We start from the raw sequence: 72089 nt of genomic DNA, 5'->3' as shown, positions 1-72089 counted from the left end.
AGATGATGACTGTCGTGATGTTCGTTTCTCAACTACATCTTTTATCGTAATTCGAGACTTCACTAATTGTAGACTAGAAATAAAATATAGTTTGGACAACTAAATTTGACAACAAGCTTGAGATAACAACACTTGTGAGTTTTACCGAGCAATGTTCTAAGAATCTCCCTCTTTATCAATTTTAGTGACAAAACTATCAATACATATGGATAAAAACATAAAGCTTCAGAAACTCCTTGAATCCACCATGCCTTGATTTCCTTGGTTTCTTCAACTCCTTGAAATCTTCGTTATTTCAAGTTGCAATGATTCTGAATGTATTCAACTCAGCATCGTTGTTGTTGATAATTCGTATCCATAGCTATAAAAACTTTTAAAAACAAATATTCTCAATCATCGTTATACAGAAACATAGTATTATTATCTTCTCCAAAGCTCAATTGTATCCCAACTTTGAAGTAATACTATGGTGATATGTTTCTCTCCCTTAATCAATACTTACATCTTTTTCATAATAGGTGAAACCTATAGATTATTGATTCACTTCTTCTTACATAATGATCCGTAAACCATATGTATGTAGTGAGAAACTACTAATTAATTCTCCCCCTTTTTGTCAATAAAAATTGGCAAAGGTACTAAAATCGTGGGATCGTAATGAATACAACCAAAGGTTACTTCAATATTCAAAGGTTACATATCAATTTTATTTAGATGACATCACATAGTAAGAATATACTTAGCGCTCATCTATGATATTTAAGATATGCATCCCTTGTAAATTCCACAACCACACTCCCCACAAAGATATAACAGTTAAGCACAAGTTCATTTAAGAAATCTCGCCAATTTGATATCATTCCCAAGAGAACAACATGAGTGATCTTACTTTATGAAAAAGAAGGATTTTGTCGGACATTAACAAATCACATGAATTTGTATCCTGAATATCGACTTAAATTAATCTTAACGTCAGTTACAAACAAAGAGATAATTTTAATAGGTATGACTCAAAATAAGAAAATCTTACGGAGTGTGTAACCCAGTAATAACACAAAAGTGTGATCACAAGTTGATCGATACTGCGAGAAAATTCTCAAAGAGTTTGTTCTATTTCAGTTTATAAAAACATAATAGGTTTAACTTCTGAGCATATATGAAATATCAGCTCGATTCACGAAAACGTAAAGGCACATATATTTTATAAGACTTTTACAATAATAAAACCAATACTATTACATACTACAAGTTCATCTTCCAAAAACTATAGAATTTAAATAAACAAATCTAAAAACATGCAAGATGAAAATCGTTGGAAATAGCTTGTGTAATCACAATTTTTGCTATATTAAACCCTAGTTATCCTTCTCAAAAGTAAGAATAAATTCTCACAAGAAGTTTCCTGGTAAAAAAAATAACAAAAAAACAATAATTCATGTTTAGTCTGCGACTTGTGTTTTGAGAGAACCAAGATCATCAGATGTTTTTCCCAGTTCCGAATTAAGAAGCTTGAGATCCCTTTTGGCGGCAGACAATGGTTCAAACACAACTTTGATGTCATTCATAATGTTTTCGACCAAATCACGGAACATCTGAACTGGACTTGACCTCCTTTATGTTCTTGAGCAAAGTAACAGGATACGGTGACAGGATTGTCGTAAAACTCAATGATTCCTGTGGAATCATCATCCTCCATCTTCTTGTTATTTTCCTTTGTGTTGTTTGAAATCTTAGAAGCATCCATTGTTTGTGAACGTTCGCGAGTTATTCCAGCACTTTGTATATAATACAAGATATGCGTACCTTGAATATATATATGTATCACAGTTTCTAGGTTGAGGAAATTGAGGGAAGAGAGATCCTTTCTAGAATCTTCTGAAGATGTTTTGACTCATTACTTTCATAAGTTCGGGATGGCTTCGGAACTCACACGCATATAGGTCCGCGAGCACATGTATTGTGACCGGACTCATTTAAGCAGACAAATAATCAACCTTGTTCTTATCCCAATAGATAGAATATAGAGCACAAGAGGTAGTTGAGATATTTTCATTAAAATACATGACATAACCAAAGATTAACCACTTTATGGTGAAATTCAAAACTAAAAATAAGGTACACATAATACAAAAATACATCATATGTCAAGAAGGAGTTTGTTACCATTCTTGAACATACTGTCCTTCCTCCTTTTCATGCTCCAGGAGGAGGAACGATTTACCAAAATCAAGTTATGTTATGGTAGGCATCCGTCAAAGGCCCATCATGAACAACAAGATTCTTTGGTAAGCTTTCCATGATTTGTACCTGTTATGTCTTTAGAACAGTTTATATTACTAAGGGAAAAGGATGTATAATTCTTACCTGTATTTATCCTTCTCCTACCTAAAGTCCTTGAATTGGCTAATCTGTATTCTGAGCTCAGAAATCGTATGATTAACCCTTGTCCGAAGGTTCAAAACTGTGTAGTTATGTGTTTCTGAGATAGATTTCTTAGGTATCTCTTCTTTTTATTATTCTCTTCAAGATTTCTTGAAGGGGAATCAGAATGACTATTTTTTAGGATAGTCTTTTTTCAATTGAAAGTATCGGATCTTGTTTTTGTCTTTAAAAAGTTATCCTTTTGATAACCATTACAATTAAGAAAAGGATTTGTATGACATTTATAAGCAAGTCTTGGTTTATCACAACATTGATTCCTTTGCCTAAAGGTTGGACGTTGACAACCCGTAATGTCAAGAATATTAGTCTTAACATATGATCTAGGTTTGACCACTTCTTGTGATGCCCAAATAAGAACATCATGAAGTTTTTCATTCTTTATGCGAAAACGACATTCCTTTTGCACGTGACCGTATTTTCTGCAATAATAACAAACATAAGGAGTGTTATTACTTGGATTCATGCGTGATGATTTTGGAGGTTGATATAATTTACTCTTTCGAACTTCAACTGCCGATATGGGTATTTCAATTTTGCCATCAGTGGAAACCTTTATTAAAAGGAAGTACTATCCTTGACAAATTTTATCGAACAAATATGTTTTAAAAACAGAGAAAGTGTTTTTCTCACTCGAGAAGAACAACTTGAGGTTGATTAACTGCTGCTCTTGATAATATCAAGTTGTTGGAAGAAAACTTGAAAAATTTCAATGCTAGTTCAAACAAATCAACCACTATGCTAGCAGCAAGTAAAAATCATCGTGATACACGAGGATTGGGCTTTAAGGGAATAGATGTTCCAAGTATTAGCAAGTATTAGCAAGTTTTTGAGAGTTAAACCTTGCTTCCTTCCTTGCAAGTTTTTCTTCCAACTTAATGAGATTTATACGAAGATTTTCACATTCATAATTTGTTGAACGCATATCTTCTTCGCGATCCTTAAGAAGGGATTGTATTAGATGATAATCACAATCATAACCTTTAAGGACCTTTCTCAATTTTTTTTTTCTCGACAGAGAGGAGTCAGAAAACTAATCAGACATGATGTTGGACTTTTTGTCTTTAAGAGATGGTCAAACAACTTGGTATATTGTGAGACTTCCTCATCAACATCTTTGTCGATATCAGAATTACTTTTGTTAGAAAGTTCATCAAACTGTTCTTCAGTGCGTGTCTTTCAGTTATCCACAATTTTAGATGATGTATCAGTGCATTTCCTTGATTCCTAACACAAGTTTATGATTCTTAAGAAAGATATATCGGTGCATTTCCTTGATTACTTCTTTGACGTGAAGCACTTCATATGATTTTCAGTATTTAAGGTTGGCAATCTATTTTATATTAATATCGTGTTATTTTTAGTGTCTCTAATGTCAAGTATCAATACAATTATATAACATGTGTGATTTTTCATTCAACTACAAGAAATTAGAACATAGAAAAGCAGTTCATGAGTTGGCCGCTTGATTTTTAACGCAAATGCATGACTTCTGAAGAAAAATATATATATGCATTTTATTTATTACATTTTCTTTGACGGGAAGCACTTCATATGCTTTGTATTATTTAGAGTTGGCAATCTATTTTATATTAATATCATGATTTTTTTTAGTGTCTCTAGTATCAGATTTCAGAACCTATATAATGAGTGTGAGTTTTCATTTAACTATAAGAAGTTGGAGCCTAGAAGAGCATTTGAGTTGGTCCCTTGATTCTTAACGCAAATATATGATTTCGAAGAAAGATATATCAGTGCATTTCCTTGATTACATCTTCTTTAATGGAAAGCACTTCATATGTTGTGCACTATTTAGAGTTGACAATCTATTTTATTTTAATATATTGTATGTGTTTTTTAGTGTGCCCAATATCAGATTTTGATATAACTATATAGAAAGTATGATTTTTCATTTAACTACCAGTAGTACTGACATTGGCAAACAAATGAACGACTTATCGATTCCAAATGTTGGTAATTTCAAAAGTATTTTCTTTAAGAGAATTTCTAAATCTCCAACACTTTAAACAATATGTTATTTCTGACTGTTAATCTACTAAATGATAATTGGTGTTTTCATTATACACTACAGTTGTTAATTGAGACCCCTTCTTACCTCGCATTATCAACCGGGGATCAGTTCCCATTATACCTCGTACATATAAAGGGTTAAATACTAAAAAAGAAAAAAAAATCTAATTATGAGTTAGTATTTATAGCTTAAACTATTTCACTTTTGAGATTACTTAGATTTATTTATTTTAGTTTGATTGTAGAATTGATTACTATTTCATTAGATTGCATGAAAATAGTTTTCAAAACCGTGTGAGATCTTTAGATTATAAGAATATTATTGATAAATATAAAGTTTTAACTGTTAATCGTCAATGTGTTAGATAATAATTATATAATAACTTATTAGAACTCTCATTGGGACACGCCTCAAAGGACAAGAACCAACTGTGTAAGAAATTTCAACAGTCCTAGTGCGTGGCATGGGTTTCACAATATGTAAGTTAGTAATAGTTACAATATGTAAGTTAATAATAACATATTATAACTTAGAATATTAACTTACTAAGTTAGTAATTAATATAACTTATGTAATCAATATAATATGTGATGTACCAATATAATATATATTGATTTATTATAACTTGTATAATATTGATAATAAATTTACAATATATTGTTGTAATATACATATTAATTTATATATTATACTTATTATAATATAATATTGTTGATGGTGGATTTTTGTTTAAGGCTAAAATTGTAAAAGGCGAATTTTAGTAGGCTGACATTCTGTAAAGGATAAAGCCATTTGAGTGATGAATACTACTTTACTTTATTAATTCACCCAAAATGGAGCATGTGGAAACAATCCCCGTGAATTAAATACACCCAGAACGGAGCATGTAACAACAATCCCGATTTTCTGTGGATTTATAACATTATTAATTAATGCTTTATTAGCCTTTGTATTTCCTGTGCTGTTCCCGGGAACCCTCGCTGTTGATGCGGTATGAGGACTGAGTGTTGCTCCTAACAGGGTAACACGAATCTCCGAGTGTCAATAGTGAGGCATGCACGAAATGCCCGTACATGCTATCTCTCTCGGTGTGTTATACTAGCCCGATTGAGTAAAGTCTCTCGGTGTGTTATACTAGCCCGATTGTGCATTCCTCTCGGTGTGTTATACTAGCCCAATTGAGTATAATCTGGACTGCCCGTGCCAGTCTTAGAAATAATCATGGCCACGCAGGTTGGCCGCATGATTCGATAGCCTAGACGATCCTCAGTAGGAGCAGACTATCACCACAATGACCACCAGCGGGCCCGGTTATGCCCTGGCTGGTCGAATACATACCACGCCCTTCAAATGGCCACCGAACGCCAGCCCAGAGTTGGATTTCCAGGCTGGTGTGGAGCGGCTAAAAAGGATCGCGCGACAAGGGCCGACCAAACCAGACTTAAAAACAGTCATGGCCGTCCAACTTCGCCGGCACGGTTGGACGGCGTAGATTGTTCCAAGTCCGGTCGGACAAGTACCTTGGTGTACACCAACGTGCCCGCTTCCTACCTGCATAATCGATCCTCCCCTGACTTAGCCACGGAATGACGTGCGGTTGCCTGAAGTTGGGCCAACGTGAGGCTTAAAGGGTCGCAGGAAATTCCACTAAGGGTCTCAGATTGATCACGACCATCCAACTTCACCAGCATGTTTGGATGGCTTAGATCAGGCCTATGACCATCAGTCAGGTATCACCATGTTCACCACCGGCCCAATGTGGGTCCCACGTGGTCGGCCAATCCAAACGAAGAGCATAGCATGCAAATTCGTCCGGCCAAAGTAGCATGCGCGCGACCAACATAAAACCCTAATTAGGGTTTGCAGCATATTACATGTGTCGTAAATCGATCACGAGCGTCCATCTTCGCCAGCCTGGATGAAGGGTGCAGGAATAGACTAAGGATGTCCAGAGAGTATCTACATGATCACCGTGGGCCCGTCTACCTCTATGTCCGACCGATCAGAGTAAGGCAGGACCATACGCCTCGGTTCGTGAGCCCTGAAGATGGCATGACCATTAGAAATCCTTTGCGACACAGGATTCCTGTCGCAAATCGATCTCAGCCACTTCTCTTTACCGGTAAACTTGAGTGTCCTAGATCGCATCTTCATGGGGCAGTGAGGTATGGACATGCACACCGGCAAGCCATCTACACGCCTGCCCGGTCGGTCATGCCAAGAACACATCCCATGCTTGGTTTCGACCAAGCTGAAGAGTGATGCTTGCACCTCTTCAAAACCCTAAAACTTCATCAACGGTCGCAGATGAGCGTCATATATCATCTCATCCGTCCAACTCTACCAGCTTGGTTAGGCAGCCCAGGCTAGGAGTTAAATGGCCAATAAGGTGTCGTGGTGATTACCATCCATCACCCTACCACATCATGTGATCGGCCAAGGGAGGGATTGCATGTGCAACCTCCAAACTATCATTCGAAGATAACTAAGCATGCATCTGTTCTAAGACGCTTAATCCGCGACTTACTCCATTAAGCCTTAAAACAACGATGCTTCATACACATTGATTACATTTGATGCGTTACATGTATATAATACACATGATATTTCATGAATATCGACTTCCTAAATAACTTAGTTATTTAACCTAGCACCGTATGCTACCTTCTGTGGGTTCCACGATCCACACAATCGAGACATCAAGCATGCCACAAATTGGGGGATACATACTGGGGTATTGGTCAGGCGGTTTACAGCGTGCAGCGTGCAACGCGCCATCACAAGAACGTGTCAGGAAGACATGGACGGTTAGTGATGATGGGAGGAGTGGGCTCATACCTGATCGTGTGACAATCACTAACACGACTCCACTACTCCATCACTCCACTTCCTCCACTTCCCACGAGAGATGTGGGTTAGGCTCAATGACTTGTATAAATAGGTTCTCCTCCCTATTTCCAAGACAGACAAGACAAAAACCAAGTGTTGATACAATTCGTATTCAAACACACAGAGCTGATTGCTTACATCTTGCAAGCCAGTTCGGTATTCTGATACAAGCCATAAAAAACCAACACCTTCAAAATCTCAACACCTTATTCGCTTCCCTCCCTAAGATCAACCCCATCTCATTCACTTTGTGACCGAAGCAAGTGTGGAACGACCGTTTCTTGGTTTAGGACATAATTGTACAGATTGATCTCTCGAATCAGAAAGCACTCCCGTGCAGTGCATTTGTTTAGGGTTTAGATTCAATTCTCATCCACACACACACACCAAAACTACCAAAACCAGCAGAAATAGTTTTCACCCATAAACAAATATACTAATAATGTGGACATGGCTATGAGTCATAAGTAGCTAATATCTGCGTGAATTTACTTATCAAATAGTATTAATTAGTAAAACCATATAACTGACACACATATATATGACTAATGGTAAATAAAACATCTCTAAGATTACGAATAGTAAGAAACTACATCACCTCAATATTTTGAGAAACATCTTTAGCAGGCTAATGATTTCAGGATCATTGTTAGAACCACTCATAGTGTAAGTTTTTCCACTCTTCTCTTCCCATATGCAATTGCAAATGCAGTTCCTGCAAATGTTACACACGCAAACATCACATATTCAAAATTTCTAGTTTCCACAAAAAATTTCTTCTTCATTTTTGTTTTTTCATCAAATAATAACCCAAACCGTAGACACAAATTCCTACCAGTGTGAGGAATTTAAGCTATTAGAAAAACTCATAACATAAAAAAAAAATTGTTGAAGAAGAATCTTAATTACCAATGAACCCCTCAATTGATGCTAGAATAATATATTTGATGAGAAGCTCGTAATCCCCGTAGTTGGTGCTATTTTGATCAATTACATGATCTGCAAATCACAAATTATCAAACTCAAACCCATCTTACTACGAATTTCGAAAAATAAATAAAAATAAATGCAATTTTTACAGAAAATCAGAGAAAGAGGATACCGAAGGTGTAAGAGGCGCCTGGAACAGGTTTACCAAGAGGCTTATGAAGTGAAATACGATTGCTTTCAACATTCCAATGGTTTACATTATTGTTGTTTTCTTGTGTTATTGTTGGTGGTCTAACCCTAATTGCAACACAGATTTTCTCCATTTACTTGTCTTCTTTAGTTTCTATATGTGAGAGCGAAATCAGAGAGAGAGAAATCAGTGAATTGATATATTATTATGGGAGGATACTACACAAAGGAGGAGTCGGTACTTGTTATTAACTTAAAATAAGTTACTAAGTTACTAAAACAATATCTAAGCTAATACTAACTTATTATAACTTAGTATATTAACTTACTAAGTTAAGTTAGTAATTAATATAACTTAATACTACTATAACATATTATAACGATATTAACATATAATAAAGATATAATCAATATAATATTAACTTAATATAATATAATATGTAATATACTTATATAATATATTGATTTATTATATCTTGTATAATATAATATGTATAATCAAACTATAATATATTGTTATAATATACATATTTATTTATATATTATTAGGTATTATTGGGGCCTTACAGCCCGCTCAAATTCTCATTTTCGTCTTAAGTATGCATACTTTATTTGTTTGTAGCAATACATTAAAAACATTACGACTTAACAAATGTATCCAAATACTTAAAAAAAAACTACTAACTTAGTCAATTATACTCATAAAAAAGGATTGGTATAATATTTCAAAAAGAAAGAGTTATACTTGAAAGAGCAGATTGCCGCATATTCAAAAGTGTATATTGTAGCAATTCGTTTTAAACTGAATCAATCATATTCCTTCAACAAAGAGACAGGTGTTAAAAGGTTTGATATTATCAAAACAATTCGAATACTAACATCTAACAAAAAAACTCTTCGAGTAACATGATTCTATTTTAAAATTTGCAGAAACTCATTAACAAATTGTATATGAAAAAATTACCACAAAAAAAATATTAAAATCCCTAGATAAATACATATATATTTGTACATAATTTATCCTGCATTGGTACAAATATCGCGTTCAACCAAAATAGAAACAAGTAATATATGTTGATTAAGAAACGACACGACGATAACTATAAAATTTAACGTAAAACACGGCATGACATTACCATTTATTCATATTCGACTTCTGCTGGTCATTCCACCCGAAACCAAATCTATATGTCTTTGAATTGTGCTCGATTTCCCATATTATTTCTTCGGTTTCATACACTGTAAAACTTTCTTTGCATATTTTTATTCTTCCTCGATCCCGAATTTTATCCATGCTTACGCTACATTTTTTTTTGTAAGCGCTCTTTGAACGTTAACATCCTACGGTCTAGTTTTTTTTTTTTTAATTTACTTTTTGTTTTTCTTTGTGATAATATTTCCAAAATTCTTCTATTTCCTCTTCAGATCCATCGTTTAGGGAAAGACTCATATTATCGTGGTTTCTATATATTTGTTTTGTTACTTGTTTTCCAAGGAGTAAAATCACTTCTCCGTCTATTTATTTTAGTATTTTCTTCTTCAAAACAACAGCTGGAAAATCGAAATTGTCTATTATTTTTAATGCTGCAAAGATGTCTCTGTAATCCTTTTGCACCTCCTCCCGCATGAGACTCTGAATCTTTTATGAAAGTTTTCCCCAGTAAATAAGCTTCAAGCATTTTAATGTCACGTGACAATAGATGAGTTGTAGAATTCTTTCATGCATTAAAAATATTTAGTGTCATCCAATTTTAAGAATTGGCCGAACATGATGTCATTGCACTCTTTGTTTAATATTTGACATTGTCTAAACTTTGTCATTTCATGTTTTTGTCTTCTATTTTCTATGTACATATATATGATCCTATTATAATGATTTTTAATCTAATCTTTTTTGGATTCACAATCACATTCGGATAACACTGCGAAATGTCCTCTCATTTTAGTATTTGGTCATTTATTAAACTGTGCAATACAGATCTTTTTAGTATAAGTCAATGGTGTTTTTCGATACCTTTAGTCAACGTAGAAAAATAGAGCACTCTTAGTCCCTAACATGTGAAACAGGAAACCCATGCAAGTATGATTTTATTCATTCTCTAAGTTTAGTCGACTTGACTGGATATGAAATCTAAAAAAATTCTTGATATTTAATATTCAAAAGTTGTGATATTTTAAGGAAGGATACACTTACTATAAAATCTTATTCTGAAAATAAAATAATAATTAAAAAAACAGCCAATTAAAAATTAAATATCCTAATTTACTAAATCACATTATTTTTCAAATGAAGCCAATACGTGGCAGCTAATTCAGAAAAATTAAAGTCGATGTTGTATACATTTTCTATTTCAACGACCTCATATTTTTGTACAGTTAAATTTCTTGTAGATCAAGAAAAAGAATTGCTTTGCTTGCAATTGTTTTTCATATCCTTTGCCTTCTTTATCCAATTCAAGTATTTTTTTTTTTACTTTTTTTTGAAAAATGTAAATGGTGAATAAAAATTGTTCTGTCTTTTGTACTTCTCCATCAACTAAATAGCATGTTAGATGTCTTTTCATGTTAAGCAGCATTATTTTCCTTACCTTCTATTTATATTTCATTTTGGTTCATCTACATCAGTCAAGTAATGATGATCATAGTCAACATCATCCATCAATAAAAAATTAATTAAATGTCCTTTCTTTCCAATCTCTCTCTAACTTTTGATTTATTTGTACTTTTTTATATTCTTTATATGTTTGATGGTCCATATTACTTACTTTAATTGTTGTGCTCATCTCAATTGAAAATGAAAAGTAACCATCCTCATTTTTTTCCCTTATACATATTCTAACCGGGTATCTTTATTCAATTCCTTGGCATTTCCTGTTTAGATTTTTATCAGTTTTAATATCATACTATGTATTATATTATTCCATTCAATATTTTACAAATTACTGTGCAAAATCTTGACTTTTCATGTGTATATTATGTTATAATCTATTGATTCTCTTATGGGTGGTGCAACACTTAGTATAACATTAATTGTGGGTTTTAGTTAAAAACATTACATGATAGTATTATGGACAAATGAACTGGGGTTTAATTAAATTGATTAAGACCCATATAGGATTGATGAATTAATTTTCTAATGTTTGTAAAGTCGAATGAATGATGCAATCTTTCTTTCGTTGAGTGATGAAGAAATTGAAATCCGAAAAAGATGAAATTTGAACTCTTTATCCTTCTCGCTATCCAAATCCCTCGTACTTTACATTTTACTTTACTTTACTTTAGTTTTTGTGTGTGTGGCTATTTCTAGTGTTCAATTTGTGGCGTTTATGTTAATATCTGTTTGATTTCATTTAAAATGAGAGGCTTTTTGATTGGATGAATTTTCGATAAACATAATTAGACCACACCTAATTGTTAGAGTATGTCAAGTTTGTTTGTCATATTTTAGTATCACAACTCATTTAGAGTCGCTTGATTAAATACTAGAGTCAACTTCGTTTAGGTTAGACTAGAAAGTCTAGGAATGTAGAGATATACAAGTATTACTCCGAAAACCTGAAGAATGAGAAGAAGTAACGACTACGACAAAGACATCATCCTTCCTCTTGAGGTTAGTAATATTGACTTGATCTTGTTTCCATTCCTAACGTATCATTCAAGCCGTATTATATTGAAAACATAACATGAGAAGATGTATATATATATATAATACTCTAGTGATCAAAGTGTCAAGGAATTTATTGAATTACGAAGTATATACGCTTATCTTTTGGAACTTCGTAAATACGACATCAATATAATCTTTGTATTTAGTTACTTGATTGTGTGTAATATATAGGTGTTGATTTCATCCTAGGAAACAAGGTTTTATAACATTGTTTAAAGGAAGTACATATACGAACTTGTTTCGTAATCGAAAAAAAAATCAATGAATGTATTGGTCCGGTTCTTTGTTGAATATCTTTTGGATGAGCAATACTAGATGACAAGGTAGAACCTATCTTAACTTATTTTGAGAATTGAGGTACAACCAGTCATAGCCTATGATGTGTAGCAAGGTGCAACCAGTCACAAGTTGATGTGGAAAGCAAGGTGTAATCGGTCACAAGATACTTTGTGGAGCAAGGTGTAACCAGTCATAAGCTACATTGGGAAGTTAGTTGTAATCAGTCACAATATATTTTTAGAATAAAAGTGTAATCGATCATAAGCTACATTGGGAAGTTAGTTGTAATCTGTCACAAGCTACTTTGGGAACCAAGGTGTATCCGATCACAAGATAACTCGGGAAGTAAGGTGTAACCGATCACAAGCTACCTTTGGGAAGCATGCTGTAAACAGTCACAACCTAGTTTGGGAAGCATGGTATAACCGGTCACAACTTAAATTGTGAGTCATGGTAGAACCGATCCTAAGGAACAAAACCGAGTTTCCAATATTCACATATATCTTTATGTCTTGTGTGATCTTGGAATTAGGGTTTGCTGAGAAACTTCTAGATGTCGACATTATTTGAACATAAACATAACTCTTATAATTAATTGTTTAAAGATATTCCTTGATACTCAAGGTGATACCGAACCGAAATATTGAAAAGCATTTAATTATAATTTTATAATATATATTTTAATTACCAACAATTAAAGTATATCCTCTGGAAAATATTATTAGTTAATGTGCTAAACTAGTAATGGAAGTTTTCTATGAGAGATTTCAGAAATATGGTTTGGTAATTAATTGGAAATAGGAAAACCGAAATTAGGTACTTTAATGAATATCTTGAGAATATTTTTGGTTTTGGAATTTCCTTGTTGTCCAGAAAACCTTGGTCTACAAATACTTGAGTTTGCATTTCTTGCGAACCATCCTAAGATCCAGGCAAACTTCATTCATGTTGAACTGGTGGAGTCGTCTATGCGGAGAAGAAAGTGCCCTAATTAGGCGAAATCTCTTACGACCGCTCGTTTAAAGACTTGTATGGGATCAAGAAGATATACAAGTAGCGTTGGTGGGAAACTAGATAATTGCATTGTTATTTTAGTTTTCGATTATTGATTTGATTGACTAACGGTTGTTGAAACTTTGATTGCACCTAGTTTGTTTATTCTTGAGAACCTTCTCTTCTGATATAAATCTCACTCAAACTAAATCAAAGTATCAATGGGATCTTTAGAACCATTTGCCGATCTAAAGACATCTTGTGATAATCCATTGTTAACAGACTCCGTTTTTTATGTGATTGTTCATAAGAGGATTCCAGATGTGTTGTGCAGGTTATTAAGAAGACAATCGAAGATTTGAAGACGAAGAAGATTTTCTTATTAGTTTTCGTATGTTGTGAATTTAGTGCACAAACCTTGATCGGCTAGGATCCAACTAGAATCGTGTTTATCTTTGATAGACTTGATCGATTAGTTGCCTGAGATCGGCATCACTTTATAGTTATTCTTTGAGTTCTATATCGATTGATTACAAATCTAGAAACTGGTTATTTCGGTAATTAAAGTTTAGATTGATCTAACCAGACAAAGGAGTTTATTAGTTTAAACGGAAGAGCCTTTGTCAACGACTCATTAATATCTTATTACTAAAGATTGAATAGAGTGGTTACCAAACAGATTTATCCTTTACTATTTGGAATACGATCAAAAGGATTGGTGATTCATATGCGTGACACTAGAATTCGAAGCCGCAGGGATACTGAGGAAACTAAGTAGCTAGGGGTAGTCTACTTGGTCTCAACTATGTGAAGTTAGTATTAGATTTTGTATAAAAACTGGATTAGGTCCCAGGGTTTTTATGCATTTGCGGTTTCCTCGTTAACAAAAACTTGTTGTGTCATTTACTTTATTTCAGCATTATAATTGTTACTATTGTTAAGTAAATTACACACGTACCTTAATCCGGATTACTTGACATTGATCCTAATTGTCACCCGGTTATTTCCGTAACTATTTTCAAGTAAATATCTTGTTGTCGTATTCTCTCGACCTCGTCCATAGACAACCACACATGGTATAAGACTTAAGCTGTATTGTCTCGACTTTGTCCATAGACGATCACTTAAGATACCAGACTTATAGGTTGATATTTAAAAGATTGTGGTGTATTTGGGTATCCTCGCCTTTTCAATTACTAAGATGCATTTATATATATGTGTTACATATGCTATATCCATGTTGTTGAATCCACATGCGCTGCCTGATACTCTTATTTCTAATGATAAATAATTTTAGTTTTTAAATGATCTACAGTGTTCCAATGACTTGATATTTTATTACAGTGTTTCTATTTTGTCTGACCAATATCAATTTCCTACTTAAAACTAAGATTTGTATTAAAGGACTTTTAAAATAAAAATATAATCATTATAACATTCAAACTACTATCTGCACTAAATTTCTATAACTTCGTAGGATAATCATTACTATAAACACGAAAATCTAATACGATCACAAAATAGTAACTAATATTATTGTACACATACTTTGAGGTCGTAATATTTCCGAAATGTATAGTAAATTTGTATTTACACGAAAATTCAAAATTTTGAAAAAAATTATTAGTCTTAGATGACTTTTTACGGTAATGGTGTGAGAGGCAAAGGGTGTGAGAGGCAAAGGCCAAGGGACACTTGTTCTTTTTTATTCAGAGATTTTTTTGGATTGAATTGCTTTTTTTTTTTCATAAAGCTAAAATCCAAATCCATTCAAATCTAATCTCTCTCAGTTAACTAAATTTAGAAAATTTCCATTTACATTGTTTTATCTTCTTCTTCTTCTCTATTTTCATGATCTGATTTTCAACTTACACTGTTTTATCTTCTTTTTCTTCTCTCATTTTCATGATCTGATTTTCAACACTTTTACTATGGTTTTAACTCTAGTTTTTGTTTAATTCATTTGTCAATCTTTACTTATGATCTGTTTATGCTAAAATCTTAAAATTTCATTTTCATTTTCTTTACGATAGTAAGTTTTTCTTATATATAAAGTTAAGTTCTATCTTTTACATGAGTTACTAAATCTCTTCCTTGTCTCCAATATGTGTTTGCAGCTTGTTTTGTCACTAATGGTGTTTGCCTTCTCGTTTGTTTTGATCAAATCGTTTGCTGAGAATGTTGCTAAGCGTTTGATAGCAGGATATGTTTGTGATGATATCAGTCGTATGAAATGGAAGAAGAAAAAAGTTATGAATCGGTCTCAATCAGAAGTTCAGATCGGAAATCTATCCCGCCTTGGAATTTTTTCAAAAAAATTCAAAGTACGTAATTGTAGGGTTGATTGGAGAATTTATTGCCTTTTTCTACTCTGCATGCAAATTTCCAGCTGCCATACTTACCATGAAAAAGTCATAACTCATTCTTTATGTTACCAGAATTATCTCAATACTGTCCCAACAAATATTCTTAGTTATCCTACGAACATATAAATATCTTATATCTTACCTAAGTATCACCATTTTTTATCTGCAACAAAAGCTTAAACCCTAGTAAACAATCAATCACTTCAATGGAGAAGGGTAGTTCAAGCCAACTAGGAGATCTTGTTAGCGAATTCAAACAATCAACAATAGATCTAGGTGATACCACTGAAGTTGCTACTTTTCATCAAGTTAGCAATAATGATGAAGGGGAAGAAAATCGATGGTAGGCAAGTGCCATTGGAAAAATAATAGTAGAAGAGAGAATGAAAGTCGAAGTAGTGGAAAACTACATCAAGTTTACTTGGCCTTTTATTTCTGAAGATGAGGTCAAAATAGTTGAGGTTGAACCAAATATGATGATTTTCAAATTCAGCAAATGGGATCTTCTCAACAAAGTCATTGATGAGAGGCCATGGAGCATCAACAGACATTTGGTGGTAGTTCATGATTATATTCCTGAATTGATCTACACAGAGAAGCATTGGGGTTTTCAGTTTTTTTGGATTCAACTTAAATTCTTACTGCCGGAACACATGAACGTAGATTCGGTTACGAAGATGGGTAGTATTATGGGGGATGTAATAGCTATTCAGCCAAAATATGCAGTACTTGTAGGTAGTGACCCGATAAAGGTTTGTGTTAATGTCGATCTCTCATATCCGCTCAGAGGACGAGTGAAAGCTATCACTAATACTGGAATTAGTCGTTGGATCAAATTCTTTTATGAAAGGAAACCACCAGCCATATGTTCTGAGTGTTATGTTATCAAACACTGCAAAGTAGCTTGTAAATATGCAAAAGAATATTTACTCAAAGCTCATGACAAGCCATATTTTTTTGCCAAGACAAGCAGCATCAGGAAGAATATTTCTCAAGTAAGTACAAGCAAAGCGCCAGTTATAAGTCCAACCCTAAGAAGTTTGTCAAAAATGCATCTTTTATTCCTCCTAAAGATGGTGAAGTTATTAATATGGATTTTTTGCTGAAGAAACGGGAAATTGAAGATACAGAAGCTACAAGGCTTGGAAAACGCATTAGAATCACTGAAATAGCTCCTGCTGAGGGGAATGAAGAAACTTCCATCATCAATGCTTCTGATATCAACATGGACAATCAACTTTCTCAAAAGATCATATATATAGAAAGATAATCAAGCTGTTAATTCACAGAATGAGAAACATGTATCTAATTCTTCAACTACACCACTCGTTTGGATCTACATTCTTTTTAATTTCTTAAATTTTATAGTTCATTAAATATTCCTCTTAAATTTAGATTTTTACGTAGAGATATAGCTTCTCTGCATGGCATTTGTTGTTCTAGCAGACTAGTCATTCATATTTTCGTTGGTTTGATTACTTTTAATCATTTTCTAATTCATAGAAAAAGTGAGGTGTTTACAATGAAGATCATTTCATGGAATGTTCAAGGATTTAACAAGGTTAATACCAGAAATCATCTGAGTGACTTAATAAGAGCTCAAAATCCAGACATTATATTCCTCTGTGAAACAAAAATAAGCCAACTAAAATGCCTTCATCTTCTTAAGAAGTTTAAATACCCAACACTTCTTATATAGAACCTGTGAGACTCTCAGGTGGTCTTGTGTTAATTTGGAAAAATGGTTTTACTTGTGATGTTGTAGATTCTTATTGTAATATGTTCAATATGGTAGTTCAGAGTGACCCTAGTAAACCTGAATTTCTTTTAACTTGTATGTATGGGTATAACAATTACAGTAAGAAAAAAGAGTAATGGGATTTCATCCATAGGATCAGTAGAGCCAACAATAATCCTTGGATTTCTTTAGGAAATCTTAGCTTCCATATTCTAGACAATAACAATGTGGCTTCTTCATTTTCTGATGGCTTAGTTAATGGTATTGTTAATGATTGTGGTTTAGAAGACATTGGTTATATAGGAAAGGACTATACTTGTACCAATAAAAATATAAGTACATGGTCTAAGAAATCTAGGATAAACATGGCCCTAGGTAATGGAAACTGGTCTATTCACTTTCCTAATTCTAAGCTGATGCATATGACACAAGTGGGTAGTGATCATAGTCGAATTATGCTTGTTACTGATGCCACAGTCCCTAACTGCTGGCAACCTTTTAAGTTCTTCTTAACCTTTTAAGTTCTTTTTATTGAAAGTTCTTCGGTATTTTGGTTTCTGTGAGGATTTCTGCAATTCATCAAAACATAGAAGCAAAAAACTGCTCTTACACTTGGAATGGAATAACTAAAGGATTGAAGATTCTGTAGCAACATTACTTCATGGAGATTAAAAATGGTGAAGATACAAAAATTTTGTTAGAAAAATGGATCCCAGGTATGAACCATCCTCCCATTCCTCAAAATGAATCTTTCAGATTTTATGGTGAAGTTGTTGAGCTAATGTTGCCAGATACAAGTCAGTGGAATATAACCCTTCTAGATCAGTTATTTGATTCTGATACTTCAAGAAGAATACAATATCTCTTCATATATAAAACAAAGAAGGATGTCATGATATGGATTCCTGCCAAAGATGACAAGTTCTCAGTTAAAAGTGCTTACAAAATGCTTACTATGTCTGATAGAGAAGTTCAAGTAAATGGAGTAACAGCCAGTAATGCAGTTTGGAGGAAATTATGGAGATGCAAAACATCATACAAGATCAAGTTATTTGCTTGGAAGTGTATTAAGGACCTCAATTCCACCAAGCACAGCCTAGCCAAATATAATGTGGAAATGGACACCACTGTGACATCTGTGGTAATTATAATGAAACCATGGAACACATTATATTTGACTATTAGAGCATAGCTCGGTTGAACCCACCAAGCGTTGGTATGTCAAGTTTGGTTGTCATATTTTAGTGAACCAAAACTCATTTAAAGAGTCTCTTGATTATTTATTAGATCCAACTTCATATATGTTAGCTTGAAATTATTAGGATATGAGACTTACAAGTATTACGTGAAGATTTGAAGAATGTGAAGAAGTAAGGAGCTACAACGATGACATCATCCTTCCACTTGAGGTTAGTAATATTTGACTTGAACTGTTTCATTCCCTAACATATCTTTCAAGTCGTGCATATTGAAAACATAACTGCGAAGCTGTGAATGATTATACTCTAGTTAGACATAGTATTAAGCAATTACAATACGAAGTATAACGTCTATCTTTTGAACTTCGTATATAAGACATCGACATAATCGTATGAACGCTATTGTGATTATGTATGGGTATGGGTGAAGATTTCGTCCTAGAAAATAATGTTTTACATTCGTTTAAAGGAAGTAAATTCATAAGATTGTTTTGTGAATCGAAAGGGAAATCGCTAGGCTTATTGGTATTGTTATTCATTGCAAATCTTTTGAATTACCAATATGTGTGTTTAATATAACCACTCATAACTTGTTTATGTATCTTGGTAAAACTATTCACAAGGCCTGACTTTTGTATTTGTTAGAGCACTGCTCGGTCAAAGTCGCATGCGTTGCTATCTCAAGCGTGTTTGTCAATGTTAGTGATAAACACTATAAGTATTGATTTCTAGTCTCTTATAGCTAAGTCTTGGACTAGGATAGTAAGTGTAGTTGAGCTCAAGGACTTCATGGCGATCCATCATACAAGTAGAAGATCTACTCAAGGAACCGGTGGAACTTCTCGACAAAAAGGTATGTGGAGACTTGAACTTATCTGTCACTCAAAAGTCTATCTATTCCATCTCCTACTCTTTGAGACAAAAGTCGTATGCAATATATAGACTAGATCATACACATTTGGTATTTCTAGCCGAGTATACCTCGCCTATCTATATCTTGAAATATGTGTTAGTAAGATTTTCGCTTCGACCAAGTTTATCTTTACCTAGTGAAGAAAGTCATGAATGTTTCAATCACTTTGAAAATTGCTTTGACGAGAAATAGTGTAACAACTATATAACGTCCGCTAAGAATATTTCAGTGATTGGAATGACAGTTTAGGTTACATAACCAATGGATTTCTTGAACCGAAGTTTTCGAACTTTGTTGATCAAGAGAACCGGAAGTATGGAAAGTCCCAAGTCCGCGAACTGCCGAAGTTCTCAAACTCTAGAATTTCTGCTGAAGTTGACAAACTACTTGTGTGAGCCAAGTCCGCGAACCCAGTCTGCGAAACGGCGTAGTTATCGAACCCGAAAATTTCTGCTGAAGTTTGTAAACTCTATCCGGTGTTTTAAGTCCGCGAACCTAGTCTGCGAACTTGAGAAGGTTATATATCTAAAGATGATTTCTGAACTTAATCTTAAAAGACTAAGGAATGCATTTGCAAACCGTGGCTATTAAAGTTCATGAACCGATTCGAGTGAATCAAATCATCTTTGCTTCAGTTGTGTCTTGTGTAGTTACATAAGATTTCCTTGTAATTGAACAACTCTCTTAACTAGTTCATTTGAGTCAATTGAACTAGTTATAGTGAAGAAGAACATGGTTGGTATGAAACGCTCATATGGTTAACCTCTTTGGGTAGACTATTGTTGAACCAACAATTTACACGTTTGGGTGCGGTTAACAAACCTAGAAGCGTACAGTCATTTGTGTATGACAAGCTAAGTTTTCGATCTAACGGTTGAGAAATATTAGCTTGAATCTAAATAAGGTTTTCATCTAACGGTGAATATTGATTGCTTTGTAACTAAGGCAAAACCCTGATTTGAAGACTATATAAAGGAGACATTTAGCATTGAGAAAACTAATCCCCACAAGTCCGTGTGATACTAGTTTCTCTGCTAGAGTCGATTCTCCTTTAACCTTTGGTTTTCTTCTTCTAAAACCAGTTTAACGACTTAAAGACTTCATTGGGATTGTAAAGCCAGACCAATACTACTTTTATCGTAGTTGTGTGATATGATCTTGCATCTTCTATCGTAATAGTACAATCATATTGATTTTCTAGAGATCGTGAGAGTTCTCTGATAGGCAAGATATAAAAAGTAATCACAAACACCTTCGTCTCATCGTTTGTGATTCCACGACATCTTGTTTCGCTACCATACGATTAAGATTGTTGTGAGGTGATTGATTAATATAGGCTGTTCTTCGGGAATATAAGACCGGATTATCAATTGGTTCCTGTTCACCTTGATTATTATCAAAAGACGGAATAAAAACTTTTAGGGTTTTTCTGTGGGAGACAGATTGATCCTTTGATAGACTTGTTTGTGTGAGACAGATTTGTTTATTGTTAAAGCCTGCGATTTTGGGTCGTAGCAACTCTTAGTTGTGGGTGAGATCAGCTAAGGGAATCAAGTACGCAGTATCCTGCTGGGATCAGAGGCGTAGGGAGTACAACTGTACCTTGGATCAGTGGGAGACTGATTGGGGTTCAACTATAGTCAAGTCCGAAGTTAGATTGGAGTAGGATAGTGTCTATAGCGGCTTAATACAGTATGTATTCTATCTGGACTAGGTCCTGGGGTTTTTCTGCATTTGCGCAGTTTCCGTGTTAACAAAATTTCTGGTGTCTATGTTATTTCAGTTACCTCATTATATTGTTTATCTTTATAATTGAAATAATACAGGTTGTTCGTTTAGATCATCAATTAGATTAATCCAACCTTGGTTATTGATTATCATTGATTGATCCTTGGACATTGGTCTTTGGTACCGTCCAAGTTATTCCTTGTGTTTGATTAGGACTTGCTGATTTCTATTAGATTGAGTAAATCAAAACAAGAGAGAGATATTAACTCCTTGAGACACTTTTGTTTAGATTGAGTCTGACTGTCTAGTTGATTCTCTAGTAAGTATTTCGGAGTTAGTCCATACATATTGTTAATCGAAATATTGGGTGTTGTTGTTAGACCCCCTCTTTTTCAGTATTGGTATGACTTTTATTGGTGAAACCGATCTTAAGTAATCACCTAAGATGGTAAGATCGATATCTTGAATTTGGTGTGACTAAATACTAGCCATTGGGTAACTGATCCTAGTAAGAGGTGTGACCGATCACAAGAGAGTGTGTAATCGATCCTTGTAAGAGTTTTAACAAGTTTTAGTAAGTTGGTGTAACCGATCCTATAACTTGGTCAACCGATCACAAGTTTTACCACAAGAAGTGGTAATCGATCCTAGTACTTATTTAGCCATTTTATGGTAACTACTGTAATCGATCCTAGTACCCGCTTGGAGATAGAACTGAAACTTTATGTTGAGGTAGAACCGTGAATCCCATTAATGGTGATTTGATAGGATAATCAATCACATAGTTCTTGGAAGTCAGATGAACCAATTTTAAACTTGTTTCGAAGTGTGGAAAATTGGTTCCAAGATTGTAAATATGAAAAAGGATTTACAAAGGAAAGATATCGACATACTTTGAACATGTGCAATAACTCTTATCTTTTATTGTTCAAAGATATTTCTTAATAGCTAAAGGAGAATCCCGGATCGAAATAAATTGAGAATCTTTTAATTAAGGTTTTTAGTTTTTATATGCTTTTAATTTCCAGCAATTAAAATGCATATCCTTAGAAAATAAAAATTAGTAATGTGCATTTACTAGTTGGAGATTTTCTACTGAGATTTCGGTCATTAATTGGACAGAGCATTTCCAGGAGTTACGAAAACCGATTTTGGATTTATTGCATATCTTTGAGAATATTCGGTTCCAGAAATTCCTTGGTGTCCAAACTTCCTTGTCTATAAATATTGAAGTTTGCATTTCGAGTAAACTAATCCTCACAGCCAGCAAAACTACCTAGTTGTGTTGTTACTGGTGGAGCCGCCTATTCGAAGAGGAAAGTAACCTAATTAGGAGAAATCTCTTATGGCCGCTCAGTTTAAAGACTTCTTTGGGATTAAGAAGATCTATTAGTACCGTTGGTGGGAAACTAGATAATTGCAGTTTATTATTAGTTTTCGATTGATTTGATTGACTAACGGTGGTTGAGATTTGATTGCACCTAGTTTGTTTATGCTTGAGAATCTTTTCTTCTGATATAAGATTCACTCAAACTAGATCGAAGTTTCGACGGGGATCTTTATACTGTTTGTAGATCTAAAGACGTCTTGTGATAATCCATTGTTAACAGACTCCGTTCTGTGTGTAATTGATCACAAGAGATTCAAGTTGTTTGTGTGCAGGTGTTTATTGAAGATCAAAGAAGATTTGAAGACAAAGAAGATATTTGGGTTCATAATCTTTGATGTGCACAAAAACTTGTTTCGGCTGGAAAAGGATCCAGCTATAATCGGTTTATCTTTGTGATAGATTGGATTGAATAGTTGAGTAGATCGGCATCAATACAATTATTTTTGATTAAAAGTATTGATTGCATAATCTTAACAATTACTTTTGTAGTTGTTGAAAAGATAGATCTAAGGACCTGACAAAGGAGTTTATTGGGATAAACGGAAGAGCCTTTTGTCAAACTCATATCACTTGGTTGAAAAGATTTGTTACCGAACAGATTTGTTGTTCCTTTACTGTTTGGAATACGAACCAAAGGAATTGTTCCAAGTGCGTGACTTATTGCAAGTTGGAGGAACATGAATACAGACGGAACTAGGTGAACTATAGGTTTAGTTGCTTGGTCTCAACTATACGAAGTTGGTTTAGATTTTGTATAACGGCTTAATCCTGAGAGTATTCAATTATGGACAAGGTCCCGGGGATTTTCTGCATTTGCGGTATCCTCGTTAACAAAATATTGTTGTGTCTTTTACTTTTCTATTTCCGCAATTATAATTGTTTTATTATAATTAGAAGTAAAATACATAAACGTTAATTCCTATTTACTGATAAGTGCATAATTCATATGATTTTAGTGTCCATTCCATACTTGCTTTAGCTATTATTCTTGCATATTTTCGTATTATTACTCTTGTTTTCTCTTATTTGTCTCTATTAGGTGAATCATCCAAAAAGGATCTATAAAGTTCTGAAAAGAGCTACGAATAGAAGTATTCCATGAATCCAAGTGCTAAGTCCAAGAGAAGTGGAAGAAGTGCGACGAAAAAGGAGAAAAACGCTCAAAATCAAGAGACGGGACAAAGACTGATCTTTACTCATTCAAATTAAGGATTTATCATCATCATATTGAATATAATTGAAAGATAAAAATAATGCAAAAAGAATGAGGTCATTCCGAGTTCGGATGAAGAAGTTGTGACCAAAACAGTTTTTATCAAATACCGAAGACAGTGAAGTCCGCGAACTGGGTTCGCAAACTTAATTCCGAAAATTTCTGCTGGAATTTGAATTTTGCGGACTGGGTTCGAAAACTTAGGTAGTAGGAAACGTGCATTTACACTTTGGAAGGCCTAAGGGCACGTTTGGAGTCGTTAGGTCATATTTTTGGGTCGGGTTCCTAAACCCAACTAAATACTTGATGGCCAAGCAATGTAAGCCTATAAAAAGGTATTAGGTCATGTAGAATGAGATGATCGGATCTCATATCACAAGTTCTACATCAAAAACCTAAGGTTTACCCCTTTAGGGGGAAACCACCATTATTCATCTTCTTTGTAATATGAGTAGCTAAATCTTTTATTATTGGTCAAGGATGTAGTCCTATTTCTAAAACTTGTGCTTGACTAATGCATTAGTTTTCTCTCTTGATTATCGTTCAAATCTCTACTGTTTTTAATATCACATGATTGATGTATTGTGATAGGATTTAGATGTTTGTTTAGTTGAGTGGACAATCAATTCAACTTGCATCCTTGTCCATAGCTATTTTAGGGTTTTCATCGAGCGATAACCCAAAATACAAGTAGCATGATATGATTACGGTTTGTAGTGATACACTCTTGTGATCATATGTAGAGTTTGACCATTGTACGAATTGTCATGCGCAATGTATGACAATTGCATTGATTAGCCTATTTCCAAAACTTAATGCTCCTGGGAATTGAACTTAATTAGCGCAAGGCGTTAGGTTATTCTTTAGGTAGAATTTACATACGCAGCTCTAATGTGTGTGTTGATGAACTTAGGAAATTAATAGATTATCTTGCTCTCTTGAATCTCTAGGCTTTTGATAATAAAAGAGATTAAATTGTAATTCTAATCATGTATGCAGGCACATGTTTAAGATTGAAGATGAATTCCTTGACCAATATCTTTCTCTCATTGATTATTTCTCCAATTTACTTTGCTTGTGATTTACTATTATTGCTTACATAAAAATCATAAATCCCCCCCAATTGGTTACTTTAGGAAATTGAATACATAATAACTACAATTGCCTCTCTGTGGAAACGAACTCTTTCTTATCATATACTTTAGGAAAGTGAAATTATTTTTGACGCAAACGACAGCGATCAAATTTTGGCACCGTTGCGGGGAGGCAGCGGGTTGTTATTTGATTTTGGTTTCTTATTTTTGTTTTAATTTTTCTTATTTCTGGTTTTTGACATAGTTTTGAGACATATTGTTTCAGGTACCAATTTCTATGGAAGGAGCATATTGGAACAATGGATATAGTTTTCAACAACCTCAACACTATGAAAATCACCCACCATTCCATGGGTATAATCAAAACCAATTTATTGGCTATGATCAATATCCTAGGGAATATTGTGGTCCTCATACGTATCAACAAATGTGTGTGATCAACCACAAGGATTGGAAGATTCTTATGCTCGTGAACAACAAGTCTCTAACTTATTGGACAAATTTTCCAACTTTGTACAACAAGAGTTTCAAAAAGCTAAAGAGACTACAGACGAGCAAATCCAAGAACTTCGTGAAGGTATTGCTAACTTACAAAGAGATATTGATCAATAAAAAGAAGAAAGGTACGAAGAAGAACTTTGTTTTCAAAACAATAACTATTCTAATATGCATATGGTTTGTGATGAATATTTGATTGATGCTAATGTTGAAAAAGGCCAACCTTTAGGGTCTTTCATTGATAATTGTGTAGTTAACTCAACTCTTGATCTTAATAATGATCATTCACCTATTCAAAAAGATGAGTTTTAGACTAGCAACACTAAATTCAGTGAGAACCAACCTTATGTTAACTATGAAAGTGATGATGATTATGAAGATACATCGCTTGAACCAACTCATGGTGACATTTCCCAAAGGTGTACCGCGGAATATTTTCGGGATCAAGATGAAGACGAAGAAGACTATGATGACACTTCTGTAGATAACTCAAGCATTGATCTTAATAATGATCAAGATCCTATTCAAAGGGTGGAGCTTGAGGATGATGCATTTTTGAGTCTTCTAAAAAAGTTCCTTATACCGAAATTTGGAGCCGCAAAAGAGTATGTGCCTTACAGCGAAGAGGAGTGTGTTGAGAATGTGACCGATTTGATCAATATTGTGGAAGACCCAATTGAGTTTGAAAAGAATTATAACGATGATGTTTATGTCGACACTTTGGTTAAGGCAGAAACAGACGAAGAATGGTTGCAAGGTTTGATAGAGGACCATGATATAAAAGAGGTGAGTAATTCACTTGAGTTTTTCAAGGATGAAGAGGATTATGTGATACAAGAGATTGTGCAAGGTTTATCCAACCCTTTGCATATTGTTTCTTCTCCTTTACCTCTTATTGGTTTGAATGTATGTGCTTCGAGAATATTGTTGAATGACTTTGTTTCTCGATTTCCGTCATTAAAAACATTTGATTCTCATACTAGGCAAGTTTGCAAAGAAGAAACCATTGAAGTTCCCGAATTCTATGTTTTTTATCCACTTCCGAGTGTAGAAAGGACTAAGTGTGGGGGAAACTTCAATAAAGTGATAGCTTCTATATTTATATTTTGTGCTAATGATTTTGTGAAGCTGTTATTTGAATTATAGATTGTTATTTGGAAGGATTACCAAATTTTCAGATTGTTGGTGTACGGACGATAACAATAACATCGGGCTTTGACGATGTTAAATCAAGCGCTTCATGGGAGGCAACCCATCGGTTTTGTATCTCTATCCCTTTTGTTTTTATTTTATTAGTTTTTCATATCTTGCATTCCCATCTTAGATTTTACAAGTCCTATATCTATAATGAAAGTTTTGACGAAACTATTTTCGTCAGAAAAATTCTGACTGCGTACTTGTTACGAAAATATCTCTCGAGACTTTATACGAAGTCCGATTTGAGTGGTTGACCCCAACTTTTAAATAGGACAGATTCACCTTTCGTTTCCAAAAAGAAAATAGATTATCTTGCTCTCTTGATTCTCTGGGCTTTTGATAATAAAAGAGATTAAATTGTAATTCTAATCATGTATGCAGGCACATGCTTAAGATTGAAGATGAGTTCCTTGAACAATATCTTTCTCTCATTGATTATTTCTCCAATTTACTTTGCTTGTGATTTACTTTTATTGCTTACATAAAAATCATAAATCCCCCCCAATTGGTTACTTTAGGAAATTGAATACATAATAACTACAATTGCCTCTCTGTGGAAACAAACTCTTTCTTATCATATACTTTAGGAAAGTGAAATTATTTTTGACGCAAACGACATCGATCAAATTTTGGCGCCGTTGACGGGGAGGCAGCGGGTTGTTATTTGTTTTTGGTTTCTTATTTTTGTTTTAGTTTTTCTTATTTCTGGTTTTTGACATAGTTTTGAGACCTCTTGTTTTATGTACCAATTTCTATGGAAGCAGCATATTGGAACAATAGATACGGTTTACAGACTGTGATAAAACGGTTTAGTCACATCTAAAACAGATCAAAATGATGGCAGTTTGCCTAACTACATCATGTCAGAAGAGGATGAGAAACCATCTTCTACATCTACTGATGATCAGACGAAATCTTGTCCAAAGGAAACTTTGAACCGATTCCGTGAACGTGATCTTAAGAAATACAACTTTCAGTCTCTTGATAGGAAACTTATACTTCTTCAAAATACAGTGGTAAAGATATTGAAAGAAGTTTCTTGTCTTAAAAAACTGAAAGATCATTCCTCAGTAGAAAGACAGAATATACCACTATCCGATAAGATCAACTCAAAAGAATCAGAAGATAGAGTTGATAATCGCTTCTGGAAAAAGATTCTTCCTTACCAATATCGAAACAATTCTTGTTTTGTTGAAGAACGATTCCAGAAGGAAGGGAAAAAGAGAATCTCTGCCAAAGGAAACAATCAGGAATTTTCCATAATTGTTTCAGATAATGACGCTGATGCGAATCATAAGGAAATTCTTAGCATGAGAAAATCTTATGAAAATCTCATTGACAGAATTAAAAAAGATTTATCTATCTCTAAAAATTCTCACATCAGTACACCTTCTCCACATGATCATATATCGAGAGTTAGAAAAGATCATTATTCTGGGAGAAAATATTTTGGGCGGAAATTCCCAAGGAGAAACATGAACTATGGTTCTGATACTCGCTCTAAGCTAGAAAAAGCTTACTCCGATACAACTTAGTTGTATCGAAATTGTGCACTCTCATCCTCTTCCGTGCTCTTAATTATGGATGAGAAAAGCACAATAAAATGAAGAGCACATTTTTGTGTGTGTTTGTTTATCAGAAAAATCTGTAACATTCTATGATGATTGCGAATCCATGTCTGTCTAAAAATTGTTCATGTTTAACATGATCTTCCAAAAATAGGTTTTATTTAGAATTTTCTAATTTTAATAAACCTTCCAGCATGAGAAGTTCGGACAAAGGAAATAGAATATATTCTTTTATATTTTCGAAATTTCCTGATATCTTTTTCGGTCCAAAAGTTGACTCTTCTTAACGAGAAACTATCTCTTGCTTATATTCTGAAACCCTGATTAATCCCTATTTAAATAATCGAGCATGCCTCCAGTAAATCGCATGTGTCTCAAAGGCTAATAAGGAGGAAGCTCAAAAGGTTAAGGATTGTCAAGGAATCAATACACAAAGGAAGAAGAAAAACATATCAAAAATCATGTCTGGTTATGATTTTGATAGTTCAGTTGGATCACAAGATGAGTCATGTCTCTTGGTTTACAATTTACAAGATCCAACCAAAACCAAGTGGATTCGTTCTGATAGTAAGATTGACTACATCCAAGGTTTTGAAGAACTAAGAACCAACCTCGTAATGACGGTTCTAAATCAAGATTGGCTCAAAGATAAAATTGAGGAGACAAAAGTGATCTTGCTGATATGAAGGTTCGGGTTGAAAAAGTTGAGAAACAAGAAGTCTCTTGACACATGCTTCAAAAGTTTGAACACTGAAGAAACACTCAATGAACAACAAGAGCACCACTAGAGATTAAGTTATATGCTGTAATACTTAATCAAGAAAAATAGACATCATTTTTTGATTTCTTTCAATAATTATATAAGGTCTATTTTGAATAAAACTATCGTATTATTTATGTAAAATTATTATTTTATAATTTTTCTTGTGATAGTTTTTGATTACATAGCCTGTGCTTGAATGCTTTATTTTATTGCTATGTATGTTTATGGGATGTTTGATTTCATTTTTCATAACCTTAATATTCGATCTCATATGTGTGAACCCTTATGGTTTGGGTGACTTTTTGGTTTAGCAGGATTAAGTTCTAGCCCATGTTGGTAGGATTTATCAAAGGATCATAAGGGGTTCCGATTGAAACAATATGTGAAAAGGTCACAATATGTTGAATCGTTTGGTTTAGCATAAAAGCATATGTGTTTCGGGGTTTCAACTTTTGCATTGCAATAATTAAAACCGGTTTTCAACCTTTCTCTGGTAAAGGTTGCTCTTTGTTGTTGTTCTTTTCTTTTGCGAGAGGATGACAACATAACGGGGGAGAGTTCTAATGTGAAATTGCGCTTAATGACATATCTTTAGGGGGTGAAGAGGATGCGGAATCTAAGGTAACGAATTTTTTAGTTAATTGTTTTCATGTTTAAGAAAAGCCTGATTTTATTTCATATATTTATTGCTTTTGCTAAACAAAATTCCGGTACAATTGATATTTTATTCCATTGCTTGTGCATGGATGTGTGTGATTCAATTGTTCCCGGTTAAGAAAAACTATTGTTATCTTGCTTTATTGTTTGGTATCAATTGTTTAGTCTTACGAAACTACGGTGCAATTGCAGTACTTTAATGTCTATGTTGTTTCAATAGCTTCCGGTTGAGGTAAATAATTATGCAAGTTGATTTATTTGGCTTGTATGAATTGTTTATGGCTTACAAAAGAAAAGGTTTTCAGGATGAATTGTTTAGTCCAATTCGATTCCGGATAAGAGAAATTAAGTTAATACTGATCTTAGATAGAATTATCAAAGTGGAGGTTTCGGTTATTCAAGTCTAATCGAATGCCTTAACAAGAAATACTAGTTAACTAACCTAGTACTTGTCTTGTTTAAAAGTGAAAGGTTTAAGTTATTGATGAGAATAACTAGAACCTGATGAGAAAAATAAAGTTAATTATGATCTTTATTTTGGTCTTATTGAACAAGCGATTGTATTTTCGCAATCGGTTTAGCAAATGAACTAAGGTGCTTAGTCGATTTTTGGTTTGCTAAACTATTAGGGAAAATTCCTTCGGGCAATTTTTTCCTTGGTAACATATCAAAACAAAATTACTTTGTAGTTTCGGTTTTGATATTGGTTATCAAAAATGGTGTGTGGAACCCCCGTGCTTAACTCTTATAGGTTTTGCAAGTCTCTTTGTAAGATTTGCAAGATCCTTTCGGTTTGTCCTTTATTTGCTCATACCTTTGTCATTTTGTGACAAAAAGGGGGAGAAATATATGGAGTAAACAAGTAATATTGATATTGAATTGTATTGATTTGGTATCACTAAGGAAAGGACAATGGTGCTTAAACGTTATATCTAACGAAAGAGTAAAGCATAGACTAAGGGGGAGTAACATATCATATGATGATGGAAATAAGAAAGATGTGAAGATTGAAAATCTACCTATCTTACCTTTAGGGGAGTATTAGCTTTGTTATTATAATGTCAACAACGCATTTAAAGGATTGAATGTATACAGGTTATTGTGCTGTTGAATTTGGGAATCAAGCGTATGTGTAATGAATTCTTGTAATTTGTTTATCCATATGATGTAAGAGTTTTGTCACTAAAATTGACAAAGGGGGAGATTGTTAGAGCATAGCTCGGTTGAACCCACCAAGCGTTGGTATGTCAAGTTTGGTTGTCATATTTTAGTGAAACCAAAACTCATTTAAAGAGTCGCTTGATTATTTACTAGAGTCAACTTCGTATAGGTTAGCTTGAAAGTATTAGGATATGAGACTTACAAGTATTACGTGAAGGCTTGAAGAAGTAAGGAGCTACAACGACGATATCATCCTTCCACTTGAGGTTAGTAATATTTGACTTGAACTGTTTCATTCCGTAACGTATCTTTCAAGTCGTGCATATTGAAAACATAACTGTGAAGCTGTGAATGATTATACTCTAGTTAGACATAGTATTAAGGAATTACAATACGAAGTATAACGTCTATCTTTTGAACTTTGTATATAAGACATCGACATAATCGTATGAATGCTATCGTGATTATGTATGGGTATGGGTTCATATTTCGTCCTACGAAATAATGTTTTACATTTGTTTAAAGGAAGTAAATTCATAAACTTGTTTTGTGAATCGAAAGGGAAATCACTAGGCTTATTGGTATTGTTATTCATCACAAATATTTTGAATTACAAATATGTGTGTTTAGTATAACCGCTCATAACTTGTTTATGTATCTTGGTAAAACTATTCACAAGGCCTGACTTTTGTATTGGTATGACTTTTATTAGTGAAACCGATCTTAAGTAATCACCTAAGATGGTAAGATCAATATCTTGAATTTGGTGTGACTAAATACTATCCATTGGGTAACCGATCCTAGTAAGAGGTGTGACCGATCACAAGAGAGTGTGTAATCGATCCTTGTAAGAGGTTTAACAAATTTTTGTAAGTTGGTGTAACCGATCCTATAACTTGGTCAACCGATCACAAGTTTTACCATAAGAAGTGGTAACCGATCCTAGTACTTAGTTAGCCATTTTATGGTAACTAGTGTAACCGATCCTAGTATCCACTTGGAGGTAGAACCGAAACTTTATGTTGACGTAGAACCGTGAAACCCACTAATGGTGATTTGATAGGATAATCAATCACATAGTTCTTGGAAGTCAGATGAACCAATTCTAAACTTGTTTGGAAGTGTGACAAATCAGTTCCAAGATTGTAAATATGAAAAAGTATTTACAAAGTAAAGATGTCGACATACTTTGAACATGTGCAGTAACTCTTATCTTTTATTGTTCAAATATATTCCTTAATAGCTAAAGGAGAATCCCGGATCGAAATAAATTGAGAATCATTTAATTAAGGTTTTTAGTTTTTATATGCTTTTAATTTCCAGCAATTAAAATGCATATCTTTAGAAAATAAAAATTCATAATGTGCATTTACTAGTTGGAGATTTTCTACTGAAATTTCGGTCATTAATTGGGCAGAGCATTTCCAGGAATTATGAAAACCGATTTTGGCTTTATTGCATATCTTTGAGAATATTCGGTTTTGGAAATTCCTTGGTGTCCATACTTCCTTGTTTATAAATATTGAAGTTTGCATTTCGAGCAAACTAATCCTCAGAGCCAGCAAAACTACCTATTTGTGTTGTTACTGGTGGAGTTGCCTATTCGGAGAGGAAAGAAACCTAATTAGGCGAAATCTCTTACAGCTGCTCAGTTTAAGGCTTTTTTGGGATTGAAAGCTCTATTAGTACCGTTGGTGGGAAACTAGATAATTGCAGTTTATTATTAGTTTTCGATTGATTTGATTGATTAACAGTGGTTCAAATTTGATTGCACCTAGTTTGTTTATGCTTGAGAATCTTCACTTCTGATATAAGATTCACTCAAACTAGATCGAAGTTTCGACGGGGACTTTAGATTGTTTGTAGATCTAAAGACGTCTTGTGATAATCCATTGTTAACAGACTCTGTTCTGTGTGTGATTGATCACATGAGATTCAAGTTGTTTGTGTGCAGATGTTTATTGAAGATCAAAGAAGATTTGAAGACAAGGAAGATATTTGGGTTCATAATCTTTAGTGTGCACAAAACTTGTTTCGGCTGGAAAAGGATCCAACTATAATCGGTTTATCTTTGTGATAGATTGGATTGATTAGTTGAGTAGATCGGCGTCAATACAATTCTTTGTGACTAAAAGTATTGATTGTATAATCTTAACAATTACTTTGGTAGTTGTTAAAAAGATAGATCTAAGGACCTGACAAAGGAGTTTATTGGGATAAAAGGAAGAGCCTTTTGTCAAACTCATATCACTTGGTTGAAAAGAGTTGTTACCGAACAGATTTGTTGTTCCTTTACTGTTTGGAATACGAACCAAAGGAATTGTTCCAAGTGCGTGACTTATTGCAAGTTGGAGGCGCAGGGATACAAACGGAACTAGGTGAACTATAAGTTTAGTTGCTTGATCTCAACTATACGAAGTTCCTATAGATTTTGTATAGCGGTTTAATCCTAAGAGTATTCAGTTCTGGACAAGGGAAAGTACTTTGATATACTTCAGTTAGTCTATTAATTAGATTTCTGTTAGAGATTGTTAACTAACATAATCTTGAATTACTGTTAATTTTCGATGGTGATATATGTGTATCCGTTAATAGAATTGTTATTGAGATTTCTTTCAAATCGCTGGTTTTAAATCTTCTCTGAGTCATGTATGTCCAAGATTGTTACAAATCAATGGTATTAATCAAGTGCATCCAATAAAGCTATCCAATGACACTAGTAAGCAATATGTTGAAAGAAATACAAAAATAAAAATCATTATTAATTGTATCCAAACTTGTTACCTCTACTTTAAAGTTCAAATGCACATAATTGAAGTCACGGGTTGATTCCAACATAATCATTGTTACTGGAGTATGTACTACGAAATTGCTTGGCTGCGAAATTGCTTAAAAGTTAGAGTATGAATAATTTTTCTTTTAAATTTTGTAAAACTGATTCAAAAAGTAAATGTAAGTGTTTATAAAATAAAATATTTAAAAATAGAGAAAAAAATTTATAAATTACATGGCCTTCAAAATTTATAGGAGGTCAGTTGATGCTCAAACGTCTACCAAAAAATCATGAGAAAGTTTTCTCACTCCAAAGAGAGTATAATACTCACCTAAGAATCGAAAATGGAAGCCTGAAAACTATAAGATTGCTTAGGAGTTAATCGAGCTTAGGCTAAGTTATTTTTCATTTAAATCCCCTTTCTTCGTTTCAGGTTTCCAACCTAAATCACCACATTAACTTTTTGTATAAGTACAAATAATAACATTTAAGAATCCGAGTTAGGCAGATGTCACTGTGGTACAGTGATAAAGTTGTTGGGTGATGATATCAACGACCTGAATTCGAAACTCATCAGCATCGGATGGGAGAATTTTTCTTTCTTTTTTTCCTAGCTACCCGGGATTATAGGTAGTAGACCTCTTCGAGGCTTATACTTTAATATATCCTTAGGCCTTTGACCCAATTTTTTTTTAAAAGAACATCTAATTTAAACATTTAGTTGTGATAAAATGTCATCTGGAGATAGATTTAAGAGGCTAATGTCTTGGCAGTATAACCTTTACTTGATCAATTATTGACTAATGATGGCGTCTTGCATTTGTGTACATGATATAATTCTTACTTTGACATTTTTCTTCAAAGTAAGAACGTTACTATCTAATAAGGAATTGGTAAACACTCAATTAACATTAATGGTAACCCTCACGGATACATCACCCCTACGAGAGACATTCGACAGGGAGATCCTCCATCTTCTTATATTTTTTATAATATGTGTAGAAATCCTTTCGATAAACTAGGCAGTTTGGAAGCTCAAAATCTTGTAAGAGAGATAAATATTTCTCAAAAAGCTCCACCTATATTGCATTTGATGTATGCCGACGACCTCCTAATCACTTACAAAGCATCCCGTGAAAGCAATTATCACCTCAAGAGACTACTTCAATCCTACATCTCTTCAGTAGGCCAAGAAATCAACACAGCAAAATCAACAATAATTCACCATCCAAGACTGCAACAACATCAGTTGGACGCTATTCAAAAATTCTTTGACATGCCAGCTTCGTTAACCCCACCAATATACTCGGGAGTACATTTCAAACACGGGAGAACCTCTAGTCACATTTTCTATCCATTGCTTCAACGTTTGGCGATAAAGACTCAAGGATGGATGACCAGGTGCCTTAATCAAGCAGGAAAGTTAGTACTCAATAAAACTTCATTGATACCTACCTCAAATCATCTTATGCAAACACAGTTATTCCCCACCCATATATATATATACAGACATATCGGATAGCTAGGAATTTCTTTTGGGGTCATGATTCATCAGTCAATAAACTCCACCCATTAGGATGGACCAAACTAAAAAACCCGAGCAAAAAGAGGTCTCGGCATAAGGAAAAGTAGCCATCACAATAAAGCCTTGCTCGTGAAGAGAATCTAGAACATACACGACCACCCTAATTCTATTTGCACCAGATTATACAATGAGAAATATTTGCAAAATCAACCGATTATCCAAGAAAACACACTGATTCCTTCCTCCTCCAGCCAACAATGGAAACAAATGGTGTCCTTCATACCGACCCTATAACAGCTCATCTTCCATCGCATTGGTAACGGTTTAGACACACCTATACAAGCAAATCGGATACCTCAATCTCAAAACCTTGACCCGGCCCAATGCTACCCAATCCAATCTGTAGCTGACCTCATTGACCCTTTCACCCATATCTGGAATCATGAACAACTGAACCACCTCCAACCTGTTATTGTCCAACACATCATAAACATCCACCTTCCCCTAGACACGCCTCCAGATAAGATCCTCTGGCCACACTCAAAGTTTGGAAAATACACCACTACCACCAGGTATAATTGTCTAACACAACAAGACAACCATCCATTACCACTTAAACCCCCTCCCACCCACCAAATTCTTGTGGAACTTACCATGTCCACCAAAAATTCAGCTTTTCTTGTGGAAATCTATAAATGAAGATCTTCCGACTTTTTCCATTCTACACCATATCAACCTCACCAATTCCAACCAATGACCCCGGTGCAACGCCGAACCAAAAATAGCGGAGCACATGCTTATTCACTGCCAAATAGCAACAACTGCATGGAACAACCTGTTATCTCGCCTATTAACAAACCAAACCAACCTCAACTCCCATATCAGTATAAACAATCAAACTACCATTTCACAAATTTTGTAAGACGCTAGACATACCCCATCTATATCAGCTTTCTGTTTTCTTTTCTGGAACCTCTGGACGTCCATAAATGAATTGGTGTTCAAACAACACCATGTACCCCTGGACAACATCCTGGCACAGACCTTGAGGCAACAACAAGAATTTGAATTGGCGAAAAAGGTTTTTTCCCCGGTTTTACCTGGCGACCCACCATCCAGGGACACTCCAACAAATATCAGAGAAATAACAACGATATTAACATGTTGGACCAGACCCGAACCGAATTGGATAAATATCAACACGGATGGGACTGCTAAGGGACATCCAGGAATGGCGGGAGCAGGTTTTATTTCCAGGGATTCGAGTGCTCAAACTGTGATGGCTCTCGCAGCCTCTAGGAATAACTACAACGCTAATAACCGAAATGTGGGCAACTCTCTTCGCATCAAGGACAACAACGGAGAGACAATGGACAAAAGTTATCTTTGAAACGGAGTCGGAAAATTTGACGTGCTTCCTAAAAACGGAGATCGAAGCTCCGTGGTATATTGCAGAAATCATTGCCGAAATTAAATAGAGAATGCACCGAATTGCTCATTGTGCTATACAAACACAACATATAAGGGAATCAAGTAGCAGATGGTCTGGCAAACCATGCAGCAGACGGAAGCCAAGCATGAAACTTATTAACAATAATATGGGACCAGGCAATCTCACATTTTATCAACCAAATTCTATCAGATGACTCTATGGATACAAGATACCCACATGTAATAACTAGCTAGGCATGTTCTTTCCGTTTCTCATGCTTCACAACAACAACAACAACAACAAAATACTGACTGTGGATCAGGTCAAATAAAATGTAACAAAGCAGGAGCAACACCACCGGCAACACTAGCGGAATTCATAATAGGTCTAGGTAGTTAAATCGTCTATGATGTTAGTCTTGTGTATGGATATAACTTACCCATGATCGTTGAAGGTATGGGTCAATCGGGTAGTACTGGTGTTACAACGGGATGTGTCACCGTTTTAAATCGGCAATGTCCAACAGAGTTCAAAGTTGTCCCTGTATTATCACTTTCATCTCTAAACAAGACTATTTTCTCATGATTTTTATCCTTAATGTATTCATATATGATGTAGGCATTCATATCATATACTCCCTCCATTTCTGAAAAAATGTTACTTTCACTTTTTTAATTTGGTCTATTTTTAGGCTAAAATAAAAAAAAATGAATGTACATTTTTTCCAGAAACGGAGGTAGTATCAAAGAAACGGTAGGAGATTTGTGTATTCTATCATACTATAAAAAGTAATATAAAAAATACTTAACTAGCATTTAACATTAATTGGAATATACAAGTTTTCCCGTTAGTATCTACATTTACACGAGAGATTTAAAAAGAAAAATTAGAAAAAATAATAAAAAAACTAAGGAAGAAGACATGAACCGGGTATGCAGTGGAGAGATAAATTAGATACATCACCCGTCGGTCTTGTCTATTCGACCGCAATTGGCAAGAATGAAAGTTCAAGCAATTGAAGGTCTGCTGTTACTGCACCAAACACCGCCAATTTGAAAAACCAAGTGTCCTACAATTTGAAATATTTGCCAAAAGCATGCTCTGATTGGGTTTGCTACGTAAATACGCCACAATGAAAAACATGCAGCTTTATTATGTATCTTCCTTCTTACCCTCCCAACCCAACTCTGATTTGGGCTTCCAAGTATCATCGCCGACTGAAGATACGCCGAAGCTGCCTGTTTAACCAATTGGTTCCTAATTGAAATATTGGATGAATCGAAATTTCCATCACTGTTGAGGCACATCGGAGTCGATGACGAATCTGGAATGATATCTTTCAAACTTGTATACCTGAGATCCCCGTCAATGTCTACGTCTCCTCCAATACTTCCTGAACACGAGTTGTTTTGGATTTCAGGCCCGCATGCATGTACGTTCTCCATGTTGTCTAGCTCTGTCTCCATTTTTACTGCTGGCCATGAAACTTGTAAAAAATTCTAGTTTTAAAAGAAAACTCTAGTTTGCTCTTCTTTGTTGTTCTTGATGAATATATTTGATTCCAAGGTTAAAAGAGTAGGGAATTGAAGCTAACGGGCAGACATACAACCACCACCGATGAAGTTTTCTAACTCTATTTTTCCTTTTCCTGCTAATTAGAATTTAATTTTGGCTTTTCTAAATTTAAGTACTGATATTTCTTGAAAGGTAGTTATTAAATAACGGCACATATTATTAGGTAAAGCCGCACCACACACCAACTTTGGACACAAAATGATAACCAACAAGCCGAATTGAAATGAAAAAACATGTTTGATTTGGTTTGGTTTACAATTAGATTGCCAGTTAAATCCCTAATTTACTATTAAGACGGAACCACTTCTTGAACAAATACAATGGCAACCTTAGATTCTTCCAACGTCACAAATGCTCTCTGGAAAGTATGGTCTTCATAACACACACCGATCTGTTGCCAAAATGCTACTTTGACAAAAGATCTGATTTTCATGAAACTTGCATTATAGCAATGCAAATGCAAACATGAAAAACTTCAACCGAGTGCATATACAAATGGAGGTAAGATTACACATTATGGAACCATTTTATTCCATCTCTCTAACAAAGAAACACTAACCTACACTGATATGATCTTCAATGACCAACGGTTGAGGCAAGGCCTCAAGTATTGGACTAAGCTAATCTTATCGAGGTACACAGAGCTTCCAAGCTATTAACTCGTGTCTCTACTAAATATGGAGGGAAAACGTGCATAGGATTCTAAGAACTGTATCTAAAAATCACTGTGTATTTCGCCCACATCGATCACAAACTTGAGAAACAGGTGACTGGTCTACTTCTGGCTTCTGCTTCTTCAGTTTTGGTAAGTCAATCTCTAGAACATCAGATAGTGCCTTAGAGGCTTCTTGGAGCTCCTCGGAACTGTAAAGGATTAAAATAAATATATTATGTATGTGATAAATTCATATATGTCCCGATGATTCAAAATAAGGTGACAACGGTACCATGATGTTTTTCTCTTTTTCCTTCAAATAAAAAAGTAGCTATACGAAAATGAAATAATAGCAGGAATTGAAAGATTACCTTATGCAGAGAGGAGGAGCTAAACGAATTATTGTATTGTGTGTTGGCTTAGCAAGAATTCCTCTTTCTTTAAGCTGAAGACAGATGTCATAAGCAGTGGCAGGGAGCAATGCGTTGCTATTAAGCTCCACTGCGTTCAGCAAACCTTTTCCTCGTACTTCCGTTATTATTTCGGGGAATTTCTCCTGTACTTTCTTTAGTTGTTGCCTAAATTCCTCTCCCATCTTAGCAGCCCTGCGCAAAGATGCAGAGTCAACTACAACACTGTTTTAATACATCTGAGAATTTCTAGAAGCAAGTGTGTATAAATTGAAGGTTTTCTCGCACAGAGGTAAATTTAATGTTACATTATACAACAGTTCTAGCTAATTATATAATCAACTTTCTTCCTCCATTCGTCTTATAGAAGTTCAATGGAATTAAGATCTTGTACCTCTCAGTAAGTCCCTCATCACTGATAACATCTAGTGAGGCAATAGCAACTGCACTCGCCAAAGGATTGCCCCCGAATGTGCTGAAAAATTCAAATCAGAAGCAAAACATCAAATTTATGCAAACAAAAGTGCAATTTTCCTTTATGATGAGGTAGTGCTACAATTTTTATTCAGAATATAAATAATTTTCTGCTACCTTCCATGTTCCCCTGGCTTAATACATAGCATTACATCCTTGTCTGCGAGAACCGCACTTACAGGCACCACTCCAGCACCTAGCGCTTTGCCTAGTATCTGAAGACAAGTACAGAAAAATGTTAATAGAGTTAAAACCATAGATCGCTTGGCACATTAGTACACCAGCATAAAAATCATAGGTATAAGCCAGATGCTTCAGGAGAACTGCTATTTGTTTTCAGAAGTTGAGAAAAGTTTCTCCATATAGTATTGATCATAATGTCCTACCTAAATCTCAAATTTCATTTGTGAACTAAACTGCTTTATCCATTTCTTATACTATTCGCCTATACCCTCTGCTCTCACAGTAGGTACCTATTTCTCCATCCAACTCTTGGAGATAATCCATTTCTTCTAAGAGATTTGATTACCTAATTGTCTTATAAGACGTACAGGAGGGAAAAAATTTATGAAAGAACTAAACTATCTACAGAAAAAGTGACAAGATGGTCCCACGAGAAAATAATCCTACAAATACATTTACAATCATCATGTATGTCTGTCCCGAAAATTAAACAAGTAAAACCTATTTTATTGAATCTGGAATCATCCAAGAACCAGGATACAACATAACCACATTAAAACTTTTCTTATCGAAGCCAGCTTAATCTAACAAGGTAGACATGTTTGTACTTTCAACACTTATAAAGATGAAGAATATGATCAAACAAAGAAGAAAATATCACCACAACATCTGGCCTAATATCTTCCCATTCACATGCCAGTAGTTTTCCTGTTCGACCTATACCGGTTTGTATTTCATCGGCGATCATTAGAACATTGTACTTTGAGCATAGGGCTCGGACAGCCTTTAGATAACCATCTGGTGGAATTATAACCTGGATATAAACACAAGGATGCATTTTAGTATATACGTTCTCCGAGGTACTTTCAACATGAAAAACAGGACCGGGCAAGCAATTTTTCCTGCATTAATATGATTTAATTTGATGATATGGATAATACATAAAACTGAGATTCAAGACACTGAAACTTTGTTCAGCTTAGAAAAAAGGTATTCCAAATTTCTGACTTGCAGTCTGTTTGACTAAGATTCTGATCCCAACAACTAGTGAACAAGAGTGTTTTACCAATCAAAAAATAAAATAAAATTGAATAATGAATTACAAGACTACTTTAAGTTCCTGGCTAACATACCCCAGCCTCTCCTTGAATAGGTTCAAATAAAAATCCAGCTATCCGATCACCGTTTTCTGCAGGCCCAAAATGAAGCACGTAAACGCATTGTTCAGAATTTAAATACCATAGAACAATTGTGTAGCCAAGGGACTTCTCATACACAAACTTTTGAACTAAGTATTTATGGTCCACCAACATGGAGCGCAGACTTGACGTAAAAGATAAACAAGCAATCAACACGACGGAGCACACTTCCTACTCTCATACCTTGAAAAATCTTTTCAAGTGCATTTGCATCACCAAAATCAACTTTAAGATGGCCAGGCAATAGTGGCCCAAAACCACGAGTTGCATCATTGTCACAGCTCATAGATATCACAGCCATGGTACGTCCATGAAAACAGCCACAACATGAGACAATAATAGCCTGCACATTTGTCGGATTAAAATAGGACAATTGATTTCTAATTTCATCTAGATAACGCAATTTCAAATCTATAAAGCCAGTAAAGCAACTAAAAAGGTGACCAAATATCCGTCAAGTATGACTCATTATCTATCAGGCCCGAATCGAGACTATCTGTAAGTATAGATCAAACCAGCGATCTCAAACTTGCACCTATAAAACATTTGTTAGAAATCACTAGACTTTTTAAGCTAACAAAAAGCACTAATACATGTAAATTGCTGCAACTGAAAGCCTGACATGGTCATGGTCCCTTTTGAAATTCTCCCATCTAGAAGACAATCTCCCAATTGAAACAAAGATGTTCTTCTGTCAATCATATATTCTTAATGGATGATTCTTACCGCATCCTTTGGAATGTTTTTCTTCTCATAACCCCATTTTCTCGCCAATTTCAACGCTGTTTCTACACCTTCAGCCCCAGTATTCATGGGTAAAACCATCTCATAGCCGAACAAATTTGTTAGACTCTCAGCAAGTACTGGGAATTTATCATTATAAAACGCTCTGGAACTTAGAGTGAGCTTTCCTGCTTGCTCAACTAATGCCTTCATGACCTTGGGATGGCAATGACCCTGTTACAGCTAAACTTGTAAAACAGATGCACAATTGCAGGCTTAAATGTTCCATTACAGTTGAATCTGAATGATTGAACTATTTACCTGATTAACTGCAGAATAGGCAGAAAGGAAATCAAGATATCTGTTGCCTTCGGGATCCCATATACATGAACCCCTTCCATGTGAAAATACCACCGGAATTGGGTGATAACTGCGAATTACATGTCCAAGTGATTAAAGTTAATCGTAAACTACCGAGGAAAGACAATATAATTGCTACAAAAAAGAAACTACTTATTCGAACAGGAGTAAACGTAAAAATGGAGCATACACCTCTAAATGTTAAAATAGGGTGGAACTCTTTGGCGTTTGTCATGACAGATGAAATTGTAATGAAGCTATCCATGGCACCAAACAGAAATTGTTAACGTAAGCAATTAAGTCAGTGGATAAACGTTGCATACATCATGTGTTGGATTTAAAAACCACCTAATAGTTCGAAATACCTCAATATGATTCAACATAACAGCAATAAAAATAAAAAAATAAAAAATCTCTGGATAGCTCCATATTTCTTGTGATCATTAATGGAACTCGGAAGTGTAAGAGTGAGAAAGTTTATCAATAGATAGAAACAGTTACAACCGCCTAGATGGTGTACCGGAAAAATGGTTGAGATGACAAAGGATAGAAGAGAAGAGAGACCCATATACTGTTTTAGTTCAGCAAACCTATTGTTGAATCCAAAACAAATAGCTAGTGAAAATTAAACAAACCCAATAATTGGAAATTATTGGAGCAATAAAATTAGATATAAGAAACCCAAACAATATAAAGATGGAAGCTTGTAATATAATATAAATTAGTATGATAAAACATGAGATTTTTCGATCAATGAAAAAGAGAGATATTAAGACTCACTTGTGAGCACTATATTGATATTCAAGGTTGATGAGATGTTGAGAAGAAGAAGGGTTTCCTTGAGGGAGAGCACTCAAGCTCCTCCTACCTTTGCTAATACTTTTCAACACAAATTGCAAAGATTTCTTGGTTGCTGCCATCGAAATGAAAAATCAGCTTTTGTTGTTCGTCTTCTTACAACCTTAAAGTGTTGTACATCAACTAAGATTTCGTATTTACACAGACGAACAGTTTAGCAATTAAAAGGTTTTCAGGTTTCGTTGTCAGGGGAGTTTTGGATTTTTAGTTTACCAAGGAGCATCCATGAAATGAATTGTGATTCCCATAAATCCCAACTCTTTAGTTTAACTACTAACCATAATTATTGATGACAACAAATTTTTCAAATTCCAAAATTACCCATCTGTTTCTTTAATGTTGAGCATCGATGCTGCCCAATCGGGGGAGTCGTAAGGGGTTATCCGCGTAATTTCACATTCTCATAAGGTGAGAACCAAATACACACTCGTGTCCAACTCCAAATTGGAAGGATAAGTAGATAACTACTTACTTTTCTTACCTCGTAAGCATCAACTCAAATATAGTTTTGGGAAACGTGACACTGTCACTCATCAGATTTCCAGGTCATGTGCATATCTTGCCCCGTTACTTACGTCATTGCCGTTGGACTCGGATCCAATGAAGCCTTTTAAGTCCCACTTGGAGACTACCATCGCTCTATACTAGAGCTGGCAAACGGGCGGGACGGGTCTGGCTTGTGACCAATCCGCGGGTTACGGGTTAATATAAGTCTGAGCTCGCGGGTTGAAATTCTTCAGGGTGGTCATTTATCCACCCGCGCCCGTCCCGGGTAAAACTCGCGGGTTCACAGGTGCTCACGGGTTAACTGGTTTTTGTTGAGTCAACTCGCCAAAAACCGATTTCTGGGCTATTTCCGGCCACATTCAGGCCATCTCAATTTCACAAGCAAACTCTAAACTGCTCATTCAATTCCAAGCCATACCATTACCATTATTTCAATTTCACAAGCAAAACTGTTGAATACGAATACCTGGAACAAGTAAATCATGGATCTGAACTAAAAACTGAACAACATGACCAAATCAAACAGAACTTGTATATATAATCATCACCAATTACAATCATACAATAAACTAAAACATGTGAAATTCAAACAAATCCACCCAAATTACATCTCAAAACCTTAATCAAACCAACTAGAATCAGACCTAACTCCTAAGTCTAGATTTCTTTGAATTGTTTCCTTTCAATCCAATTGAAACAGGTGCAGGTGCACAACCAACAGTTGCAGAGACATTCTCGGAATCTACCATCTCAACATCATTATCCTCACCCTCACTACTCATAACATCATTATAATGTTCTTGCACACTTGACATCCTGGATAAAGACAAAATTATGCTAAACAAAATTACAAATACAACTGAAGAGCAACATTGTAAGTTTGTAACCAAATGACTTAAATCAGTTTGTTCATTCTAAATTACAATTTACCGACCAAGAAACCCTAGTGATTGCAAATAAACAAAAACCCAAACTCCATTCATGAAATTAAGCAAATAAATTGATAGAATTTCATCTAATAACCCAATAATATAACATCAAATTTCATCTTCTTACCTAGCCACAGTCCCTTCTTAATTTCATCAAATTAAGTACAAAACTAAACTCCAAACAATCAATTTTTACACCTGCAAATAATCTTTCTATCTATGCAAGTATGCAACTAAATCATAACAAATCATGATAAAAAGAAGAAGAACATCAATACCAATCAATTCATCCTATACAAATCAATTCATGCTATACAGATCAAGATCGAAGACCTAGAAAGCAGACGGAGAAGACGAAAGAATTGTGTCTGTGAACAGAGGCTGCCGCTGCGGACGGAGAAGACGAAATAATTAGCGTATTTTCTGTTTTTATACCCATGGCAGGAGAGGAGACACGTATAGTAAATGGGAGGGACACGCGGCAGAAGTGAATGTGCGGGTTAACGGGTTAACCCGTTGTTTTACGGTCCGGGCAGGGTTAACCCGTTTCTTGACGGGCCACCATTTCTCCAACCCGAACCCGACTTGTTTAGAAACCAGCCGAGTCGGGTTCGGGTTTTCACGGGACAGGCACGGGTAAACCCGCGGCTTTCAGCTGGGTTGCCAGCTCTACTCTATACCCGAAAGAAAAGATGAATTTATTTCTGGGAAAAATAGCCTCGCGTCATTAGGGGCCACCCTAAAAGAATCATGGGCCACACTAAAAGACAAAAAAAATCACCCAAACATAATAATTGGTCATCCTTAACTTCCGATTGTAGTGGTTCAATCCTCGACGTTCCAAGACTCCATGGTGGTTCGGTGGTGGTTCCATGCATATGGGTTGGAGTTTTGGCCGATGAACATTCGGGAGTTAAGGACATAATTTAACTTCCGATTGTAATGGTTCAAGCCTCGACGTGTCAAGGCTCCATGGTGGTTCGTTGGTGGTTCCACGGTGTCAATGCATATGGTTTTGATTTTGTGGCCACTTTACATTTGGGAGTAAGAGCTTCTACTTATCTTCCGAGTGTAACAATCGGGAGATATTTGGCTTGACAAACTCCCGAATATATATTGGCCCAAAATTCTGAATTTCAAAAAACACTAATCTTTGGAGATTTTGTAATTGTTACATTCGGAAGCTAAGTAAAAGCTTTTACTCCCGATTATAGTGCGTGCAAGACTCGAATTTCCAAGGCTCTTGGTGGTTCCAAAGTGGGTGCAAGGAGGCAAAACCTAATGACTTGGATTTTGTGGCCACTTTACATTCGGGATTAAGAGCTTTTACTTAGCTTCCGATTGTAACAATCGGGAGATATTTGGCTTGACAAACTTCCTAATGTGTATGGCCCAAAGTTTTGATTTTCGAAAAAAACTAATGATTGGTTGTTTTGGAATTGTTACATTCGGAAGCTATGTAAAAGCTTTTACTCCCGAATATTCCTTGGCCACAAACTCCAAACCATATGCATTAGCCACCTTGGAACCACCACGAGCCTTGGCATTTCGAGCCATCATGAGCCTTGGAACCACCATAATCGGGAGATATTTGGTTTGCTAAACCTCCGAATGTAGAGTGGCCCAAAATTCTGATTTTCGAAAAAACTCATAATTTTTATTTTTTGGAATTTTTACAATCGGATGATAAGTTAAGGATATAACCTCCGAATATTCATCAGCCAAAAACTCCAAACCATATGCACTGACCACCATGGAACCACCACCGAACCATCATCGAGCCTTGGCACGTCGAGGATTGAACCACTACAATCAGAAATTAATTTGTGTCCTTAACTTTCGATTGTAAAGGGGTAGTTTCGCCAATACGGCTTACTCGTTTAAGGGATGACCACTTATTACGCTTGGGTGACCTTTTTTATCTTATAGTGTGACCCCTAATTCTTTTCGAGTAGCCCCTAATGACGCGAGGAAAAATAGTGGATACATACATACGCTCAGATGCTCTTAATTCTCTTATATAACTTGGAGAAAACGTCACCTTCCCAATAGCTATCAGCAGCAAAACAAGAATTCGCTGACAATTCAGAAAATGGAAAAGTGGTTGTCCGATGTGTTGGATTTAGATCACATGATGATAACAAAATTTCATTCTGCTAACTAACAAGGAGATCTCCTCGGACATGACGGGAATTCATTACAAAATACACATTGTAAACAACTCAAAAAGATTAGACAGAATAAGACTGGAAACTTGACTACCATTTGTGGCCAAATAACAGGTACTAACAGATATTTCTACGCCATTTTACCCACTTTTACCTCCCATAATGGACGGCCTTAACTTTATCTACAACACCACCACTCCCTAATCCGTTTTTATAATTTACTGGACATTTGTCTTCATATCTAGATTCTAGAAGCATACATTTGGTGCAGAAGCCATTTAAAAAAATAAAATAAATAGATATATACATATCACAGACAAACTTGAAGCAAGATTCCAAAGAAAACGTTCCAACAAGACAAAATTTAAATTCATTTACATTCAGATATTAGTAAGACTTCTGCACAGTAACGCATAAAATCTTTATTTGAGTCTGTTAAGGTAAAAAAATCAGATGCATAAGAAGCAAACATGATCTGGCTCATTGACCTAACCATAAAATAAATAGAATGGATTAGCTGCTTCTTGAGTACACTAAGTAACGGAGTTAGATTTTGGTTAATCATGTAGGACGAAAGACAAGCTTTGAAGCAAACCTAGAAGTGCATATATCAAGCACAAAATACACAGACGAACACATCTAAAATGCAGTATTCGAAAGGTTCTTTAACTAAGACACAGAAGCTGTACAATGGACTATACAATTGAAAAGGCTAAGAACTAATGATTCGCAGGAAATTGGCTAATAAGCCCAAATCGAGATATCCTGCTCAATGAAGAGACATCAAACATCGTATAGATAAGAAAAAACTCTATAATCAGCAGATTTTAACATCCTGGTTCCCCTCAAACTGAAATGGGATCTACAAGAGGGAGCCAGGATAGCACATAGAGTTTTGAAGTCAGATTCCAACTTTGTGTCATTCTAGATTCAGCAAGTTACCCTATTTGCTTAAGTTGGGGTACAGGTGAAGGAATCAGAATAACAAAAAAAGAGAGATAATCACCATACAATGTTGATAGAGAAGAAATAATACTCACCAAAAGCCAAGGATTAGTTGTGACGAGAAAAATAAACATATATCTGTGAGTACCCGTTTTTGAATCAAATCGAGGTTATTCAGGTGATTGCATATTTTTAGGCACTAAACAACTGGAATCAAGATGTACGGCAAGATAAAGCACCAATACAGGGAAGAAAGATCCTAAATAAAGTTCTAAGATGCTGGTGACGAAGAACAGAATTAGCAACGCAGAAACTACTACTAGATTCCAAAAGGTAAGCCGGCTGAATCTTCAAAGACAATCGCAACTCAGCTTGTACGGAGGATGAAAGAACGGAAGCTCCTACTGAAGGAAGCCTAGGACACAAATTTCACATGGAGCAACCTAAAAGGAATTACGAAGAGGAAAGCTCGAGAGTTGAGAGCTCCAAAATTAACACTACAGATCACCTCGTATAATAAGGAGGAAGCATTAATAAACCTCAGGTAGCCATTATGAATGCTTGAATTAAGTTCTCCGCTGAACGCTTCTCTTCTGGTGTGCCAGAGATCTGAGCCACACGATCCCCTCGCGAGGATTTGGAATCCAGAACCTCTATGAATGCTCCGGAAATCTGACTCAAAAACAAGAATGTATCACGAAAGAAATCAGAACTGGATGAGATGCCAACGGTGCAAGGTCATGGAGAAAGGGGTCGAAGAATATAACGAACACGGGAACAATGGTATTAAAGAGAGGCCAAAGACAAATCCTAGTAGGCCAAGAGGGCTAATTAGCATGATGAATATGTAATAGAACGGAGGATTGACTCAGAGAACAGAAACCAGTTCTCACTAGTCCACTTAATCCTACGAAACAGGATATATAAATAAAAACGGAACTGGCAAAAATCAGCATGTTAGAGTGACTACGTGTCCATAACCAGGAAACTGAGATGATGAGAAAAAACACACTTGTGTATATTTCAAAATCATGTATTGAGGGGTGTCTTAGTTGGACTTGTAAGGCATATACAGAAGGGCGTTGCCATTGAGTTGTGATAAATAGACTGAGTTCAGGGAGCAGATATGGGAAGTTTACAAGGTGAAGTGGATTCAGCTTAGAGTGCAGGTAAGGAGAGCTTACTGTGAAGCCACCTCTGCAATAGGACTATCATCAGATTTGCCACTTCGGATCAAGGAGTAAGCAGTACTCAACCAAACTTAGTGTTGCGACTTAATGTGTTAAAACAAGGCTCGCTTGCGTAAGATAACCTCTACCGACCCAAGTTGTGTAGGAACTGGGAAAAAGTCATTTGATGCAAGTGAGAGAAATTGCCTTATCTGGAGTAATTTTATGTATTACGCACTGGGCCTTTAAAATCGAAGGCGAAGAAGGGTGTGGAATATTTCAACACGTTTAGAAGTGCAATTATTGGTGTCAAAGCAAAATACAACCTAGGTTTAGCACTGCTCTCAATAAAATCATAGGATTCGCATTATCCAATATTTTTCCCGTGAGTGTAATGTGCAGCCTGAAAACACGCAAAAAGTAAATACACACAAGAAAATTATAACAGATCCTCAAAGGAGAACTTACCCTCATAATGTTCGCTAAGTTTGCCCCACGTCTGCCCATCACTTTACCGACCGCATCTGAAGGGATCAATATTTCCAGAGCTGAGCGTTGCGCCAATCTACACACAGACATAATAGAGATGAAGCACACATGAAATAACAACAACAGAAACATTATACTGTGGAACCCAAGTATGTAAGACAAACCCCGAAAATGGCTTAGCTGAACATGAAGAAAAAGATCCGTAGGCACTCTCTCCAACCTTCAAAAAAAGCAAACACAACCGTTATATAAAAAAATAAAAAATGTAAGAAATGCCGGTATAACTGTATCGACCCTTCAGCACTCGCTGAGTTGTTTTTTTCCCTTCTTTCTGAGGATACATTTTTCTTTAAGCCCTATGCTACTATGCGTTATATTGAGAGGCTTGTCCAACAGGATTGAATAAGAATGAATATTAAGGAAAAAAATACGAAGCATTGTTATTGATATGACAAGAGCACTGATGTGTTGTCTTCTTTTATAAATAGACAGAAGAGGGATGTGAAAAACAGAGCACCCAGGCCAGCTAGATCCGCTAACTCAAAAAGATAAGCATCATCATTTGTGAACAGGAAACACCATCTATCGAAAATATTAACAAAAATACAAACATGAAGTCTTTGAGAGCAATGAAACAATCAGATGCGATGCCCTACAAAAATAGTAAAATACCAACTCGTCCTAGAGAACTAGCAAACCTAAATATGAAGTCTGAACTGGAAACAGCAGATCCATAGTGAAAATAAAGTTGCCACAAATACAGTGGCAACAAGTCAATAGGCACATTACACTTCATCGAAGATTAGAGACTCCTCCATGATAAGAGCACAGAATCATGGATAAACTTGAGATGAACAAAACACGTTGACTAGAGAGGAGCATTAAGCATACCGGTAAGGATCCATACGCAAAGAGGTTATTGCTGGAGGACAGCATGCCTAGGCCACTTCCATTTTCTACCCTCTGGTCAAAACCCAATGAAGAAACTTGGGAAATACTTGGTAAGACTGAAGGTAACGACAAACCGCCACTGCCTCGGTATATAGAATCAGCAGTAGGAAGGTTTCGACTGCCTTCTTTATCCTTTAAGGCATCGTCCCGCAGCCTCAAAACTATTTGCACAAGTGCATCTCTCACATTAGCGACCTCTCCAGCAACCTAAATATGCAAAAAGGCATAGATAAGTTAAGCGAGTATATAAGTAAAAAAAACTCGAGCAACCACACACAAAGCACAAACCTCAACAAGTTCATCCCTGCTGTCGGCACACTTGGGCTTCTCACTTTTTGAGATGCGGATGTCAGCTTTAGTTCTCTTACGTATTTCATTGATGATCGAACCACTTTTGCCAATAATGCATCCAATAACCTTAGATGGAACTAGCAGGCGAATGCTTATATCACTATCACTATTATCAATGTCATTTATCTTTCCTTGCATAGTTAAAACAGCTTCAACTGCCATGGACTTAAGATCGTCTGGGGACTGCCAATAAGAATTAAGGAAAAAAATAAATAGAATGAGTGGAAAAGAAAAGAAAAGAAAAATCATAAGTGATAACTGTCTGTGCCTACAACTCAACAAGTTTCTCGGGAATCTAATTTGCTCGGCCAAACATTAAGATAGTTAGAAATTAGGATGGCATGATATCGTACCATTGAATTGAACCAGAATAGCCAATTAAATGATGTAATCACAACAAAGCTGCCACGTTCAAATTAACAGAAAAGACGGTAAAAATGAGAGGTTAGGTGTAGAGAAGAGGCTGACCTCTGTCGAAAGAATAGTAATAAGGCACTCTTCTCGATCCTCCTTTGCATCATTAACCTCGATATTAGCACCTGTTTCCTGCCTGGCACTTTTAATTGTACTCCCTCCCCTGCCAATAACACGGCCAATTTTGTCACGCGGGCACAGCAATCTTATTTTTAACTCCTCAGTTCGTGATGAACCACCATAGCTAGATACTACAGGAAGTCCAGGTGAATAAGCTGGCCAGCTACTTCCAGTGTCTGTGAATCCATGAAGCTCGGGCAAATGCTGTGAAGCACCAAGAAAAGAGGAAACAGATCTAGGAGGAATGAGAGAGTCTGCAGTCTGGTAAAATCCACCACCAGGATAAATAGATAACTCTGATGGAATGATTATACTTGGGGCAACTTCAGGTACCGTAGCCTCGAGGGGGACTACTTCTTTTGCAGTGAACTTGTACATGATCGCAGAAACTGCAAACAGGGCCCTCTTCACCGCTTCAGGATCACCTGTGATCTACACACACAGTAATGAAAAGAAGGCTCGTGTGTGAGTAATCTGCAAGGTACCCAAAATATAAATTTCATTCATCTTGATATTTTCCATCATTACCTAGAGAATTCAAATCTCCAAATATGTTTGATTATATAGTCAGCTTCGTTTAATACTGGGATACCACTAAGAAGTCCTACATGTCAACTAGATGGTAAGCTATCCCTTATAGTAACACGAGACCATATCAGCAGCAAAAGTAACGATAATATTCACTATTAGAAGAAGTGGAGCTATTATATTAAACCCAGCTGTTAAGTGAACCTATTATCCGACATCTAATACCTACAGTGAAGAGTGATGGGCAAAATTCATATACTGGTACCAATTTAAAGTTTGCAATTGGTAAAAAGTTAAAGATGAGCAAGGAGAATCTACATACCAAAACAAAGTTGTCAAACTCCATTGCACATGAATGAGTAGGATCCGAAGTATCCTTGGGTGAAACTTTGATGTATGCCCCTGTCTTACTTTTCAATTTATTGATTGTTGCACCAGATTTTCCAATGATATTAGCAGCTTGACTAGTTGGAACAAGAATGTGAGCCTGTTCTTTATCTCTTCCTTTATTATCAACACCTCTAACGGTAGCCAAAGCATGTGCAATGGCACCATGAACTCTTAAAAGGGCATCTTGTGCAGCACAAAGAGGTTCCATGTCTTCATCATCATCATCAACCTCAACATCATCCTTGTCCCTAACATAGCAATATATAGTTAACACCCTTTCTTTAGCACCAGGAAATGGGTCTACAACCTTGATTTTTGACCTAGTGTCTTCTCTAATTGTGTTAATGACTTTACCACTTTTACCAATAACACTTCCTATAACATTATCGGGGCATAGTATCCGATATACAATCAACTCATCATCCCTTTTATCTTCTCTCCGTCTCTTCTGATACCTGTCATCCACATCTTGATCCCTCCGGTTTTGGCATCTTCCATCTCGATCATAATCCCTATTATCCCTCTGGAAACTAGACCGTTTACCAGTCTCACCCATCCCTGTCCAGTCACAGATTCAAGAAAACTGCAAAAGAAATAATCTAAGTTAACAACAACAAAATACAATTACTTCCATAAAAGCTAGAAAACAATTTTAAACAACAAAAATATCGAGTAGGAATGAATAGAGAAAACCATAAAAGTACCTGGAATAGGAAGAAGAAAAGATCGACACCCACGCGATTAGAAAAAAAACAACTAACCCTAGAGAAATAGCTCAGCACTTGAGCAGTAGTAGCCCACGAACAGAACTCGATATTGTATTGGGTTTCCGCTGTATCAAGTCAGTCTAGATTCTAAAGAAATCCTGGGGCTGCAGGGGGAATGGATTTTGGGGCTTAAATTACTAATTGGAACCACAACTTCATAACGGGAGACCAAATTTATATAAAAGTTTAAAAATACCCTCAATCATTTTCACTTATTATCCTTCTATCCATCCGCTAACTAATTAATTTAATTAAAAAAAATTGAAAAATCATCAAAAGAAAAGAAACTGAAAATTATTAAAAGAAAAAGAAAACGTCCCTCACCTCACTCTTCTATTTCTTCCTCTTCTTCTTCCTACATTCTCCTCTTTCTGTTTTCCTCATTCTTCTTCTTCTTCTTCTTCTTCTTCTTCTTCTTCTTTCATTCTTCGTTTGAAACGATTAATCGTCGATTAAAAAAAAATCGTCGTCGATTAAATTCATTGTATAAAACCATGACACCTAAGGAAAAGCTAGGTCAATCTTCGTCGAATCCACCTCCTTCTGAAGCAGAGAAACCAACTTCATCAAATGAAGATGAAACTGAAGATCAAGAAGAAGTGAATGAAGGAGATGCACCAGCCACCGAGACTCCTGATATGACAGTGTAGATGGGGAAAAATGATTTGCTGGTTTTTACGGAATTGAGGAGACGACCGTACGGAGGAGGCTCCTTGAACCGAGCGAAATGTTTAACCTCACATAGATGCACTGCAAGAAGGAAGTGCTTTAAGTTCAAGAGATCAATCTGTAGGACTCCGGCCTAAACCAAGACAATGGCCGTTCCAGAGTCAATTCGGTCACAAGAGAGGATGAGTCGATCTGTAGGAGGGAAGCTGAGAAATGTGTGAGATCAATGGTGATCGAAAATTGTAGGTGTGTTGTATATTCTGCGTAAAAAAATAAGATAAGCTCTGATTGATTGAATTTTCTCTGTTGAGAGTAATTGTTCAGACGTTGAGTTGTTAATCTCGTGTTGTCTGTTTGACGAAAAGACTCTGTTGTTTTCAATCATGATTCAGAGACTTATTTATATTGCTAGAATTGTAAACACCTTGATCCCATGAAGTGTGACAGTTGCTGGAGTCAAAGAGTGGGGAAGTGGAAATCGTGTTAAAACCAGTTGCTCATCGTGCGGAGACTTGGTTGATTTTCTACCCACTACTTTGTTAACTCCTTCAACTGATTACACGACTTGCTCACATTCTCATCGTATGTATAAACACACGTGTCGTAGACCGCCAGACCAAAACCCTAGTTAATATCCCCCATGTAACACGATTGATGTCTCGTGATTGTGGAGTCTTCAAGGCAGACATGTATTTAGTTTAGTCAGTTGCTGACTTCATGGGACGATGAGTCCTTGTATTTTTGAGTCGAACGTGATTTGCAAATGTTCTGAGACTCATGAATTGAACGTGTCTGTTGAGACAAAAGTATAATTGTCGAATAAATGTTGATAGTTAACGTGAGCAAATATTGCTCATTCGATTGATCGTTGAATACTGATAGTTGAACCAATATTCCTTAGTCTGAGCAAATGTTGCTCGTTTGATGAATTATTGGTATCATGACCAAATAAAATATTATTTTAAGATACTGGCAACTGAACCGAGTATAATTAATGAAACGTTCATCATCTTCGTAAAATTATTAGCATTTGAATCTGGAATTATGAACCTTGGACTCGAAACCCTAATTCGATCAATTGATGATCAATTGATGGTTTATTGAAAATTAACCACGGAGTGAAGGAGGGACCGGATACATGGGATGATGGGTTGACCATGTAGCGCCCAGATGTTTGAGTGAACAAAATACCAAAATCTCTTGAAGACCAGTTGGTGAAAAGATGATTAAATGTTGGTTTAATCATTTATTCAAACAATGTTCGTTTGAACCTTAGGTGATAAAACCTAATAAATTATGAAGAGATGAAGGACTGACCAAGGGATCATGAAAACCGTCCCTGGTTGGTCACGGCATCGACTGACGATCGGTTTATGAAATTCCAAAATTGTTTTGAAGCATTTGAACCTAATGTGAACAAATTAGGTCAAATGGTGAAAGTATGTGGACCGGACTCTTGCAAGCCAAAGAGCCAACCTTGGTCGGTCAAGATAATATGCTCGCATCGCCAAAGTGTCCATGTCTCAGTCCTGAGAATTTTGATATTTTCTGATGTGCGTTTGAGCAATATTTTGAGAAAATATGAAGAAATCAAGGATTTTGAGGAAACTTCATAAGATATTAGCTTGGTTGAATCAGGTTTTTCATCTAACGGTGATTATTGAATGCTTTGTTACCAAGGTAACTTGGATTGCAAACCCTGATTTGAAAACTATATAAAGGAGAACTCTAGCAACTGGGAAACCTAATCCCCACATCTCATGTGTGTTACTAGTTGCATAACTAGAGTCGATTCTCCTTTAACCTTAGGTTTCTTCTCGAGACCCTGTAGGTTAATGACTTGAAGACTTCATTGGGATTCTGAAGCCAGACCCAACTATTCTCTTTGTAGTTGGGTGATATGATCTTGCCGTTTCTATCGTGGTTGAGTGCAATTGTAAAATTGGCTTGAGATTTATATCTCCGATAGGAAAGATAGAAAAGTAATCACAAACACCTTCGTCTCATCGTTTGTGATTCCACAATAACTTGTTTCGCTAGTCGATTAAGTTTATTGTAAGGTGATTGATAATACTAGGCTGTTCTTCAGGAATATAAGTCCAGTTTATAAATTGGTTCTTGTTCACCTTGATCTATCAAAAGACGTAACAAAAACTCTTGGGTATTTCTGTGGGAGACAGATTTATTCAATCCTATAGACTTTTCTGTGTGAGACAGATTTGTTTATCAAGTTTTCGACTTTGGGTCGTAGAAACTCTTAGTTGTGGGTGAGATCGGCTAAGGGAATCAAATGCATAGTATCCTGCTGGGATCAGTGACGTAAGGAGCGCAACTGTACCTTGAAGCAGTGTAAGATTGATTAGGGTTCAATGACAGTCCAATCTGAAGTTAATTGGTAGTAGGCTAGTGTCTGTAGCGGCTTAATACATTGTGGTGTTCAATCTGGACTAGGTCCCGGGGTTTTTCTGCATTTGCGGTTTCCTCCTTAAGAAAATAACAGTGTCTGTGTTATTTATTTTCCGCATTATATTTTGTTAAATAATTGAAATATCACAGATTGTGCGTTAAGATCAATCAATTAGAATATCCAACCTTTGGTTGTTGATTTACATTGATTGACACTTAAACATTAGTCTTTGGTACCGTTCAAGTAGTTCTTGGTACATTAGATTACTTTGAACATCCTTGAATTGAGAGTTTACTCAAGCGACGTTCAATATTCAAGGCATCCTTTTCGAGGCTGGCCTCAAGAGTCAAGCATGAAGACTAATCTCCAGCCTTGCCGTGGACTTCGCAATCTCTTACAATACCAAGAAGAACATTGACATGGTGTTTTAACTGATTCATTCTAACAGCTTGAATTCTAACAAGATTTAGAATCAATTACTCTCTTCAGCTATATCCAAGGTCTCTTTCGAAGGGTAATCATGAACACTCATGCCATTGTTTGTCTGTCTCGTCGAACCACAAGGTTTCTCTATATTCGAGATTGAACTTTTCTCTTTAATAGATTTAGACGAGAGAGAATCTTTATTACTCGTGACGTGTTTATCAGAGATAGTATTCTTGTCCATAGAGTCAGATCGCTACAAACACGGACTTGTAAGGTCTTAAACGTGTTTGCCTTCTCTGATACCAATTGAAAAAGCGGGGGTCTAACAACACCACCCAATATTTCGCTCAGCAATCTGTATGGACTAACTCCGAAATACGTTGCTAGAGAATCAACTAGACAGTAAGACTCAATATAGATTAAAGTATCTCAAGGAGTCAATATCTCTCACTTGTTTTGATTTACTCAATCTAAAACAATAACGAGTCTTTAATCAAACACAAGGAATAACTTGGACGGTACCAAAGACCAATATCCAGGGATCAATCGATATCAATCAACAACCAAAGGTTGGATTTCCAATTGATGATCTTAACGAGACAACCTGTATTATTTCAATTATATAAAATATAATTCGGAAAAGGAATAACACAGACACCAGAAGTTTTGTTAACGAGGAAACCGCAAATGCAGAAAAACCCCGGGACCTAGTCCAGATTCAATACACATTGTATTAAGCCGCTACAGACATAGCCTACTACAAGCTAACTTCGGACTGGACTATAGTTGAACCCCAATCAGTCTCCCACCGATCCAAGGTACAGTTGTACTCCTACGCCTTTGATCCCATCAGGATACTGCGCACTTGATTCCGTTAGCGGATCTCACCCACAACTAAGAGTTGTTTCAACCCAAAATTGCAGACTTGATAATAAACAAATCTGTCTCACACAATAAACTCTATCAAAGGATAAATCTGTCTCCCACAGAAAAACCCTAGGTTTTGTTCCGTCTTAAGATATAAAATCAAGGTGAACAGGAACCAATTGATAATCCGGTCTTATATTCCCGAAGAACAGCCTAGATTAATCAATCACCTCTAACAATCCTTCTTGACTACACAAGCGTTTTGTCGAGGAATCACAAACAGTGATACGAAGATGTTTGTGACTTCTTTATCTTGCCTATCGGAGAACTCTCACGATCTCAAGCCAATCAAAGATTGTACTCGTACGATAGAAGATGCAAGATCAGATCACACAACTACGATAAAAGTAGTATCGGTCTGGCTTCACAATCCCAATGAAGTCTTTAAGTCGTTAACCTGGTTTTAGAGAAGAAAAACAAAGGTTGAAGGAGAATCGACTCTAGCGAGCGCACTAGTATCACACAGACGTGTGGGGATTAGTTTTGCCCAATGCTAGATGTCTCTTATATATAGCCTTCAAATCAGGGTTTTGCCTTAGTTACAAAGCAATCCATATTCACCGTTAGATAAAAACCTGATTTAGATTCAAGCTAATATTTCTCAACCGTTAGATCGAAAACTTAGCTTGTCACACACACTTGGGTAGACGTTTAATGGGTTTGTGGAAACCATGCCCAAAAGTGTACGTGTATGTTGGTTCAACATAGTAACCCAAAAGGTTAACCATATAAGCATTTCATATTAACCTAGTTCTTCTTCACCATAACTAGTTCAATTGACTCAAATGAATTAGTTAGAGAGTTGTTCAATTGCTATGAGATCTTATGTAACTACACAATACACAATTGAAACAAAGATGATTCGATTCGATGAATCGGCTCATGAACTTTATAGCCACGGTTTGCATAAAGCATTCCTTAGTAATTTAAGTTTCATGTTCAGAGCACATCTTTAGATCATAACCACTTAAGTTCACAAACAAGTTCGCGGACTTAAGGCAACCGGCAGAGTTTTCCAAACTCAGCAGAAAATCTCGGCAAAGAGACTTCCGCCAGTTCGCGGACTAAACACGCAAATGAGTTTTTGGAAAATCCCAGCAGAAATTCTCGGTAAGAGAACTTCCGTCAGTTCGCGGACTGAGTTTGTGGACTGGGTTCGCGGACTTGGCAAAGCCAATTCCTCCGGTTTCTCTCAATCAACAAAGTTCGAAAACTTCAGATTAAGGAAGACATGGTTATGTAATCTAAACTCCCATTCCACTCATTGAGACATTCTCAGAGGACGTTATATAGCCGTTATTCACAGACTGTTTCACGTCAGAGCAATTCTCAAAGTAATTGAAACTTTTCATGACTTTCGTCACCAGGTGAAGATAAACTTGATCAAAGTGAAACGCTTTACCAACACACGATTTCGAGAAAAAGATAAGTACTGAATACTCATCTCGAAATGTCAAATGTGTATGATCTAGTCTATATAGCATACGACTTTTTGTCTCATAAGAAGTAGGATATAGAATAGATATACTTTTGAGTAATAGATAAGTTCAAGTCTATACATACCTTTTTGTTGATGAAGTTCCACGGTTCCTTGAGTAGATCTTCGTCGTTGTATGATGAATCTCCATGAAGTCCTTGAGCTCAACTATACTTTTTTATCCTAGTCCGAGACTTAGCTATAATAGACTAGAAATCAAGACTCATAGTTTTGATCACTAACATTGACAAACATGCTTGATATAGCAACGCATGCGAGGTTGACCGAGCTATGCTCTAACAATCTCCTCCTTTGTCAATTTTAGTGACAAAACTATTAATACATATGGAATACAAAAAAGATAAACTTTAGTGGCTCCTATTCCATAGTATAATCTTCAACGTTCCTTGAAATATTCGTCCTTCCAAGTACTCCAATGATCCCAAAGGTTGTAAGTTTAGCACCACCGTTGTTGAAGATCCGTAGCTATAACAATGAGAGAAATCGATATTCTCGATCATTAATATACAATGTCATAGTATCATTACGTAACATTAAAGTCCAATTGCATCACGATTTTAACAACAATACTATGGTGATATGTATCACTCCCCCTTAGTCAATACTCCATCTCGATCATGGAAACCACTCCCCCTTATACAATGATCCGAAAACCATATGTATTTGTAGTGTGAACTACATTATTTCTCCCCCTTTTTGTCAATAAAATTGGCAAAGGTAAAAGAACGGGATCATAATGAAATTTCCACAAGAGACATTTCATAGACTAGAAGAAAAAATACATACCAACTTAATTTAGATGCAATCATAAAGCCGAAGCTAAATGCATTCATCAAGGAGTTTTAAGATACAAGATAACCCCTATAAAATTCCAACAGCCGCACACCCCGCAAGATATTACCATTAAGCACAAGTTCAAAAGAACTCTCCCCCATTTGATGTCATTCCCGAAAGAACAACAGGAGCGACCTTAATTTCGAATGAAAAGAAGGATTTTTTAATTGGACACCAAAAACCATGGAAATGATTTTCTATATCCAAAACTCAACCAAATTAATCACAAGTAAACCCATGATTAATTTAATCGGAATACGCAACTAAATCAAACGACAAAAGTGATCAATTTAATTGATTATGCTCAACATAAGAAAACTCACGGAGCTACAACTAATATAACCACACGGAGATTACTACCTTAATCGTTCAAATACTCAACATAAGGAAAACCTTACGGAATATACGACTACATCAACCAATAGAACATGATTAGTATATCCGTTCATATACTCAACACAAGAACTTGTGGAATATATGACAAACTCAACTATATTAATTACAAGAGAACGTATAATTAATCTAATTGGAATACACAACCAAATTAATCACCGAAGCGATCAATTTAATTGTCAAAAGATTTTGCTCGACAAAAAAAGAATTTCGGAGCAAATAACTAAATAACCAATCAAGATGATTAATTTAGTTCAAGAATGCTCAACATATAACATCTCATGGAACAACCAACAAGGCCAATATTAATCGACATAGTTGTAAGGTGCTCAACATAAGATACACAATGGAGCCTTCATGGTAAAACATAACAAAATGGATCAATGAAGCTCAATATCGTGGATAACATACAAGGATCTATTCTATTTTCCATCACTATTTGCATAACGACATAATAGACTTTATCCTTGTCAAACAAAAGATTTCATCCTATTTTCCATCAAATAAATGACTGCATAGGCATAACTTTTGTAATTGTCAAAAGTCCATTCGTCCTTTCATCAATACGAATATCAATTTATGAACGACTTTACTTTTGACACAATATGGGACCTTCAAGTTCACAGACGCAAACAATACATATCCCATAAAAATATTGCAATACTTCAAAACAGAATAATACTGCAATAATATCATCCTCCAAATATTTTTAGAATTTAAAAACCAATAAACCTAAAAAATAACATAAGAACATAAAAACAAAAATAGCTATGTGTAGTCACAATCTTCGTTATTCAAAACGCTAGTTATTCTTCCAACTAATCCAAAAAGAAGACATAATAGGTAACTAAAAAGACAAGCTAGAGAAAATCAGACTCCATCGTTTCCCTGACAGCAAATAGGGATATGGGAAGTACAGGATCCTCACAAGACATGGAGTCTCCGGGCTTGTGAACGCCAGCCTTCTCTGCTTCATCAGAGAGATGATTCTCTTTACGAAGATCATTGATTTCAGATTTTATGAGACCAAGGTCAGATATAACCTTTTCCAACTCAGTTTTCACCTTATCAAGACCTTTTAAAGTATCAACAAGATGTTGTTTTGCTTCCCCAAAGTACTTAAGAAAGTCATGAACAACTTCAGCAGAGATCATATCATCCTTCTCAACATCTTCATGAGAATAAGCAAAGAAGCATTGGGATAATCTTCATCTACAAGTGTTCTCTTCCTCCTGGAATCAACCTCAACACTTTTGTCAAGAAATCCTTTTCCGAAACCACTGTAGCAAGAAGAGGAGGAAGACATTTTTTGAAAATCCAAAAACCACCAGAAGAACACGTACGTGACTTGTAACCCTAAGAGGTTGGATATTTTATCTTTGGGGACAATAATTTAGGGTTTCAAATAAACTGTTGACTCGGGCCAGAACGGAATCCGTTCGAGTACAAGAAATACCCAAGAAATAAAGTCCTTTGAATATTTGAAAAACAGGTCCTAAAAACAAATTTTAAGACAGTATGCAACATTTTCTTTTGACTTAACCAATACTTGATCTTAGCGGATCTGTCAACACAAGTTTAGCTATGGACGATAAGAAAATAGTTTAACTTAACAGATGCAAGAACAAGTATACCTGTTTTTAACACAACTTACTCAACAGGATTTTATATGAGTAAGTTCTCGAACCTTGTGATTAATTAGCACAAGTATGAGCCACAGGCTCATTACGAGGTTTATGTCTTTGGATAAGTTTGTTTTTCCTCTTAGTCTTAGAGAGGTGTAGATGGGGAAAAACGATTTGCTGGTTTTTAAGGAATTGAGGATACGACCGTACGGAGGAGACTTCTCGAACCGAGCGAAATATTAAACCTCACACAGATGCACCGCTGCAAAGGGGGTGTTGTAGATTCGAGAGATCAATCTGTAGTACTCCGGCCTAAATCAAGACAATGACCGTTCCAGAGTAAATTCGGTCACAAGAGAGGATGGGTTGATCTGTAGGAGGGAAGCTGAGAAATGTGTGGAATCAATGGTAATCAAAGATTATGGGTGTGTGAATTCTGAGTATGATAATCTCTGAGTGATTGAAATTGCTCAATTGAGAGTAGTTGCTTAACTGATGAGTTGATGATCTCATGTTGTCAGTTTGACGTGAGATTGATGATACTGATGATGATGATTCAATCATGATTCAGAGACTTATTTATATTGATGGAATTTTAGACACCATGACCCCATGAAGTGTGACAGTTGATGGAATCAAGGAGTGGGGAAGTAGAGATCGTGTTTGAAACCAGTTGCTCAACGTGTGGAGACTTGGTCGATTTTCCACCCACTACCTCGTGAACTCCTTCAACTGATTGCACGACTTGCTCACATTCCATCGTGTCTTTGAACACACGTGCCGTAGACCGCAAGACCAAAACCCTAAGTGATATCCCCCAAGTGACACGATTGACATCTTGTGGTTTGTTAGTCAATTGATGACTTCGTGGTTTGATGTGATGATGAGTCCATGTAGTTGCTGAGTGTCGAACATGATGTTCTGAAACTCATGAATTGAACATGTCATGAGACAGAGGTATAGTTCTTACGATGAAGTGAGCAAGTATTGCTCATTCGGTGGATCGTTGAATATTGATTGTTGAACCAATATTCCTTGGTTTGAACAAATATTTATCATCTGAACAAATATGAAGTGTTGCTCATGTGATGAATTGTTGAATATTTGATCGTCTGAGCATGTGTTGCTCGTCTGATGGATTATTGGCAGCGTACCAAAAATATTAATTAGAATACTGGTCGTTGAACCGAGCATAATTAATAAAATTAATGACCATGAGTTCGTCGTAAAATTATTAAGGTTAGAATCTGAAATGATGATCCTTGGATTCAGAAACCCTAATTTGATCAATTGATGATCAATTCATGGTTCGTCAGAATTTCAACCATGGGACGAAGGAACGAGCGACTACATGAGACCGTGGATCAACCATGTAGTGTCCATATGCTCACGTGAGCAAATACGAAGAAATCTTGAAGAGTTGACGATTTTTCGGTGGAAGAATGATTAAATGCTGGCTTAATCATTTATTCAAAAATGCTCGTCTGAGCCTTAGGTGAGGAAACCTAATTAATTATGACGATGCGAGGGACCGACCATGGAGTCATGAAACCGGACATGGGTTGTCACGTGACCGCCTGACGATCACTTCATGAAAATCCAAAGTGTTTGGAAGAGTTTTGGACCTAATACGAGCAATTGTGCAAATTAGGTCAAAACTGTGAAAATTGATGGGACCGGCTTCCGTGAGCCAAAGAGCCAATCTTGGTCGGTCAAGATAGCGTGCTCGTGTCCCCAAGACGTCCGCGTCTCAGTCCTGAGAATTTTGATATTTTCTGGCGTGCAATTGAGCATCCATTCGAGAAAATATGCCAAAACTAGGGTTTCGATGAAACTGAGGAAAACACCATGAGATGATGAAAAATAATTATAAAATAAGGAATGAGGAGGTGTGATACCGCCGTGGTCAAGGCATGGTCGGCCGGTCGTGGCCACGGTCCCGTGGTGCCTTTTCCTTAATTTTATAATATTTTGATGATTTTACGAAAAATTCATGAATTTTAAGAAATTTGATGAATTTAGGGAGTTTCCATGAATTGAAGGAGTTTTCATGAGTTCAGGGAAGCAAAAAAAAATATTAAAATAATAAAACAAGGGCGTGTGGGACCATGGAGGCATGGCCGGCCGGCTTGGGCCCGGTCCCACGAGTTTCGCTAATTTTGTAATATTTTTAGGTATTTTGATGATTTGAGAGAATTTTTCCTAATTTGAGAGAAATACCATGAAATCAAGGAATTTTATGAATTCAAGGAAAACTAATAATAAAATAATAAAACAAAGGGGCGTGTGGGACCGACTAGGGCATGGCCGGCCGGCCAAGGCCCGGTCCCACAAGTTTTCATAATTTATTTTATTTTATTATTATTATTTGATGATTTGTGCAAAATAACATGAAATCAAGGAGTTTTTTCATGAAATTAGAGAAATAATAATAAAAATAATAAAATAATAAAGAACCGTGGGGTGTGGGGCCGGTTGGGACCAAGGCATGGCCGGTTGGCTAATGGTCACGCCCCACACTCCTTTTCTTAATTTTATATTACTTTTTATGGATTTATGGAAGTACCATGAAACCGAGGAGTTTCCTCGAGACGAAGAAGATTTTATAAAATGAGAGAATTTTCATCAAATCATGGAAAATAATAAAAATGCATTTAAAATATAAAACTGGCGTGGGATTGACCACGACATGGTCAGTCGGTCACGTGTCCGTGCTCCCAGCACCCTGGTCAATATTTTTAATTATTTATTATTTTTCCCTATTTTGCATAGGTTCATCGTTTCGTTGTATTTTTTAAATACTCGTTCGTGCGGTGACTGTTAGTGTATCGTCGTTGAATACACCTTCACCATTTGAATCGAGGCTTACTTAGAGGTAGATTAGACACACAGTTGTTGATTATTTATTACTAATTGTGGAATCCAGTGGAGAATAATTCACAAAACTGAGTAATAAGATGTTTATTATTAATTCATAGGATCAGGTGAGGATTCGACTACGAATTCAGAATAATAAAGTGAGCATTACCATTCCATGGGATCGTAGATTCGACCATAGAATCAGAGTAATTAAGATTTATCAATTACCATTTATGAGACCAGTTGTGGATTCGATCATGAAATCGGAGTAATGAGATAATATAGTTATTGCTATTCTATGAGATCAAGCCGTGAATTCGATTATAGAATCAGAACAATTGTTATTGCCATTCCATGGGACCAGTCGTGGACTCGACCATGGAATAAGAGCAATTGTAATTAGGAATAATTAACTTTGTGGTTCTATACTAGCATAGCAAGCTGTCTAGGAGCATTAATTATCCCGATATGAGCTTGTCGGTAAGTCATATCCTTTATATAGTCAGGGTAAACTCGTTGTTTGTTCCTGAAGAAGTTATCACTCTATACTAGCAGAGCAAGCTGTCTAGGAGCCGTCTATCACGTGATGCTATATAGAAATAATCACTGAAAGTATTCAGTATTCATGAGATATGTCGTTGTCCAGTCGTGAGACTACATATCCACATGTACTCTGAGAGAAGGTACTCTCCTTTGAGAATTCGATGAGAGACCCGTGTCTCGATACTCGCGTCTGATTGCTGAATCAGAGCTTCGTATAATTATGAGTTTGCGAATTTAGACTTTGTCGAAAATCCACCATCTACATTAAGTCCCCTGCTTACTGAGGAAAGCTGTGTTCCTCAGTCAGCATTAAATGGTGATTTTCCGGCCATAAATAATAATACCAGTTTTTGAACTTAGTCGTAAGTTGAGATGTTACCGGATTTAGAGAGCATGAGCAATCCACGACTTGATGAAGGATTCAACGTCATGATTGGAGCGTCGTTTTATGAGCATAAATTGGTGTTGAACCGCTGGTTTGGACGACGAGTCCGTGGTCGGTTAGGATTCGCGGGTCGGGCCCAATAAGGAAATCCTTAGAAAATTAGGTTTTGGAAATAAAATTGATATAAAAGGGATTAATACTTTTTTTTTCCTCACACACGACCAACACCTTCATCACCTTCACGCCAGGGAAGGAGAGTTTTTCCGCCGGAGCCGATCGTTGCCGCCACCGTCCGGCCAGTTTCCAGCCAGCGCTGACCAGGTGAGCGATTTTTTTTTGATGTTTGTTGTTGTTTACATGAATTTCATGAAGTGATCATGTTAAAATCATATACATGTGTATACAATTGGTGTGAGTTTTATGAAAAACCCTAGTTTTTGTAAACGTATGTTCGTTCAATCGTTAGTTTTGCACACTAACTATAACCCCTGATTTAAGAGAGATTTTATATATATATATATATATATATATATATATATATATATATATATATATATATATATATATATATATATATATATATATATATGAACCTAGGTCCAGTGATAAAACTTAATTTATGATTTTTCATGTGTACCAAGGTTTTATCATAAAAGAAGTGAATTTTCATGAAATCGGAATATTCCTTCGTTTTAAAGACAAATAACGATGACACAAAGGAAAATATGTATGATGAACTTGTGTCCAGTGATAAAATTTTGCTTATGATCTTTCATGTAAATACAAAACTTTATCATATGTATGAGATGTGAGCTTTCACAATATTTTTTGAAATAAACCTTCGTTTTAAAGACAAATAACGACGATACGAAGGAAAAATAATATTTTTTTATATATATGCAACCGTGACATATATTGTGTAAAATATGATGGTATATTTTATTTGCATGAATTTTTTTTCATTAGATAAAATTCTTGAGAATTTATGTAAGCAATGTTGCATTAATTGCTGTTTTTTCGAAAAATCAGAAACGTGGGTTTTGAGGAACCTTCGAAGATAGACAATATATTTATGATGAAATATTTTGTTGTTATGAACTTCATAGGTCAGTTGTGTGAATGTTCACATTATGAAAATTGTGTTCGTGATTTTATGAAATTCAGTTTCGAAATTAATAAAGTTTCGTTCGTTTTTTGCAGTTTTCGAAGAGACGAACGATTTTGAGGTGTTAACTCTAGCATTACTATCACTATTGTTAGTGGAAGTATAAAAGGTAAGAGTTAAGAGTTACCATTTTTTTCTGATGTTGATTTGTTTACATAGTAGTAATCTTTGATCTTCCGGTTCCAGAAAATGTCGACCAACAATAACAACAATTACGATTACTGGTATTCCTCTTCTTGCTCTGGATCTTCTGATGAGGATTCCGACTCTCCTGTAAAGAAATCAAAGTCTAGGGTTACCAAGAAAGGGGCGAAGCCTAATGTTCCCTTGGGTGAGCGAAGATTCTCTTTTGCTGAACTCGAAAAGAAAAGAGTTGAAGACAAAAAGGAGGATGCCCGTCAACGTGAAAAATATCGCACACGGCGTAAGAGACAGAGGGTTGAGGAGAAGCGTCAATTCTTAGATGGGGTGCCTTCTGATGCTGATGCTTCTGAAGGAGAGATCACATCGGAACCATCCGAGCGTTACATTAATCCTGATCGATATGAAAGAGAGCATCAGAGGACGATGAAGAAAATTGAAGCTGAAGCTGCAGCAGAAGATAACTCGGATTCAGATGATGATGTTATCTTCCGTCCACCGGACTTCACCAATGATCCTGACAGTGACTCTGAAGAAGATGATTCCGAGAAGGACAGTGACGATGAAGCTGACAATTCGGATGAGTCCGACGAGTAGTTTTACTTACATCTTCTTTAGACGTTAGAGCATTCCCTTTTTAGTCTTCATAGTGGATATCTTTCTTTTGACTGTTTAAACGACTTTACTTCAATTAGACTTTTCTTCTGAATGATGAACATTTTGTTAACGTCGATTTCTTCTAATCCATGACATGGACCAATGTCCATACATCTAAATTCATCATGACTTGTCGATTTTCATGAGAAGTAACATAACACGGCTGAGAATTCATGACGTGTACAAGGCCGCGTGGCCTATCCTTTGACCCGTGATGTTCAGTCCCCAGTGCGTTATTTTCCTCCGCGTCTTCAGTTCGATCTTTAAGCCTAGGGTTTCAGTGAAACTCGTAACTGAGTTGACTATTCATGATGACTATCGCCTGATATATATATCTTCAAGACTCCAAATCTATGATCCACGCAAATATTTCTTCCATTCCTGAGTCAGTTTCATCGTGCAGAGAAGTTTTGATCCTACCTCCTTGCCGTCATGTCGAGCAATAGCATTTCTTCTCAAGATGATCTTCAGTCGAAGCGTGAAATAGCAACGTCTATCTCAGTAAGTTGTACACTTCTTCTTCTCTCTTTCTTGTCTCTGTTCGATTGTTGATCACAAGAGAATGATTTGTCGTAGGACTGTAAGAAGAATGCTACTCCTCATAATGCAAGGCCTAAGCGGACTGTTAGAGCTCCTGCCCGGTATGGATCGGCTCGTGCTGAAGCTGGATCGTCTGTAAGTAAACCTATGACTCTTGAGATTGTACTGAGTCCCGGGATTAACACTCCTTCGTTTCATCGTAGGCGGATGTCCGTGTCGTCGATGCTAGACGAAGAAAGAGTGGAAAGTCCGTGACCGTGGTTGAGGTTGAGGGAAGCAGTAACCAGGCATGTGAAGATTCTGTAGGATCCGTGGAGACTGGAGAGTGTCCATGCTCGTGAATACCCAACCGCTGGACTTTTATTCGAAGCCCCATTGATTAATACCTTCCAGACAATGAAATGGTCGGCGGATTCGTGATTCCCAAATGTTATGCGTCTCTGTACACCAAGATCTGGAAGAAGTATGGTCACATTGCTACCACAGAAGTGTGGAAAGGTTTTCTTCCAACCCTTTTAACCACGGTAGCGGGGCTATTGCCGATCATCGAGGAAATGAATCAGATGCACTTGCGAGACGTCAAAAACCATGAACTGCAAATGGGATGAAATGATCTCGAATTGTGAGATATTGCGATTCAATGTAAGCTGGCTCCGTCGTCGTCTTGAGATAATCAAGGTTCATAAGGCGGCAGAGGCTGCTGATGCAATTTCCATGAATGCGCTTTACTGGATGAGGAGAGGATACTGGCTCTGGAGTCAGCAAGGGTTGAGAAAGCGGTCGAAGACTTGAAGGCAAAGACCAAGATTTTTCAGAAGAAGCTTGACGAGGCTTCTTACAGGGATTATCCGTTGCTGGATGGTTTGCTCTGAGTGAGCATTTGTGGTTGTTGTTTTTGAGTAAATCTGAGTTTCTAGTTAGGTGAAACAGTTGATCATGGTATGAACGAATTTTGCTCATTTATGAAATGTTTAATGAACAAAGGAGCATTCGCATGCTCTTTGGAGGAATGAAATTACATTTTTGAAAATGCTTGAAATGATGAAGAGGTAGTTTGTTTCATGGATCAGGCATAATAAGCTTTGAGCCATTTGCCATTGATGATGTTTCCTTCCTTTCCTCCATTGATTGCTAAAATTTTGTAGTATCCGCTAGACACTGCTTTGATAAAACATATGGCCCTTCCCATTTAGGAGAGAACTTAGGAGCGACATGTCTTGTTGAATGTGCTTTGCCGTCTTTAATACCAAATCTCCTACTTGAAATGTTCGAGGTCTTACCATTTTGTTGTAGGCTCTGGAGATCCTCTGTTTGTAAGCTTCCACATATTTTTCCACCTTGGTTCTCCTTGATTCAGCATATCTTCAGCGATTCTTGATCTGGAGATTTCGGCCTCATCCCATTGTACACCACTGGATGCTGCAATCCTGGCTGAGGGAACTTTGATTTCTGCTGGAAGTATGGCGTCAGCTCCATAGAGGGAATATGGCGAAGTACCGATCGAGCTCCTTGGTGCAGTTCTGTAAGCCCATAGAGCCATGGGTAATTGCTCATGCCATGATCGAGGATTGTCATGAATCGTCCGACTGATAATCCTGACCAAAGTCTGTTGGTACTTTCTGCTTGACCATTTCCTTGTGGATAGTAAGGCGTGAGAAGATTTGTTTGATCCCATATTTATTGAGCAGCTTCTCAACATCTTGATTGGCAAAAGGAGTTCCGTTATCTGTGATGATGCTTAGGAACTCCGAATCTGCATATTATGTGCTCTTTGATGAAGGCAATCGTAACTCCAGTGGTGCTTCGAAGAGGAATAGCTTCGACCCACTTGGTGAAGTACTCTGTCGCAGTGATGATGTATTCATGTTGTTTTGAAGATGCTGGATTGATCTTCCCAATGATATCTAGTCCCCAGCTGTAGAAAGGCCAGGACTATTCACAAATTCAACGGGAGACAAGGAGTGTGGATGAGATTACCATGGGTTTGGCATTGGTGACACCTCTGAACGTGTGCGGCTGCATCATCTTCCATGGTTGGCCAATAATATTTCTCATGAATTTGAAGAAATAGTTTCCTCTTTCCTTGATGTTCTCCATCATGTACTTCCTTCAGGATTGTAGGGATTTCATGTTCGGCTAAGCACCTCAGTAAATTTCCACCAAAGCTTTTGCGGTATAAGATCCCATCGAGATAGACGAATCTCTTAGCTTTCTGAATGAGTTTGACTGCTTGCTTCTTTTCCAGTGGTAGTTCGTTGTCCCGGAGGTATTTGATGTAAGGCTCCCTCCAGTCCCCAGTGTGGTGGACCGTCAAAACCTCAAGTGATGAGGAGGTGTTTGGCAATCAGGACAAGATCCTTGTAAAGCTCTTGACTGAGTCTCCATGGATGGCCAGTAGTACCCCATTCTTTGAAGCTTTCTGTAAAGTGTTACCACTAACGTTTGCCCACAGACTTCCTCATGTATGCGCTTGAGCTGTTCTTCCGCTTCGTCGCTCCCAAGACATCGTGATAGAGATCCATCAGGGTTTCGATAGTATAGCCCTCCATGAAGCAAGAAGTAGTTCTTCAATTCCTTGAGGCTGACTTGGCCTTCTGAAATAGATGCTCAATTCATGAATGATGGGTGCTCGCCAATCGTTTGGAATGTCTTCGATCTGAGTGAGCCAAGTTGAAGATACCGTACGCCTCTGTACAGTGATCGTTTTCTGTGCTCCTTCGAATTGCAGCTTGGAGGCGAGAGTTCTAGGCAATCAGCATGCCTATTGTTAGTCCGTCCAGTATGGACGATCGTTGCGTCAGCAAAATAGGTCAACAGTCGCTGAGCTTCGGTTCTGAATGGAGCAAGTGTGATTTCTTTGAGAGAATACGTTCCATTCATCTGGTTGACCAATATTTTGAATCTCCCCTTATCTCGAGGTGTGTTGCTCCTGCTTGCTTGTCCAAGGATAATCCTAATAGGAAGGCTTCATATTCCGCTGAGTTGTTGGTGCAGTGGAAATCCAACTTGAACGAATGTGAGAAACTTCACCAGATGGAGACACCAGCACTATGCCCGCTCCTCCGGTGTCACTACTAGGGGTGGCAGATCCATCAAAGTATAGAAGCCATGTTTCTTCCTTGATGACCAAGATGTCTGGGAATTCGCCGGGCACTTCTTCATGTAGTGTGTTGTGTCTTCCCTGGAAAAGCGGCGAGCAAGTCTGCGACCGCTTGACCTTTGATGGATTTAGGTGGCGTGCAAGCTATGTCAAATTCTGACATCTGGAGTAGCCACTTCGCTGGTCTCCCTATCAAGGCTGGCTTTGATAGCAAGAACTTTATGGGATCAGCTTTGGAGATGAGTACGACCCTGTTAGATAAGTAATGTCTGAACTTCTGGATTGCATGTACCAATGCCAGGCATGCCCTTTCGGCCTTTGGATATCGGAGTTGAGCATCTCTCATTGTGCGGCTGAAGTAGTAAATCGGTCGTTCGACGCCTTCGTCGTCTTCCTGAGCGAGGAGTGCGCCGATGGCGACGTCACTGGAGGCCGTGTAAAGAATCAGAGGTCGTCCCTGCACTGGAGACCTCATGACGGCCGGTGACAATAATATTGTTGTATTTTATGGATGGAAAGCTTCTTGTTGAACAGCTGTCCAGGTGAAGCTTGCTCCTTTCTTCAGCAGAGGTGTGAACGAAGCAATGAGTTGAGCTAATCCAGGAATGAAGCGTCGAATGTAATTTACCTTGCCCATAAAGCTCTGTAGTTCCTTCACGGTACGTGGAGGAGGCATGGTGGTAATAGCTTTTGCCTTGTCTGGGTCGACTTTGATCCCTTCAGCCGTGACCAGGAATCCTAAGAATTTTCCGGAAGAAACTCCGAATGCGCACTTTAAGGATTCATTTTTAATTTGTATTCTCTGCACCTTTCAAACACCTGCCTTAGAACTTCGAGATGAGATGCTCGAGTCTTCGATTTTACCACCACATCATCAACATAGTCTTCTACTTGCTTGTGCATCATGTCGTGGAATATGGCAGTCATGGCTCGTTGATAGGTGGCACCAGCATTTTTAATCCAAAGGGCATCACAGTGTAGTGAAAATTCCCAATGGGAGTACGGAACGCAGTCTTGTTGGCGTCATGTTCATACATCTTGATCTGGTTGTACCCACTATAGCCGTCCATGAATGAGAACATACCGTGACCACTGGTTGCATCGACGAGCATGTCAATGTTG

General features: G+C 36.4%; 2 protein-coding genes across 5 annotated transcripts; both read right to left on the bottom strand.

Annotated features, from left to right (window-relative positions):
• Positions 1-38542: 38542 nt before the first annotated feature.
• On the bottom strand, positions 38543-43311 carry LOC113295411 (ornithine aminotransferase, mitochondrial-like). Its single transcript, XM_026543754.1, has 10 exons — positions 42993-43311; positions 42174-42282; positions 41856-42086; positions 41313-41472; positions 41064-41119; positions 40592-40744; positions 39865-39962; positions 39668-39748; positions 39235-39468; positions 38543-39072 (listed from the first exon to the last, which is right to left on the bottom strand). Exons 1-10 carry the CDS (start codon positions 43130-43132, stop codon positions 38931-38933), a joined length of 1404 nt encoding a protein of 467 aa, XP_026399539.1. The 5' UTR covers positions 43133-43311; the 3' UTR covers positions 38543-38930.
• A 776-nt stretch (positions 43312-44087) lies between these two features.
• LOC113295398 (KH domain-containing protein At4g18375-like) lies at positions 44088-52887 on the bottom strand. 4 transcript variants are annotated; one of them, XM_026543750.1, is made up of 8 exons: positions 52736-52887; positions 51964-52614; positions 51048-51545; positions 50517-50762; positions 50169-50435; positions 49442-49497; positions 49257-49353; positions 44088-44393 (listed from the first exon to the last, which is right to left on the bottom strand). In XM_026543750.1, exons 2-8 carry the CDS (start codon positions 52585-52587, stop codon positions 44367-44369), a joined length of 1815 nt encoding a protein of 604 aa, XP_026399535.1. In that variant the 5' UTR covers positions 52588-52614; positions 52736-52887; the 3' UTR covers positions 44088-44366. The 4 variants fall into 4 exon arrangements, with proteins under 4 accessions (XP_026399535.1, XP_026399526.1, XP_026399522.1 ...); XM_026543741.1 differs by lacking the exon at positions 44088-44393 and adding an exon at positions 46996-47162; XM_026543737.1 differs by lacking the exon at positions 44088-44393 and adding an exon at positions 47690-48291.
• Between the last annotated feature and the right edge of the window lie 19202 nt (positions 52888-72089).

The sequence above is a fragment of the Papaver somniferum genome, chromosome 1, assembly GCF_003573695.1.
Source record: "Papaver somniferum cultivar HN1 chromosome 1, ASM357369v1, whole genome shotgun sequence".
Lineage (NCBI taxonomy): Eukaryota > Viridiplantae > Streptophyta > Magnoliopsida > Ranunculales > Papaveraceae > Papaver > Papaver somniferum.
The sequence above is the reverse complement of the archived record's forward strand: the minus strand, read 5'-3'. Positions and strand labels throughout refer to the sequence as shown.

Bases quoted from the DNA above. Each gene is read 5' to 3' on its own strand.
- LOC113295411 (XM_026543754.1), bottom strand. From the start codon at position 43,132: ATGGCAGCAACCAAGAAATCTTTGCAATTTGTGTTGAAAAGTATTAGC. The intron at 41,120-41,312 runs GTATGAGAGTAG...TTGGGCCTGCAG, and splicing joins ACTTGAAAAGATTTTTCAAG to AAAACGGTGATCGGATAGCT. The intron at 39,749-39,864 runs GTAGCAGAAAAT...TGAATTTTTCAG, and splicing joins AAGCCAGGGGAACATGGAAG to CACATTCGGGGGCAATCCTT.
- LOC113295398 (XM_026543737.1), bottom strand. From the start codon at position 52,587: ATGGGTGAGACTGGTAAACGGTCTAGTTTCCAGAGGGATAATAGGGAT. The intron at 50,436-50,516 runs GTTTGTGCTTTG...TTGCATATTTAG, and splicing joins GCAGGGATGAACTTGTTGAG to GTTGCTGGAGAGGTCGCTAA. The intron at 49,498-50,168 runs GTATGCTTAATG...CTTTTTTTGAAG, and splicing joins TTGCGTATGGATCCTTACCG to GTTGGAGAGAGTGCCTACGG.